At 49.9% G+C, this 70,531-nt stretch overlaps 2 protein-coding genes across 2 annotated transcripts; both read right to left on the bottom strand.

Moving 5' to 3' along the window:
• Positions 1–636: 636 nt before the first annotated feature.
• SMYD5 (SMYD family member 5) lies at positions 637–20,042 on the bottom strand. The gene is made up of 13 exons (XM_073342991.1): positions 19,817–20,042; positions 14,954–15,062; positions 13,643–13,782; positions 12,943–13,064; positions 11,636–11,705; positions 9,394–9,498; positions 8,733–8,795; positions 6,898–6,968; positions 6,216–6,322; positions 5,329–5,385; positions 4,406–4,500; positions 3,331–3,401; positions 637–1,207 (listed from the first exon to the last, which is right to left on the bottom strand). The coding sequence occupies exons 1-13, from the start codon at positions 19,910–19,912 to the stop codon at positions 1,063–1,065; spliced, it is 1,251 nt and encodes a 416-aa protein (XP_073199092.1). The 5' UTR covers positions 19,913–20,042; the 3' UTR covers positions 637–1,062.
• A 16,887-nt stretch (positions 20,043–36,929) lies between these two features.
• LOC140910049 (homeobox protein not2) lies at positions 36,930–43,528 on the bottom strand. The gene is made up of 3 exons (XM_073340161.1): positions 43,171–43,528; positions 39,268–39,476; positions 36,930–37,088 (listed from the first exon to the last, which is right to left on the bottom strand). Exons 1-3 carry the CDS (start codon positions 43,526–43,528, stop codon positions 36,930–36,932), a joined length of 726 nt encoding a protein of 241 aa, XP_073196262.1.
• Positions 43,529–70,531: the final 27,003 nt, after the last annotated feature.

A 70,531-nucleotide genomic window follows, 5' to 3' on the forward strand; every position in this document is an offset into this window, starting at 1 on the left:
CCGTTATAACTGGCCCCAGGTGTCGAGCCCCCTGCGACAAGCTGGGTCAGGATTTCCCTTTGGGGTCCGTTCAGGAGCCCCTCACAGGCCAGCACCGCTGAGCCCGATGCCCCGGTGGGGCAGACAGACCTCCCCATGGTGAAACCCCCACAACAAAAGTACTAGGCCAACCCGCGACGGCAGCAGGAGCAGGAGCCCAAGGTAAGGAGTGTGAGACTCCACCAGCTGACTGTATCCACCCCCAGAGCTACTTAACCCTTCACCTGCTGGCACTAAGAGTATATATATCTACAACTCAAAATACTCAGCCCTGTCCAGACATGGAGCAGCTAATCCTCCCAACTCCCGCCCCGCCCCCCCGCAAGCTAGGAAAGTCTGATCATCCCCCCTCATTTTAATCTGAGAGCCAGCGAGAGTAAGTGACTTGCTCACACCGCAAGTCAGCGACAGAGCAAGGACTAGAACCCAGGAGTCCTGGCTCCCAGTCTTGTGCTGAGTCCATGAGACTACAACCTCTCTGCACAGCCACTGTCTCCACAGGGTTAAACCTCTGTTCTCCCCCCCTCCACAGCCCCGAGAAAGTCATGTGCCCAAATCCCCCCGGACTCCGCTCTCCAAGTTCTCAGATCACTTAGATATTGACACCGGAGGAAGTCCCGGAGTAGCTGGTTGTTCGCCCGGCGTCAGGAGCAAGACTTGTGCTCAGGCTTGTGCGCTATGCTCAGAAGGGGAGGGGACTTTCCCTGCCTGCGCCATCTCCCCTGCCCTGGCGTATTGCTCTGTGTGCAGGGTCAGACACAAACAAGGAGACCAAGGCGATGTCTGGGTGGGCTGATATCTCCCTCAGCCGTGGAGGAGTGGTTGGGACAAGCGGAGCCGTTACCTAGAGAGAGGGGGCTACAGACACTCCCTCAGAAGGATGGTCAGGAGCAGGGAAGATCCCCGCTTCCTCCACTGCCCAACCTAGCCAAACCTTAACATGCTCTCTCCCTGCCGCAGCACCAGTCCCTCCCCACGGTCCCGTCTCCGGTACAAAGCCGAACCCCATCCCTGGGCCCAGGATCAAACATCCGTCATCTCATCCTCCAGCTCCGCGTCATCCGTCTCTCCTTCGCCCTCCAGCTCCTCCTCCTCCTCTGAAGTCAGGCTGGCGTCATCGGCTTGAGCCAGGCACTTGGGGCATGAGCAGGTGAACAGGTAGTGTTCCCTGAGGGGAGCAGGAGAGAGAGAACCACGTCAAGGGACTTTGCAGGCTGGAGCGCAGAACCCTTCCGTAGAGCCAGCCTTTCGGGGGTTAACTCCCCACTTATCCCTCCCTCTGGGCAGGGAGAGCTCCCCAGGGCGGGCAGGCTTGTAGCCTGAGCCGTGAGTTATGCTGGACAAGAAGCCTCTGGTCTCTGTCGTTCTAACCTGATCACACACTATAGCTACATAAGAACGGCCAGACGGGGTCAGAGCAAGGGTCCATCTAGCCCAGTCTCCTGTCTTCCGACAGTGGCCAATGCCAGGTGCCCCAGAGGGAATGAACAGAACAGGGAATCAGCAAGTGATCCATCCCATCGCCCAGTCCCAGCTTCTGGCAGTCAGAGGCTAGGGACACTCAGAGCATGGGGTTGAATCCCTGGCCATCTTGGCTAGGAGCCATTGCTGGACCCACCCTCCAGGAACTTCTCTAATTCTTTTTTAGAAGCCTTCACAGCATCCCCTGGCAACACGTTCCCCAGGCTGACTGTGTGTTGTGAGAAGAAATTCTTCCTCTGGCTAGTATTAAACCTGTTAATGTCACTGGGTGACCCTGGTTCTTGTGTTGTGAGGAGTAAATAATACTTCCCTGGTCACTTTCGCCGCGCCACTCAGGATTTTATAGACCACTGTCATATCCCCCCTTGGTCGTCTCTTTCCCAAGCTGAAAAGTCCCAGTCTTTTGAATCTCTCCTCACATGGAAGCTGTTCCATCCCCCTCATCATTTTTGTTGCCCTTCTCTGAACCTTTTCAAATTCTAATACATCTTTTTGGAGATGGGGCGACCAGATCTGCCCGCAGCTCTGAAGGCGTGGCCGTAGAAGGGAGTTATATAGTGGCATTATGGCATTTCCTGGTTTATTATCCATCCCTTTCCTATCCTAGCATTCTGATAGCTCAGGAATAAGACAAGCTTGGGCGAGATGCATCCTTGGGTCGGTCCCCACCTGCAGGTCCCCACTGCAGGTGCACTGCAGGCAGGTATACCAGGCTCGCTTTGATCCAGCTTGCACAGGTGACAGGAGCAGCGGAGATGCAGTGACACGGGCCTCAGCGCAGGGTAGCTGCCCCAGCATGAGCCCACCAGGGTCCCTGGGTACAAACTCAGGTTACTCGCCCACGCTGAAATCTGTGCCCCCACGTCAACGCTGCTATCGTTGCCTAGGTTAAAGCTCGCCCGGGCATGCCCGCCCAGGCCACACACACGCTCACTGCTGTGTAGATGGACCCTGCAGGTGTTGCTGTGTCCACTCCCAGGGTTCATGCTGCTTGACAGGTTAGGAGCTACACGCTCCCTGCAAAACACGGGGCTCAGGACTTTGCCAGGAGCTGGGGAGAAGGCGTCATCAGCTCACAGTGCAGATGAATCCCAGTGCATGCCGGCTGTGTGATCCTCCTGCCTGCATATCGTGCATGCTGGTGTGCCGACCCCATCTGTCCATCCCGAAGGGCGAGCGTGCCGAGAGTGCACACAGGCTGTACGTTCGGCCCAACACCCTTCGGACCGCGGAGGACACAGTGGCCCGTCCCAGCAGGCTGCATGTACACGAACGCTGCAAAGCCAGCCCAACAGAGACCAGGAGGCACCATACAAAGGCGCAGATGCAGGCCACAGGGCGATGAGGGCAGAAGCAGCAGGCTCAGCTCTTGGGGCAGAGGCTGAATGGAGCAACTCGGGTTGATCTCAAGTATCCCTCTGTGGCTGGCAGTATTAGAGCACGCACCGGGCCCCGCCCTGCTCAGCCTGAGGGAGGGCCAGGGAAGGGAGGCCGGGGGGGGGGGAGGGGTGTGGTGTGTGTGAGAGTGTGAGTGGGCGAGTGTGCACTGGGACCTGCCCTGCTCAGCCAGAGGGACGGGTGCAGCAGACTGAGGCCAGACGATGCCATTACATCCAAGAACAGAGTAAAGATGCGGGGGGGGGGGGGGGGTGTCCCCTGATCCCTGAAAATAAATTGACAATATTCTGCAGAACCACTTTGCTCCACCCATGCCTTGGCAACCCTTCCTCCCACCGCTGCTTCTACCCCGATCTGTCCCCAGGGCCCCCTGGCCAGCAGAGTCCGACCGGCGTGGGTGACTACTCCTACCTGAGTATCTTGTGGCGGCTGTGTCTACTCCGCTCCCGCTGGCAGCAGTCTAAATAGCTAATGCAGATTTCCTGCCGAGACAAGAGAAACAGGCCCGGCTGAGAGTCAGTTCCCATTGCACTGAACCACTGCCGGGCTCCCCCGCCCCGGGGGGAGGGATGCTTTCCAGGAACAGAGGGGAAAGTGCAGCAAGTCACTGGGGACAAAGCACTGCCAGAGAGCAGAGGGAACTGGCAGGGCTAAAGCAGAATACAGCATCCAGCAGGGCTAACTTCCAGGGCAGGTAGAAACCAGAATCCAGCCCTATGGAGAGACTGACCCAGCAGAGCAATCAGCGGACCTTTCCATGGCTGGGAGGCCCGGCCAGGACTCAAGGGGCTGCTGCATGGTGACACCAGGCAGCACAGGGGACGTGGAGAGCCAAAGAGAAACAGAGGGTCCATGTGTGTCCTGCAGCCCCAGTGAGGAATCTCCTTTGTTGTCCTGACAGCCCGGTCCCATGCCTTCCTCCACTTGAGCGACGCTGCGGGCCGGGGGGGCGAAGGTCAGATCTGAACTGCCCCGACGTTCAGGGGCTCGGCGGTCGGGCCCATCTCTAATCTGGACAGCAGAGATTGCCTGGGGCTCCCCGATTGCTCACAAAATAATCAGGGTCCAGAACGGCTCGAAAACCCAGCTGGGCTGAACCGCAGCTCATGATGACCCTTGTCCTTTCCTCAGCAAAGGGCCACAGAGGGTTAATGGTCTTTTAGCAAAGACCCTGAACTGGGACTCAGAAGACCAGGGTTCAACCCACAGCTCTGCCACAGACTCCCTGTCTGACCCTGGGCCAGTCACGGCATCTCTCCGTGCCTCAGTTTCCCCATCCATACAATAGGGATGTTACCTCCTATGGGGGTTGGGAGGTGCTTGGATACTATGGTAATGGGGGGATCATGTAAGCACATAGACAGAACCCTACTGGTCTTACACAGGCTGGACAGCCACTGCCTTCGGGAGGAGTTTGGCCTGAGAGAGGGCTACAGGCTTTGGCCTTCCCCAAACAAACCAGCCATTCCCTTCCCTGCAGGCTCACCTCTCCCGGCTTGATCTCCTCCAGGGCGATGAGGTGCAGGAGGAAGTTGTTATCCGGGAAGGACGTCTCAGCGTTGGGGATGCAGCTGTGGTTACCTGCAGCAGGGAAGAGACGGGCACCAGAGCCAGTGAGTGACACACAGGGGCAGGAGACCCCATTCACTGCACTGCACCGCGGAACAGCCAGCAGACGGGGAGGGCTTCGATCAGTTCTGCCCTGGGCTCAACGTGGTGAGCTGGAGGTGAAAGGCTTGGGATGCTGTTCGCCTTTCTCTGAACCAACTAGTCTCCCCACTGGTCGTTTAATGGGGTGAGAAGCAACAGAGGAAAATATTCCTATTGTAGATCCTGCTCCCTTCTCCATAAGCCTGCCTGTTGTACAGATTTCCCCACCACCCTGGCTGAGATACTCCCTGCAGCACCGAGACGGCTGCGTTATCTCTAGGCTCCCTCCCTTCTCGTTAATAAACCAGTCTCTGATTGCCCTTTCTTTAATAACAGGAGGCAGCTAAGACTGGAGACGGTTTCCTCACCAAGGTATTTTTACCCCATTGCATGCAGAAAGCACTCTGGGGTTTGAGTCACATGGTATTTGTCTCTAACATGCCTGGCGCATTTTGGGCTCGGTAGGAATATGAATGCACTGGAGGTTAACTTGGCGATAGATTGCAGACCCTGGTTTGTTATTGTAGGGTTGCTCACGTGTGCTGAGCTGCTGGCATTTATTTGCTTGTTTGAAAAGCTCTGGCGTGTTCGTTTTTGAGAAGCATCATATAAATAATGCGTGGCTTTTGCAAATGGACGCAAGGAAACGAGAAGGCAGGCCAGGCTGTGACCCGCCCGACCACGCCGGCATCTCTTGAAACCTTTGGACCGTTAGAATGGTTCAGCCAAAGAGGGAGGGGGCATCAGCCCGTTACTTACAGCAGCTCTGGAGCACATAGAGGCCGGATCCCTCGCAGTTCAAGAACTCCCCGGTCTCTGAAGCAGAAAGGGAGGGTTACAGCACTGGACAACTTCTCCAGCCAAACCCTCACTCCAGGAGAGTGAGCGCGTGGGGAAACAGCAGGATGGGCAAATTCGACCAGGGCAGAGCCGTTTTGTACCGGTTCACCTGGGCCAATCACACCAATCCACTTCAGCTTCCCAGGGAGCTTGGGGACTGGACGGCTGGGGGTCGGTATTTAAAGGGGCCAGACCCCCTAGTTGACCCCCAGATAGCTGTGGGAGGAACTGAAGGCACGGAAACATCCAATTAATTACTTAACTGCACCCACAAATCAAGCAGACACCTACTGGTCCGCATCTGCGCCCATCACAACCAGCAAGACGGGGAGCTGGGTTTTAAAAACTGGTTGCCATCGCCTGGGGACACACCCATCTCCCTCCACCAGCCCCAGGAGCTGCTCCCTGCAGCTCGCCTCCCCTCAGCCACACTTCCCAGTATCTGGGAGCCAGATCCCCTGGCTGTTGAGACTGTTGAGGGTTTGGTGAATCCAGAAAAATGGCAGCAAACCAGTCCTGGCCCCGATGTTGAATGGGAAGGAGGGGCCTTGTCCCTGAGCAGAGTTCTCTCAGGGTACAGCTACACTGCAGCCGGGACCGCTAACGGCAGCTCATGGACCCTGCCAGGGCCTTCAGACAGCACCGGCCAATGCAGCCCACAAAATCGGCCAACTGCGATCGCTGCTGAGTCCCACGCCCAGCCCTGCCCGTTCCCTGGTCCCTGACTGGCCTGGAGAAGACAATGACCCAGAGAACCGCACCGACAGCCACCCGGGGACCTCACCAACGCTTCCTGCTGCAGTTACCTTTCTCGATATCCTTATAGAGCTGGTCTATGAAGGCGTCTAGCTGCTCTCGCTCATGCGGGGGAAGCTCTAATGCATCGCAGGCATGGACCCACTGGCTCAGGGAACTAGCGGAAACCAGACAGAACATGGTTATGTTTCCAAAGGTCTCTGAATCTGGCCAGGTGGGCGAGAGAGCCACCCGTACCCCAGTGCTAGGGAGAGCTGTGATCACACCTCGGGAGCCGGCACGGGTGCTCACGGCACTGGCTTTCGTTCTTCAGCACAGAACACTCAGGAGGGAGGAGAGACTCTTTGGGGCTCCCAGGGTTCAACTGTCCAATGGCCCCAAGAGGCAAAGTTCTGATGCAAAACCAGACCTGAACTTTGGGAGGCTTTGGATTGAGGGCACTGGGGAGGTCCTGTTCTACTTGACAGACAGGCGGTAAAGAGCCGCTTTTACAGAACCTCAGCAATACATACAAGGTTTTTTCTCTGCTCTCGCTCTAGGTACTTAAGTAGCTCCCATCAGCTGGGCTGAGGGATGTGCACGGATGACTCCTTCAGACGGCAGAGGGGATCCATGCAATCGCTGAGGGGAGCCCAGAGCCCTAGAGAGCTTTGGGACTCTCATGACTTCCATGCCGATTTCTCAACAGTTCCCCATGCACAGCCAGAGCGCAATGGCGAATCCATTGGTTACCTTGTTCCTATGCCTTGGCCATTGGTCCCCACCAGGGCAAACAGCGATCGGAACCCTTCTGGAGTAAACCACTGCAGAGAGGCCAAGAAGCAAGAGGATCAGTTTACCTGTCAGGACTGTAGGGCTAGCTACCATCTCAGTGGCTCCCATTTGCTCAAGCTCAGTGTTTCTCAACCTGTTTGATACCAGGGACCAGGCTGCTGCCTTCCTGCACTGCGTCAGGGAGATTTCAGGGATCGGCCCCGGTCCACGGACCAGTTGCTGAGAAACACTGCTCTAGCTCGCAGCCTCACTTGTCGGACCCACTGCAGAATCACGTGATGGGACGCGGGGCTGGGGCTGGAGCTGCCGTAGAACGGGCCCTCATGCTATTACGACCAGCAGCGAACCGAGCCTCAGCTCTGCTGTGACCCAGGTCTAGCGTCCTGTAATAACAAAGCCGGGACACAAGGCGGCGGTCCCTAGAAATGCCCCGTGAGAGAGATCTGGACGGAGAAAGTGAGGCACAGAGCTTAGTGGCTTGATTTTCATCAGCACTTCGCATCCACTGTCTTCAGTGGGAGAGCAGCACCTTTGACAAATCTGACCCGTCAAGCAAAGGGGCTCCATCCTCCAGCAGAATCCAGGGTCAGCAGGGCTCCCCTCAGACTCAGCCTACGTTCTCCCTCCCTCGGCTTCACCCTTTACTCCTTGTGGTGTCCTGTCCCAAACAATTCCTCCCCCTAGTAGGCATTTACAACCTTCTCAGATGGTTCTGGCCCCACCCAGTTCTTAGGGATCCCTCCCAGCTCCCCGTTGGCCTCGTCTCTCCTTTCTGCTACTCAACGGTGGATTCCAAGTACAGTCACTCCAGAGCCATAGAGCGCCGGAGAGGGCACAAGCCTATTACATTGTATTTCTTTCCCCCGGGTACGTCCCCTGTAAGGCAGCAGCAAGGGGAAATGCTGAACAGCTGTACATGTTCCAGAGTCGTATGTAAGATACAGGAGGTAATATCCCACTCCGCTCAGCACCGGTGAGACCTCAGCTGGGTCCCATCCTGGGCGCCACACTTAGGAAAGATGTGGACAAACTGGAGGGAGTCCAGAGGAGAGCAACAAAAATGAGAAAAGGTTTAGAAAACCTGACCCACGGGGAACGTTAAAAACCCCTGGACATGGTTAGTCTTGAGAAAAGAAGTCTGAGGGGGGGACTGACAACAATCTGCAAATATGGTAACGGCTGTTACAAAGAGGACGGGAATCCATTACTCTCCGAGTCCACTGAAGGGAGGACAAGACGTATTGGGCTTAATCTGCGGCAAGGGAGACTGAGGTTGGCTATGAGGAAAAACTTTCAAACTCTCAGGGGAGCTGAGCACTTGAAACAGGCTTCCAAGGGAGGCTGTGGAATCCCTGTCACTGGAGGTTTTGAAGAACAGGTCGGACAAACACCGGCCAGGGATGGTCTAGAGAGGGTCACGTGGTCCGGCCTCAGTGAGGGGGCTGGACTAGGTGACCTCTCAAGGTCCCTTCCAGCCCTACCTTTCTATGATTCTTGTTATCCCCTGAGTCCATCTAAGCTCAGAGCACTGAGGGGGTTAAATGCTCAGGTGCTAGAGAAAGAGGTTGTCCCTCATATCCCACCTCAGCCCCGCTGGGGTAAGGGTGAGGCACCAATGGGCTTCAGGTCAAACCTTAGCCCCTCAGTACTGTCAGGAGGAACGGCAACCAGGACACCCCACTTTCGGGGTGTCAGAGGGACTAGGGAGAAACGGGGGCTCCTCAGCACTCTCTCTGGGGTGCACAGGACTCTGCCGGGGGTGGGGAAGGGGGTGTCAAGGACTCACCACTCACCCTGCTGAGATGTTCTTCGTAAAGGGCATCCGTGAAGAGCCGCCGGAGGAGCTCTAGCTGGCCCTGGAGACACATGGCCACAAAGTGAGCGAGGAGAGGAGCCCCAGGACAGGTGTGGCAGCTTTAAATCCAGCCGACGAGCAGAGTCTGGAGCAGCCTGAAGGCTCTTTGCGCCACCACTTCTGGTCAAGAAGCTGCTCGTCTGAATTGCCCCCAAGCTGGCAGCTATCAAAAGCCACCACCACCTGTGGCTGCGTGCCCACGAGCAAAGCACTGGTATCTGGCCACTCCCTATGGGAGAAGCAACCTCAGCATGGAAACCACTGGCACTAACTGCTCCTTTCTCAGTGGACAGGCCACAGCTTGGTCCGTCTACCACGGAGCCAGGGCAATACACTGGCTAAATGGCCATGGCTGCCTCTAGTGGCTGGTCCAACAGCCTGCCGTGTACTGAGCACGAGAGGAGAACTCCTTTAGCTCAAGTGGAGAAGGCCCGTGGTTTGGACACTGACCGTTCCGGTTCTGGTCACTGCTGGGGACCGTGATGTCTCTCTCTCTGTGACCAAGGGTTTGTACACAAGTGGGGCCTTCAGAGGGAAAGGAGAGGAACTCAGGGATCCCCCCAAAAGGCCAAAGCACTCCAGTGGTGTGACGCACTGACCTTAAATTTGTCCCCCAGCAGCTTGTGGACGATCTCCTCTTCTTCGTTGGCCGTTTTACTGCAGAACTGAGAGAAAAGCTTTATCCACCAGTCTTTGTCCTTTGCCTGAAACATATCAAACAGCCGCTCAAACTGGCACTCCAGCAGGAGGGAAGTGGGAGGGGGCTATGCGAGATGGCAGGACACCCAGATCTGGACGCTATTTAGGCCAGAACATTAGCACTGCTACAGCGATGTTTAACCCTTGGAATACAAGTGAGCCAGAGAAAGGAAAGGGGAGGAAGGCTGGTTTTGTGTTTAACGCACAGGGTGGGAACTCAGGAGAGTGGGGTTCAATTCCCTGTTCTGCCACAGACAGCCTCTGTGACTTTGGGCAAGTCACTCGGTGCCTCAGTTTCCCCATCTGTGACATAAGGATAATACTTCTCTACTTGAGATGGGAGCGGTGGGGAAATACAGGTGAGACACACAGCAGTGGGGCCCATGTGCGGAGCTAGACAGAGAGGGCAGGAGAAGCCAAGGAGAGTACGCCATGGGGGGGTATTAATGCGATGGGCTCAGCCCAGTTCCACAGTGATAGTTTTTGTTCTAGGCAAACTCAGGTCTCCCTTTGCTAAGGTGGAGGGGAAGCCACAGATGTGCGACAACAGCTTTGACTCCCGGTAACACGATGGGATGAGGGACGTCAAAACCCCAAACTCCACCATTAGGAAAAGCAGGAAATGCATAGTCAAGGGGCTGCTTCGTACACAGCCACAACCCTCATTTTAAAGAGCTCTCCCAGGCCAGTGGGAAGACCCAGGGAATAGGAGCAGGAGATCACTCATCATGCAGATGACAGATGCCTTCTCAGGACACACTAACCCAGATGTTAGCCCATAAAGATCACCTCCCACGGCACAGCTACGCCACACGGGTGGGTGTGCATATTTATTCCGCCCTTATCACCATGGTATCCAAGGCCCTTACAGAATCTGTGCTGCCAGCAGCCTCTGATTCCCGCAGCAAGAGTCATCTTCAGCGCCTAGCTCAAACAAGCGCCCAGCACAAGCCCTGAGACAGGAGCTGGAGCAGTGTCACACGGTCAGGACAGTGACACAGAGACCCAGGCTGTGGTGGGACATCCTGGCTGGTGTGTCTGTGTCCCACTGCCGGGTGGAATCCGACCTGCCCGACACATCTGTGTCCAAAGGGCTTAGATGCTCTCGAGCGAATGACAGCAGAAGGAGGGTCTGCTTCTGGGGCGGAAGGTCATGAGGTCCTTCTCTGCTGCATGCTGTCTCAGCAACAAACGCTCGCTAGTGCTGGTAAGTGCGTGCAGTGCAGTGAGACATCCCCAGCCCCGCATGCTGACGTGCCAGGAGGTTACCTTACAGAAGTCTACACTGCAAAGCGAAGGTGTGCTTGTAGCCTACCCAGGCTAGCTTTAACCTTAGCAGTGAAGATGTAGGGAAGACATGTCAGCACAGGATCCAGCAGGGGCCCCCAAATGAAATGAATAGGCAGTGGGTTTAAAACAAACAAAGGGAAGTGTTTCTTCACACAACGCACAGTTAACCTGTGGAACTCCTTACTAGAGGATGTTGTGAAGGCCAAGAGTGTAACAGGGTTCAAAAAAGAACTAGATAAGTTCATGGCGGATAGGTCCATCAATGGCTGTTTGCCAGAATGGGCAGGGATGGTGTCATAGAATCATAGAATATCAGGGTTGGAAGGGACCTTAGGAGGTCATCTAGTCCAACCCCCTGCTCAAAGCAGGACCAATCCCCAATTTTTGCCCCAGATCCCTAAACGGCCCCCTCAAGGATTGAACTCACAACCCTGGGTTTAGCAAGCCAATGCTCAAACCACTGAGCTATCCCTCCTCCCAGAAGCTGGGAATGAGCGACGGGATGGATCACTTGATGATTCCCTGTTCTGTTCATTCCCTCTGGGCACTGGCCACTGTCGGAAGACAGGAGACTGGGCTAGCTGGGCCTTTGGTCTGACCCAGTCTGGCCGGTCTTATGGGCTAACAACCAAGTAAAAGCCTGCACAGGACTCTGGACATGTCCGCGGGTTGATAACCTGTGCCACCATGTTGTCGCTACAGCTGTGAACCCCGCTAGCTAGTGACGGGCATGCCTACTGGTGCTACAATCATCCCTTCACTTTGCAACGCAGGCGTAGCCCTAGAGAGGAGAGGGCAGACACCGGGAGCAACGTACAGGAGGTGCCGCCAGCAGCAAACAGAGGCACGCACCTGTTTGACGGTGGCTACCATCCTCACCAGCAGCATGATGCTGGACGTCTCCGGTGGGTAATGGATGTTTCTGTACAAGGGGGAGGAATCACAGAGCGAGAGTGAGAGGAGCAGAGATGTCCTGGCACTGAAAGGGCAAGCAGGGTGTTTGCAGCTCGAAGGGAGACAAGGACTGGAATCCCACACACAGCCTCGTTCAGACGCAGACATCGGACTGACACCAACAGCCCAGGAGCTCCGCGGGGGAAGTGGAAATTAACCAAGTTCTAAAAGGCTCAGCCGGGGCACTGATGGAGGTCTGGCCAAAGGGGCAACTTCCTGCCCTGCCTTTGGACTCTAGCAGGGGACCTTCCAAGTCGGGTCTACCGCGCATTTCTCTGCTTGTTGACAGTGAAACGGCTAAAGGCAGCAAGGCCCAGGGGCTCCAGCACTCGAGAGACTCCAGCTCTAGTCCCAGCTCTGTCATGTGACCTTCGGTAAGTCAGTTCCCCGCCTTCCCTTCCCACCCGTTGTCTATTTAGATTGTAAATTCTTTGGGGCAGGGACTACAGTTACTCTATGTATGTACAGCCCCCAGCACAATGCAATTACAGCTCTGATAGGGGTCTCTGGGTGCTACTATAATAAAAATAACTGAAGAGCCAACTAAAAACGTACGTGTTACACCTAGTGAGTTGTTGTCTCATGTTTCAGCAGAGGGCTGGAGTCAGGAGAACTGGGCTCTGTTACCACCTTGATCACATCCCTTCTCTGTGCCTCAGTTTCCTCATCTGCAAGCGGGGATAATAATCCTTCTCTCTCTCTCACACAGAGGTGTTGGGAGGCTTAATTCAATAATGTCTGTGAAGTGCTTTGGGATCCACAGATGGTGCCACAGAACTGCAAAGTATTATAATCAACTGACTGGTGTATACACACTCTATTGCCCTCTGCTGGATGGAATCAGAATTGCTCAGCTGGGTGTCACAGCCTCTATATGGCTAAAGGAGATTCTCTCTTAGCTCAAGCAACAGAGGCTTGTGCTTCAGGAGCAGGAGGCTCCTCGCTCTGTTCTCACTGATGCCGTGAAGTTCTGAGTGGCGGTGCGATGCAGCACAGTGACAACTGCATATCATAGGAGGCCCTGGCTGGTTATAGGCTGGAACAATGGAGCCGTGGGTGCCTCTGCAGAGACAGAGCAGTAACTGACCCTGCTCCAAACTACCTTCAGCTGGACACAGGGTGAGTCCCCGTCTCTGCTCTCGAACGAGCCAGAGCCAGTCTATTCAGTAGGTAGTTCTGGTCCTACAAACATCCAGTGCTCCTACCTCCAGGCCTCCTGCAGTTTGTTGAGGGGATGTTTGGGGTCCTCTCGGGAGGGGCCCAGGCACAGCACCTGGTGGTATTGCTCGAAGGCAGATTGCCTGCATTCAGCACTGCAATACGCAACCTGGAGAGCAACAGAGACAGCGACACACGTCAGTCAGCGGAAGAGTAACCTAGGAACTTAGCCCTCAGGAAAGTGAGCAACCCTTAAAGGCCAGCCATTTTCCTAGTGACCTAGGGAGAGCACTGTGGTACGGAGGAGGGGGTTCCTGGGAGCAGTCCTACACCAGCCCACTTCCCCTTAGTACAGAGTCCTGGCCCTATCTATTGCAAGAAAGAGCAGGGGGTAGCAAAGGCATGTGCCTTCCCCCTGGGTGAACCCCTCCTCGGACACAGATGCCCCTGTGAGCACCAGGATATGAAAATTCTCCCCTGCACCCCCATTGTGTACGACGAGGCTGTAGAGTGGGAAGAACTGGCCTAGACGACCCAAGTGGTCCTGCCCCATCAGATGCTCTCTCCATCAGTAGCTAGGAAAGCAATTCAACCTTCCCGATGAGAGCGCCCCAACACCAGGGCGGCTGCAGCAACAATGGCAGATCTGAAAGGGACGTGGCCTCCTTGCAGATCAAGCCCCATCCCAATCGATCAACACAAGGCCACAGCAATGGCAGCTCCCAGCTCTCCCCAGCAACCCGGTACCTGGCAATGGGGGCAGTGCTGATGCAAATCCTTCCGGATGCTGCACTGCTCTGGGTGAGGCAGGACCCGACGGCTTTTCCCCAGAAGCCTCTGTGCGTTCTCCTCTGCCGTCTCCAGGGCCCGCAGGCAGTGGTCACAGGCTAGGGAAGAAGGAACGAGCCAGATGACAGAGATAGAGAGAACCTCCTTCTAAAAGAACAGATGCGTTTGCATGCAGTGGGCCAGATCCTCGTCTGCTGTTTCAGGGTGGGTTCATTAACTTCAGTGGTGCAACACTGGTTTACAGGTGCTGAGAATCTGGTTCACTATCCCACTCTAAACCACCACTCTGAAAACAGCACAGGCCCAACACCGTCTGTAGAAACACGGCCCTCATTATCTGCATCACTTCCCGCATTCTTCAACTCCCTTTGCCACCAAACTTCACCTGCATCATGAGTCCCCAAACTGATCTGCGATGAGAAACCCTTCTGCTACACAGCTCCTGCCATCCGAAACAACCATCACGTATCTCCCTACCTCACTGATTCTTCATGCCACTTCAAATCTCAACTGGAAACCTTTTCTCCCTGTCCTAAAGCTCTTTTTTAGTTTCTATCCCCCGATCTGTCATCATTATTTAACCCCGTTCCATGTTTAGGGATTGATGGTATAAAAGACACAGTGCCCGGTGAAGCCAAGGTATACTGCAACAGGGTTCAAGGAATGATCCCTAGATATTATTGCTTCTGTGCGGCTCCCACCTTTTGCACTGATTACATCCAACTTGCAAATCACATTATATTCCCTGGGATCGGCATTTTTCTCCCTTCAGGCCACGGGTCTGGGATGAGAACTTGGAAACATTCTTTGTCCAGCACAGTGTTTCTAACCCCTGGAAGGCCATGAGGTATCCAACCTTAAAACCATGTTCTTCTGATTATCATCTTGCTATCCCGCTCCCTTTACTTCAATAACAATATGATTTTTGCAGAAGATATTTCACGGAGCACCATATTTAGAGATCAGCAGTTTATACCACTGACATGCTGGGTTTGTACAGCTTTTCCAGGCTATCAAGCATTTATTCCTAGCATTAGTGGTTTGAAAGACATCAGTCTTTAAACTGTCACTAGTCTTTTGACCACCAGCATTTTGTTCCGCATAGGCCACAGACTGAATACAGCAAGTCTCAGACCTTGGGCCAGTGTAATTTTCTGGGGCACGACATCAGGGTCACTGCTTCTTTCTCAGCGCTTTGTTATGCAGGACATCAGAGTCGGTGAACTAAGGGCCCCCTCCTGGTCTTAAAACCAATGACTCTCCTCTCACCTTTATATCTGTACAGCACGTTCCAGAGGAACTGGGATGACACCACAGGCTTCTCCAAGAAGATCGTTTCCCCTTTATGGATATTCCTGGTGGCAAATAAGCCTTTTCCCTTTGAATGGAGAAACAAGAGTGACTCCCAGTCTGTAGCAATTTGCAGCACTGCAAGTTCAGTTAGGGCTATTCCATCTCCCCAGCTAGCTGTGAGTTCCACTCTCAGGGCAGACCAAGAGTTAGGAATAGAGTCCATGTCTTCCGACGGACCGATGCCAAGTCCAGTGTCCTAAGCCAAAACCCTGGCTCTGAGAATGTAGGGTGGAACCCAGATCCAGAGCTGTAGAATCCAGATCCAAATGTTTATGGCTTGTGCCCCCTCCCACAGACTGCTCCAGGGGGCAAACTAGGGCAAAACTCCCACTGACTCCAGTAGGGCCAGGATTTCACCCCTCAACTTTATCTTTCCCCTGAAAGGATCTCAAAGTTAAATACTAGGGCTGTCGATGAATCGCAGTTAACTCATGTGATTAAGTCAAAAAAATTAATCGCAATTAATCGCACTGTTAAACAATAGAATACCAATTGAAATGTATTAAATATTTTGGATGTTTTTCTATATTTTCAAATATATTGATTTCTATTACAACAGAGAATACGAAGTGTACAGTGCTTACTTTATATTATTATTTTTATTACAAATATTTGCACTGTAAAACATGATAAACAAAAGAAATAGTATTTTTCAATTCACCTCATACAATGAGGTGTACTGTAGTACAATCTCTTTATCATAAAAGTGTAACTTACAAATGTAGGGTTTTTTGGTTACATAGCTGCTCTCAAAAATAAAACAATGTAAAACTTTAGAGACTACAAGTCCACTTGGTCCTACTTCTTGTTCAGCCAATCGTTAAGACAAACAAGTTTGTTTACATTTACGGGAGATACTGCTGCCCGCTTCTTATTTATAATGTAACCAGGAAGCGAAAATAAGCATTTGAATGGCTCTTTTGTAGCTGGCGTTGCAAGGTATTTACGTGCCAGATATGCTAAACATTCGTATGCCCCTTCATGCTTCAGCCACCATTCCAGAGGACATGCTTCCATGCAGATGATGCTTGTTAAAAAAAATAACGAATTAATTAAATTTGTGACTGAACCCCTTGGGGGAGAATTGTGCGTCTCCTGCTCTGTTTTACCCGCATTCTGCCATATAGTTCATGTTATAGCAGGCTCAGGTGATGACCCAGCACATGTTCATTTTAAGAACACTTTCACTGCAGATTTGACAAAAGGCAAAGAAGGTACCAATGTGAGATTTCTAAAAATAGCTACAGCACTCGACCCAAGGTTTAAGAGTCTGAAGCGCCTTCCAAAATCTGAGAGGGACGAGGTGTGGCGCAGGCTTTCAGAAGTCTTAAAAGAGGAACACTCCGAAGCGGAAACTTACAGACCCCGAACCAGCAAAAAAGAAAATCAACCTTCTGCTGGTGGCATCTGACTCAGATGATGAAAATAAACATGCATTGGTCTGCACTGCTTTGGATCATTATCGAGCAGAACCCATCATCAGCATGGACGCATGTCCTCTGGAATGGTGACTGAAGCATGAAGGGACATATGAATTTTTAGTGCATCTGGCACGTAAATATCTTGCGACACCAGCTACAACAGTGCCATGAGAACGCCTGTTCTCACTTTCAGGTGACATGGTAAACAAGTGGGCAGCATCATCTCCTGCAAATTGTAACCAAACTTGTTTTGTCTGAGCGATTGGCTGAAGTAGGACTGAGTGGACTTGTAGACTCTAAAGTCTTACATTGTTTTATTTTTGAGTGCAGTTATTTTTTGTACATAATTCTACATTTGTAAGTTCAACTTGCATGATAAAGAGACTGCACTACAGTACTTGTATTAAGGGAATTGAAAAATACAATTTCTTTTGTTTTTTACAGTGCAAATATTTGAAATAAAAATAATATAAAGTGAACACTGTATCCTTTGTATTCTGTGTTGTAACTGAAATCAATATATTTGAAAACGTGGAAAACATCCAAAAATATTTAAATAAATGGTATTCTATTATTACCAGTGTGATTAATCACACAATTAATTGCAATTAATTTTTTTAATCGCTTGACAGCCTTATTAAATACACAAGATCATTTCATGCAGCACTGAAATGCAACAACCTCTGGGGGCGTATCATGTCAACTGGCAAACATAGCAGCCCCAACAACATTTTCATTTAGAGCATAAAATTAGGAGATCCTTGGTGAACACTGCGATTCAAACCCCTCCTAGCCTCCTAAGAGGTGAAAGCTGTGTCATCACTGGTAAGGTAATTTTCTCTAGGGCTGCAGTAAGGTCTAGGATTTGACCGTGTAGCCCTACTGGCCTAGCTTGGTACTATTTCTTTATTATGTGATCTGTTGCTCGTCATTTTAGCATCAATGAGTAAAAATAATTCAACATAAAAGACTTCCCATCCCATCATAACACACAAATACTCAGGAACAAATACAGACACCGATCCTGCAAATAGTTCCACACTGACTTAATGTTACACATATGAATAGCTCCATTGAAATCAAGGGGACAACTCATGCACAAAGATAAGCCAGTACAGAAGCATCTGCAAGAGCACGACATAGTGAGGACAATAAAATGAACCTGGCATTATAGATATTTTGGGCCCCAAAGCTAAAGCTAACAGCAGCTATAAGCTTTATAGCATTCCCCTGTTTTCACTCCCGTGTCTCTGGGGAAAGTTCACATTTGGGCTGAGATCAGCCTTGAAAAAGAATTAATTCTTCTGGAGCTTTTGAGTCAAATTCATTCTGCCACTTTGGAGTCACACAAGCAAGAACAAAAATTGTCTAACACTCTTTAGAACAGCTTCCCCAGCATCACCCCCCAAGCCCTGCCAATGTATCTGAAGTATGATTTTTATAATCCAGTCCATAGATCGCCCCACCCCACTCTGCTGATGCACCTCAGTCCTGACCTGCAATCCTCTTTCCCTTGCAATTCCAGCCTTGGACTTCACCACCACTGGCCCCCCAGCACACCTCCGATGCGCCCAGCTATTCCAGCCCATTCAGCTGTCCAAATTCCCGGAAAGGGGAAGCTGGGGGAAGGGAGGCTCAACCATGTTGTTTTTTTTAAAAAAATCGCTGTTTTTAATTGGGGTGGGGCAGGAACCAGACAAACAGGTGGGGGGGCGGCTGATCCAGCCAGGAAAGGCTCCCCATTCAGGGGCAGGAAGAACAGGGACCCCCTTGCTTTGCAAGGAGCACCAAGGCGGGAGATGGGGGCTGATGGAAAGGGACAGATCACGCTCCCCCCTGGCAGAAGCCACAGATGGAGGTTTAATAGTCCCTAGAGTGGGGAAGGGGGGCGTGTGTGAGAGAGAAGCGGGTCTCCCAGCCAAGGAAGGGCAGTGCAGGCTGGACAGGACCCCATCGGGGCTGCGAGGGGAGGGATCCCGGAGGGACCCCCCAGGGTGGAGCAATGCCCAGGGCTGTGCCAAGCTGCACAAAGCGGAGTCTCTCCCAGCAGCAGCAGAGCCACCCTCATGCCAGCCTGGAAGGAGGGACCTGAGTTTGGGTGGGTGGGTGGCTGGGGGGGGGCGGAATCTGATCCCCTGGCCGGTGTGTGTGTGTTGGGGGGGGGGAAATCTGATCCCCTGGCCGGTGTGTGTGTGTTTGGGGGGGGGAATCTGATCCCCTGGCCGGTGTGTGTGTGTTGGGGGGGGGGAATCTGATCCCCTGGCCGGTGTGTGTGTGTGTGTTTGGGGGGAGGAATCTGATCCCCTGGCCGGTGTGTGTGTGTGTGTTTGGGGGGAGGAATCTGATCCCCTGGTCAGTGTGTGTGTGTGTGTGTTGGGGGGGGGGGAATCTGATCCCCTGGTCAGTGTGTGTGTGTTGGGGGGAGGGAATCTGATCCCCTGGCCAGTGTGTGTGTGTGTGGGGGGGGAATCTGATCCCCTGGCCGGTGTGTGTGTGTGTGTGGGGGATCTGATCCCCTGGTCAGTGTGTGTGTGTGTGGGGGGGGGGAATCTGATCCCCTGGCCGGTGTGTGTGTGTGTGTGGGGGGGGGAATCTGATCCCCTGGCCGGTGTGTGTGTGTGTGGGGGGGATCTGATCCCCTGGTCAGTGTGTGTGTGTGTGTGTGTGGGGGGGGAATCTGATCCCCTGGCCAGTGTGTGTGTGGGGGGGGGGGGGGGATCTGATCCCCTGGCCGGTGTGTGTGTGTTGGGGGGGGGGAATCTGATCCCCTGGTCAGTGTGTGTGTGTGTGTGTTGGGGGGGGGAATCTGATCCCCTGGTCAGTGTGTGTGTGTGGGGGGGGAATCTGATCCCCTGGCCAGTGTGTGTGTGTGTGTGGGGGGGGAATCTGATCCCCTGGCCGGTGTGTGTGTGTGTGGGGGGGATCTGATCCCCTGGTCAGTGTGTGTGTGTTGGGGGGGGGGAATCTGATCCCCTGGCCAGTGTGTGGGGGGGGGGAGGGAATCTGATCCCCTGGCCGGTGTGTATGTGTGTGGGGGGGAGGGATCTGATCCCCTGGCCGGTGTGTGTGTGTGTGTGTGGGGGGGAATCTGATCCCCTGGCCCGTGTGTGTTGGGAAGGGGGGATCTGATCCCCTGGGCGGTGTGTGTGTGTGGGGGGGGGGATCTGATCCCCTGGGCGGTGTGTGTGTGGGGGGGGGGGGATCTGATCCCCTGGGCGGTGTGTGTGTGGGGGGGGGGATCTGATCCCCTGGCCAGGGTGTGTGTGTGGGGGGGAGGATCTGATCCCCTGGCCAGGGTGTGTGTGTGGGGGGGAGGATCTGATCCCCTGGCCAGGGTGTGTGGGGGGGGGACCCTCACCTTGAGGCTGCTGATGAATCTCACTTCCACCATGGCCCGGGCCGGGCCCGCAGGATCCGCACAAAAGCAGAACAGGTCACCCATGGAGGCAGCCATCTTGGGCGCCCTCCCACCTCTGACCTGGTGGGGGAGCGGGAAAGTCTTCCTCTTCCTCCTCTTCCTCCTCCTCCTCCTGGGCCCTGCCGCCGGGCCTGCGCCGAGCAGCCGCTGCACCCGCTGCCCTGGCTGGGAATCCGCGGCGGCTGCCTGCTGTTTGCGGGCGGGGGGAGTCGAGCAGCTGGAGGCTGAGGAGAGGCGGATGAGGGGCAAAAATCAGGGACGGGGCTGGGAGGGTAGGGGCCGGGGTTCAGCCCCGGGGGGGGGCGAGGGGTAGGAGCCGGGGTTCAAGCCGGGGGGGTGGGTGGGTGGGTAGGAGCCGGGGTTCAAGCCGGGGGGGTGGGTGGGTAGGAGCCGGGGTTCAGTCTGGGTTCAGGCCAGGGTAGGAGCCGGGGTTCAGCCCTGGGGGGAGGGCGGGGGGTAGGAGCCGGGGTTCAGCCCTGGGGGGAGGGCGGGGGGTAGGAGCCGGGGTTCAGGCCGGGGTAGGAGCCGGGGTTCAGCCCCGGGAAGGGGGTCGAGGGGTAGGAGCCGCGGTTCAGGCTGGGGTTCAGGCTGGGTTCAGGCCGGGGTAGGAGCCGGGGTTCAGCCCCGGGGGGAGGGCGGGGGGTAGGAGCCGGGGTTCAGGCCGGGGGGTGGGGGGGTAGGAGCCGGGGTTCAGTCTGGGTTCAGGCCAGGGTAGGAGCCGGGGTTCAGTCTGGGTTCAGGCCAGGGTAGGAGCCGGGGTTCAGCCCTGGGGGGAGGGCGGGGGGTAGGAGCCGGGGTTCAGGCCGGGGTAGGAGCCGGGGTTCAGCCCCGGGAAGGGGGTCGAGGGGTAGGAGCCGCGGTGCAGGCTGGGGTTCAGGCTGGGTTCAGGCCGGGGTAGGAGCCGGGGTTCAGCCCGGGGGGGTAGGAGCCGGGGTTCAGCCCGGGGGGGTAGGAGCCGGGGTTCAGGCCGGGGTAGGAGCCAGGGTTCAGCCCTGGGAAGGGGGGCGAGGGGTAGGAGCCGCGGTTCAGGCTGGGTTCAGGCCGGGGTAGGAACCGGGGTGCTGCTAGACGGGGGCAGAGGACAAAGCCCTGGCACTGGGAAGGGGGGCGGCTTACAGTTTGCCCCGATGGGATGAGCCACCTGCCGTGTTTGCAAATAGAGGGTGGGGGCGGGGGGCTTTTTTTATGTCCCCTCTCACCAGCCAGCACCCCGCTTCCCAGGGCTGGGCTCCTAAAGGCCCAGGCCCTCCCCATGCCTAGACACGGCAGCTCTTCCCTCGCTGATCTATTACAGGGGTGGCCAAACTGTGGCTCACAAGCCACTTGCAGCTCTTTGACCTTGCAGTGGGGGGGCGTGGTAGGGGGGGTCTCGGCTTCAGCCCTGCAGGGCGCTCCTTCTGGCGTTCAGGGCTTCAGCAGGAGTGGGGCTGAAGCCCTGAGCCCCCGCAGGTGTGCCCCAGCTCTCAAACTTCTGCAGATTGTTGTATGTGACTCAGATGTCCAGTATGTTTAGCCACCCCTGTGATATAAGATGCAGAGGGGCTACAGGAGCCTTGATTCAGTGAAATATTTTACATACACCCCCAAAAACTTTGTGTCGCAGTTTGAGTATTTAAAAGAATCCCTTATCAGTTTACGGGTCTGCCTAAAGTCTCACAGCAGTTCGCAGACTTGTCTTATCCGCAGCTGGGATTCCCTGAAGCGCACTCCCGTCTTTGTAATCCATTTTAAATAGAGTTTTACTCCTTTTAATTGTTTACTTTTTAAAATGTGATTTTTATTACTCTGAGCACCTTATCGTTCACCTTTGGTATCATTGTGTAGATCCATGTCCTTGTGCTTGTCATAAACATAAAGGGAAGGGTAAACACCTTTAAAATCCCTCCTGGCCAGAGGAAAAACCCTTTCACCTGTAAAGGGTTAAGAAGCTAGGATAACCTTGCTGGTACCTGTCCAAAATGACCAATGAGGAGACAAGATACTTTTAAAGCTGGAGGGGGGAGAAACAAAAGCTCTCTCTGGCTGTGTGATGTTTTTTGCCAGGAACAGAACAGAAATGGAGTCTTAGAACTTAGTAAGTAATCTAGCTAGATATGTGTTAGATTCTGTTTTGTTTAAATGGTTGATAAAATAAGCTGTGCTGAATGGAATGGATATTCCTGTTTTTGTAACTTAAGGTTTTGCCTAGAGGGATTCTCTATGTTTTGAATCTGATTACCCTGTAAGGTATTTACCATCCTGATTTTACAGAGATGATTCTTTTACTTTTTCTTCTATTAAAAGTCTTCTTTTAAGAACCTGATTGCTTTTTCCTTGTTCTTAAAATCCAAGGGTTTGGGTCTGTGCTCACCTATGCAAATTGGTGAGGATTTTTGTCAAGCCTTCCCCAGAAAAGGGGCTGTAGGGTTTGGGAGGATTTTGGGCGGAAAGACGTTTCCAAGCGGGCTCTTTCCCTGTTATATATTTGTTAGATGCTTGATAGTGGCAGCAATAAAGTCCAAGGGCAAAAGGTAAAATAGTTTGTACCTTGGGGAAGTTTTAACCTAAGGTGGTAAAAATAAGCTTAGGGGGTTTTTCATGCAGTTCCTCACATCTGTACCCTAGAGTTCAGAGTGCGGAAGGAACCTTGACAGTGCTGTTTATTTTATAGTTTAATAGCAAATACTCACTGAAAATATTTATAAGTAAGTAGTTTTAGCAATGACATCTGTGTTTCTAGTATAGCACTTGCTATGTTTTTTACTGTGATTTTTCATTTGGATTTTTTAATTCTAACTTTTTCTTCTTATTTTTATAGCACAAGTTTATTCTGTTGAATCATGATACTTCCAGTCTGACTGATTTCCTGGCCTAGTGTAAAAACTTAATTTTCATTTGATCCACCAATGGGGATTACCTTTTGCAACTATTATTTTGTCTCTCAAGCCAGTCCTTAGTGCTGTTTTGCGTGTCATTGCTTGTGTGTAGAACTTAATTCTCAAATATTCGATTAGGGCAGGATACTATCTCATATTAAACCCTTCTCAAAAGCAAAACTCAACTGTAATCTTTGCTAGACATAAGAACGGCCGTACTGGGTCAGACCACTGGTCCATCTAGCCCAGTATCCTGTCTTCTGACAGTGACCAATGCCAGGTGCCCCAGAGGGAATGACCAGAACAGGTAATCATCAAGTGATCCATCCCCTGTCGCCCATTCCCAGCTTCTGGCAAAACTTCTCTCTTAAGACCAAGCAAATAAGTCACAACCAATCATGTATTTGTTTAATCTTGCTGCTTCTCCCCATTAATTGTCTCTGAGCAGTTCATGATTCTCTCACTAATCCTGTCGTTCTTCTAAAATACTTAACTGAATAATTAGGCTTGAATAAAGCCATATACAAACCTATACATCTAGGACAAAGGAGGCAGGCACCTACAGAATGGGGGACTGTCCCCTGGAAACAGTGACTCTTGAAAGGATTTAGGGGCCCTAGTGGACAAGTCGCTCAATATGAGCGTTTGTGATCTGTGGTAAAAAGGGCAGAAGCCATCCATGGATAGATAAACATAGTATGGACAGGGAGATGATTCAGCATGGGTGAGTCTGATACTGGAATACTGCATCCAGTTCTGGTGTGCACATTTCAAAAAATTACATTAAAAAATTGGAGATGGTGCAGAAAAGAGCCATATTTGAGAGATGGAGAGGACACTTTATAATGAGGCCTTGACCAAGCTCAATCTGCTTAGTTTATTAAAAAGCAGATTGAGAGGTGAGCTGATTGCAGTGTGTAAGTGCCTTCATGGAGAGAAAACACCAGGTATGAAAGGGTTCTTTAACCTCGCAGAGAAAGGCATAGCAGGAGGCAATGGCTGGAAGCAGAAATCAGAAAAATTCGAATTAGAATAAGGCATAGATTCGTAAGAGTGAGGGTGATTCATCATTGGAACAAATTACCAGGAGAAGTGATGGACTCTCCATCTCTTGATGTCTTCAGAGAAAGACTAGATGCCTTTCGGGAAGGTGCTTTAGTCATAAAGCAGATATTGTGAAAAAGCGGAGGGCTGTGATGTGCAGGGACTCAGATTAGATCAGAGCTTCTCAACCAGGGGTCCGGGGCCCACTGGGGGGACCTCAAGCTGGATTCAAGGGGTCCGCCAAGCAGAGCCGGCATTAGACTTGCTGGGGCCCAGGGCAAAAAGATGAAGCCCTGTGGTGTGGGGGCCCCGACAATTGCCTTGATTGCTACTGCCTACTTCTGGCCCTGGCTTTTATGTGCAGGAAAACAGGTGTTGTGGCACAGGTGGGCTGTGGAGTTTTTATAGCTTGTTGGGGAAGCCTCAGAAAGAAACAAGTTGAGAACCCCTGGATTAGATGATCTAATGGTCCCTTCTGGCCTTAAAGTCTACCAATTTATGAAAACCTGAGCGTGGCATGGGGAGCAGCTTCTGATGTTTTACTGTGTAGCCGGCTTGATCCCCAGACTCAACAGTCACTGAGTGAGGTGATCCAGGGAAAGCAACTCAAACATCCAAAGAGACTAGCCAGAGGCAGGACATCAGCCTTCCAGGGGAGGGGTGGGCGTGGCAGTGACATCACAAAAGCCCTTTTTAGGACCTCAGCCTATTGGGCAAAGGTGATGGGGAGGCGGTGATCTCACAGAGAGACCCTGACAACAGCCAGGCAGGACAGAGGAGCAGGGCTGGGGCAACCAAAGTGAGCCCCGTGGCTTTGCTGCAGCAAGTCTCCTCCTCGAGGTCTCTCCTTGAGGAGTGAGAGAGAATTAGGATTCCCGTACGTGAGCGTGAGGAGGACCCTCTTTGGAGTTTTCTCCTTCCCTACTACTGATTTTGCTAGAAAACCCAAGTCCTTGTTTAGAAGGTAAGAGGCTCAGAGAGGTTTGGAACTTGTTCAGTCTGATCCACCTGCTGCTGGCTGAATTCTAGGCACTGAAAATGGTAGGTTAAGGTGGCAGAATTTGATCTCCTACCTCGGACTTTGTCCTGTAGAATCACGGGGGACATTGGGGTTTGTCCTTTTTGGTTTCCCTTTTCCTCTGTCCCTCCCTCCTTTCTCTTCTCTTGTTCCCTTTTCCCTGCTTCCCTCCCTCCACCAAGCAGATGCAGGGGGTTGCTCTCAATGTGGGAGGCCCTCACAATGAGATGGGACTGGAACAACGCTCTGAGAGTGATCCCCTTCGGTGGTCACCTGGGCCATCCTTTGGGATATCTGGTGAGACCCCTCAGCCTCCCGCCTTTCAGAGTCTTAATACTGTTTGGCTGAGCAGGGGGCTATTGACAGGGAGGAGATTCATGTCCTTTTGTTCTTTTTAAGACCAAGCAAATAAGTCACAACTAATCATGTATTTGATTAATTTTGCCTCGTCTCCCCATTAGTTTTCTCTGAGAAGTTCATGATTCTCTGTAACGTGTTAGTTCTTCTAAAATACTTGCTCAGGGCAGTCAGTGCAATGCAATGTTGGGCCCTTCCTCCTGCAGGGACAGGGGAAGAAGGTGGGACTTCAAGCCAGGGCTCTGCCTGGTTCTATTGAGCAGTAATCACAGGGACCCAGCTGGCTTGGGGAGTGAGCCTCAAACCCTCCACTCCATGAGATCCACAAGATGGTCCTTGGAGAAGAGTCACTAACTCCTTCCTAGAGAAACAGGACGATCCCCAGGCAGTCAGCCCCTCTCTCCTACTGAGATTCCTGGAGAAATTGTCCCACCAAGGGCTTTAGAGTCAGGCATGGGGGCAGTGTCTGTCTCTCCTTCCTGATGAGCTGTTCCTGAATCAGGGATTCAGAGAGGATGGGACCAACCCCAACACTGAACATTGTCCCAATCTAGAGAGACAGAGACAAGTGCCCTGCCAGATACAAGCATCGTCCTGGTTGCAGCAATCCCCTTCCAAAGCTCTACGGTTACTGAATCAGATATTCCACCCTGAGCACAATATCTCAGCCCCCTGGGAATGGGGAGGGGCTTATTTGCACAGCATCTACACCTACCCATTGATCCCGAACTACCTCCTTCCCCCACAACATGTCAACTTCTGGAACAGGTCCAGAGTGTCCCAGGAGAGAGCCAGGGCCATAAGGAGCAGCGCAGCTCTGCTCTGATTCACCATCATTCTCCCCAAATTTGACAAAAGTGACCTCTGACCCCCAGCTTCCTGACTGCAGGCATAGGTGGGCTGGCTCTGACAGGCTGTAGGATCTGCTGCAGTGGGGTCTGTGGGTTGGGAGTGTTCTTCTTGCCGGGGGAGTGGGGGTAGAGTCAGAGCAGGGAATGAAATAAGCTTAAGTTGAGTTCTTCTTTTCCTGGTTCAGTGGTGACCCTGGGCCTTTAAGGGGACCATGCTCCAGCCAGGTTCATGCCTGGCCTTTGTCCCTTCTTGTCATCCTGGAGCAGCTGGAGATGCAAGTTCTCAGTGAGGGCACATCCCCGTGCTCCAGGCTTCCTTGGGGGCAGAGAAAACTAAGGTGTCTAGCCCTAGCTCCTCTGCCCCAGCATCTCCTTCACAGGGACCCAGGGCAGAGAGACTCTTGGCCTTTGGGAGACTGGGAGCTGATGATCCCCATCTCCTCTCCCTTCCATTAGAACTCAGCACAGTTCCCCAAGATGGGGAACCTCATGGCTCAACTTGGTCTGTACATCAGTAACCCAACCAAGGACACGGCCTAGGAGGGTGCTGAAGCACTGGAATGGGTTACCTAGAGAGATGGTGGAATCTCCATCCTTAGAGGTTTTTAAGGCCTGGCTTGACAAAGCCTTGGCTGGGATGATTTAGTTAGTGCTGGTCCTGCTTTGAGCAGGGTATTGGACTAGATGACCTCGTGAGGTCCCTTCCAACCCCAATCTTCGATGATTCTATGACACCAGCTGGCGTGTTAGGGCGGGGATTTACCGGCTCTATCGGCTGCTGCTACACCAGAGAGGTAAGGAAAGTTTTGGAATAGCCTTCCAAAGGAAGCAGTGGGGGCAAAAGACCTATCTGGTTTTAAGATTAAACTTGATAAGTTTATGGAGGAGATGGTATGATGGGATAACATGATTTTGGCAATTAATTGGTCTTTAAATATTCATGGTAAATAGGCCCAATGGCCTGTGATGGGATGTTAGATGGGGTGGGATCTGAGTTACTACAGAGAATTCTTTCCTGGGTGTCTGGCTGGTAAGTCTTGCCCACATGCTCAGGGTTTAGCTGATCGCCATATTTGGGGTCGAGAAGGAATTTTCCTCCAGGGCAGATTGGAAGAGGCCCTGGAGGTTTTTCACTTTCCTCTGTAGCATGGGGCACGGGTCACTTGCTGGAGGATTCTCTGCTCCTTGAGGTTTTTAAACCACGATTTGAGGACTTCAGTAGCTCCGACATAGGTGAGAGGTTTTTCGCAGGAGTGGGTGGGTGAGATTCTGTGGCCTGCATTGTGCAGGAGGTCAGATTAGATACTCATAATGGTCCCTTCTGACCTTAATATCTATGAAACCCAGCTGGGAAATGGGACCCCAAAGAAGAGTGACACTGATGGAAGCCGGGCAACAGGACCCCTGAAGAAATGAGCCCCCCTCCCATCTGAGACTGACCCCACCTGGAACCTCTGCCAAAACCCATCAACAGCTCTGAGATTGACCCCAGCTGGATGATCCCCCACCCCAATTTAGGATCAACCCCCCTCCCCATGCACCCAGGATACTCCACCCACTGGAGAGAGCCTTGCTATTCTGTTGGGCCAGGGATGCAGTGAGGGTTCCCCACTGTGTAGCCACCAATGGGAATGGAAGAATACAGGCACCGGAAACCAACAAGAGAAATCTTGTAAAGAGAAGCTGCCAAGGAACAGCTGTCACAGGAAGACTGAGGAAACGGAGGCAGGAGCTCCCCCTGCAATGGGGCGGGGGTGTTTGGCACAGGAGGTCACTGGAGAGGAAGACAAGAGTCAGTTTCAGGGTTCCAGCCGACATTTAATCTCCCCTGATTCCTGGGAGCACCACGTCTCTGACAGGTTCTTGTTCTCTTGAGGCAGGAGGACGTCACGGCCAAGGTGATGCGCCTCCGATCCTTTCACCGCGTGCCCATGGCTCCGCAGGGACTGCACCTCTTAGGACACCTGCGATGGGGTGTATAACCCCACACTGGGCCAGGAGGGGTTAGGGAGCAGTGCTGGGCCGTTGTGATCCTTCCCCCCCCCCCCGCCACTGCACCTGCAGAACTTGCTCAAGCTGGAGCAGGAGTTTAAAAGGGGGCCTGTCATGAGGTGTATGTACTCTGCACTAGCCCAGCAGCCAAAGGGTTAATACAGGCCCTGCCAGCCACTGTGGATTGGCAAGCTAACAGCAGCTGGGAGGGTAAAAGGGCCCGGAAGCAGCTGGAGGGGCACTAAAGAAGAGTGAGCAGGCAGGGGAAAGGACTCCTGCTAGAGAGCTGTCCAAGGATAACATCTCTGAAAGGGACGAACAGGCCAACAGACTGAAGAGCCTGCAGAGGCCGGAGGGAAGGTAGGAAGGAGCTTAGGGCACTGTCAAGGTCTCCTTGTCTAACTTGAGGGTCCTGAGCTGGAACCCAGTGGAGGAGGCAGGTGGGTTCCCCACCTCCCTAGGGTGACCAGATAGAAAGTGTGAAAAATCAGGACAGAGGGTGGGGGGTAATAGGCATCTACATAAGAAAAAGCCTCAAATAGCGGGACTATCCCTATAAAATCTGGACATCCGGTCACCCCTAGGCAATTTAATCCAGTGCTTAACCACCCTGATAGTTAGGAAGTTTTTCCAAATGTCCAACCTAAACTGCCCTTGCTGCAATTTAAGCCCATTGCTTCTTGTCCTGTCCTCAGAGGTTAAGAAGAACAATTTTTCTCCCTCCTCCTTGTCTCTTTTCCAGACTAAACAAAGCCAGTTTTTTCAATCTTCCCTCATAGGTCATGTTTTCTAGACCTTTAATCTTTTTTGTTCCTCTTCTCTGGATTTTCTCCAATTTGTTCACATCTTTTTTGAAATGTGGTGCCCAGAACTGGACACAGTACTCCAGTTGAGGCCTCATCAGTGTGGAGTAGAGTGGAAGAATTACTTCTTGTGTCTTGCTTACAACACTGCTGCTAATAGATCCCAGAATTATGTTTGCTTTTTTTTGCAACAGCGTTACACTGTTGACTCATATTTAGCTTGTTGTCTACTATCACCCCCAGATCCTTTTCCACAGTACTCCTTCCTAGGCCGTCATTTCCCATTTTGTATGTGGGACATAAACACCTTTTCCGTCCCTTGGAGAGGACAGAGACATTATAAGGCTTGAGCCAAGGGTGTGCCATTCACAGGCTACCAGAGGTGGGGTGAAGACCTTTTCTTTTGTGGGGACGTTGGACTGTAAACATTTGGTTGGACTCTGACAACCCAGAACTCAACTGGTGAACCGGCTGGAGGGCCAAGGCCTCAGATACCAATCACTGAGCCCTGTTGATCCCACCCCTCCTATTATCCCCATTTGAGCTACTATATGGGAAGCAGACCCACAGGATCCTGGATCTCCTCCAAAAGACATGGGAGGAGCCAGACCCAGGAACAACCAACATGGAACACTACATGTTCTTTTTGAGGGAAAACTTAGAGACGCTGTGGGCTTTCTTGAGAGAGAACCAGCTGAAATCTCACTAGAACCAGGAATGGGCCTACAGTAAAAGGGCCAGGATGTGAAAATTTAACCCCAATGATAGGATTTGTTGTTGCTGCCAACCATGAAGTCAAAACTGCTGGCTAAGTGGCAAGGATCCTTCAAGGTTGTAAAAAGGGCAAGGGTAGTTGATTTTGAAATCCACCATCCAGGGAAGAGAAAATAGATCCAGGTATACCACATGAACCTGCTGAAGGCTTGGAAGGATCAAGAGGGCCTCCTCATAATGCCTTTTCCACTGGAACCTGAGCTTGGCCTGTTATACCAATAAAATAAAAACCAGCAGGATCTTATTAAAGGGGAAAAGGCAAAATGCCACATTTATTGTGAATACAGACAGAATCATAGTAAGCAGTTAGTTATAGCTATAACATTCCATTCAATCTCATATTTATTCACACATTCATTCATACACACACACACAGGTTCTGCAAGGTTGTTATCATAAAAAGAAAAGGAGTACTTGTGGCACCTTAGAGACTAACCAATTTATTAAGGGAATTGCTTCATCATGCTTTTGCTGAATCAGTCAGCAGATGGCACATTCCTGACGGCTCCGTGATGCCAGACGTTATCTTGTTCTTTGGCTCTCCCATTCTTGAGGGTGTTGGGTGGATTCCAGTCTGCCCTCGGGAGGCGGGGGGGGTGGTCCTCTGGTTATTTCCACTTGACGCCTCCTTCAGTCGATGGACACTGGATTCTTAGGCTGGCACCTCCCTGATCATTCAGTTATTATCCACACCAAGCATCCATCCACATACATCCTCTATTTTACTCACAATTGTTAACAAAGCGAGATGAATGCAACAAAAGGGCGAGGAGTCTCTGGGTGCTGTTTCTGTTGTTACAGAGTATTGCTTTGAGCCTCTCTGTGCATGAGTAGTTGTTGTTACAAAGAATTGCTTTGAGAACAGACTCTGTCTTAGAATGTACTAACACAGTTAGCAGCTTGCAAGTTTCACACATAGAGGGAGAGAAACAGTACCAAAAACCAAGAGACCTCTTAATTGGTAATACTCTGGAATTTAAACTCTGGGGAATCAAACTCATTTGTGATTTTAATACAGAACTTCTTTAGTATGATCCAACAGGCCCACAAGTGCCCTTAATCCATGATTTTGGCCTGAATAGAAACAGCAAATATGAATTGAAGACCTTCCCTGGGAGGTCTTAGCATTGCAAGAACAAACCCACCTAGCCTACCATCACGTGGATACGAAGCTGGGGGAAAAGGTCCCCGAGAATCTACAACCCCTTTGGCAGAAGTTATAGGAAATGGTCTGCCAGAAACTACTTGTCGTGTTGGACCTTAGGGAAAAAACCTGAGATTCTCACCTAATCATATGACTCCAGGAGCTGGCACTTTAAAAAAAACATCCCAAATATCTCAACGCTCCCAATAAAGTCACAAGAGTTGGCAACGCAGTCAATTCAGGTTTTTGCTGTACACTAAAGAAGCCAAAGGGTGGCACTGGCCACTGAACTCCATATTTCACCACAGGGACAAGCAAGGATGCAGCTTCCTGGGCAGTGGCGGATTAACGCACAGGCTCTGGCCAATTTGGGGACCCCCACAGGAGCGCCAGAACCTGGATAGAAGCCGGGGGGAGGGGGGCCACCGGTGTCAGATCTGTGGCCCTGCCCCCTGCTCCTCCTCTTCCCCCTGAGGCCCCGTCCCCTGGCCAGGCTGGAAGCCGGAGCCAGGCAGTGGTAAGAGCCGCCCAGGGAGCCCGGGCCGCTGTGGGAAGCCTTGGACCCTCCCCCTGCCCTGGGTGCAGGCCAGGGGGCCCAAGAGCAGCCCCCAGCCTGTGTCCCCCCGCTGCCCCCTGGGATTTGTGTCTGCGGTAGTGACCACGTGCGGCTCCGCTCTTCCTGTCGCCTCTGACTCAAGGCTCACAGTTGGGGGGGGGCCAATGTCCCCCGAAACTATGCCCATGCCGCTGCTTCCCGCCTGCCCGAGGGTACTACGCTCATGTTAAAAAAGTGGGCAGGGGCATGGCACCCCCCGGTGCTGGTGTTCCTGGGCGCCCGGGTGTGGGGAGCCCAAATATTCTTTGTGCCCAGGGTCCCAATAAATCTTAGTCTGCCTCTGTTTCTGGGGCAGCAATTGCAGCTCAGCATCTTAAAAAATCGCCGTGATGGCAGCCATTTTCATGGAGTTAAGTGGGCCTCATCCGCTCTTGACGCGAACTGGCCTTTTGTTTGCTCTCCCTTCCCGCCCCACCCCAGCTGACACCAAAGGATCATTTGCTACACTGCACTTGTGCTGAGCTCCGGCTGCTATCAGAGTTGCCTTTGCATGTTCCTTTAAGAAACTTGAAATCCCCTCTACACAGGCTGTAAGCATAGCTGCCTTCCCCCCCACCCCCCTTTCGGCTCAGTCAAACCCAGGGCTCTGTAGCATGGCCGCTCTTTGGGCATTAGATGTCGCTGCAGGCTTTCTGGCTGGCCGCTGACTTTCAGAAAAAGTTCAGTCAAATAAGGGCTCAAATCTACCAGGGCCTTAGCACCTTCATGTAAAGTGCTGAGTTGCCCTTAATTCCCAATGGCATTGGTGAGTGCATTCAGGACGTTTTGCAGGACCTCACTAGTACTCCTTTTCTTTTTGCGAATACAGACTAACACGGCTGTTACTCTGAAATCTGTCTTCGAAGGAAGCAAGGTAAGTAACGTATTGACATGTAGCATCCTGCTTTAGGCTGCAGCTTGTGAATGCTAGTCTAAAGGTGCCCGGTTACCTCCCTTGGAATCAGAAAAATTGGAGAGAGAACAGAGCTATTTGATCACCTAGGGGGAATTTCCCCACTATACAGAGAGCCATCACAAGGCCGACACCCCACTTACATCCTACATAAAGCCTCAAAATAGGGTTTAGTCATGAGCTAACCTTCTGTGTGTGTGTGGGGGGGGGGAACATGTACCAATCAGCCAGTGCAGGGCTTCCACCACTTGCCTATGCAATGAGAACTATGTTGGTACGATCCACTAAGTGGCACAGACAAGTGTGGCAGATACAGGTAATTGTTATATTTATTTTTGGTAGTTTCTTCTGCCTTGGACTTTCTTTGTAGGTGGTTAATGGGGAGACAGTGTTGCCTAGTGAACAGAGCACTAGACTGGGACTCAGGAGCCCTGTGTTTCTGGCTCTGCCATTTATTGGTTGGGTGAACTTGGGCAGCTCACTTGACCTCTGTGCCTCAGTTTCCCCTTGTGTAAAATGGGGAGAATGCTTCTGACCTCCTTTATAAAGTGCTTTGAGAGCTATGGATGAACGAGTGCTATATAAACTACGGATTGTTATAATAGGAGCTGTGCCTTTAAGAACAGAGTGTGGCAGACAGAGTGTGTTTGAGATTTTGAGCAGTGTGTGGGAGATTTTTCCAACCTGCACAGAAAGCAGGAGACCGTGCCTGAGTTCCAAAAAGGTCAGAACTTGATTTAATAAACTCACCTTTCCAGAAAGTAACTTTATTCTCAATGGTGTCACATCAGCACTTATGGGGAATTGGCTGCTTCAGGGCACAGCTAATGAGCTACAGAGCCTTTCACCTGCAGCCACTAGGATGAACCCTGCCCAGTTGAACAAGGGAGTGAAAGGAATTTGCCACTCTGCTTTGCTCTTGACTGTAAACTCTTCAAGGCAGAGACTGGTTTCAGAGTAACAGCCCTGTTAGTCTGTATTCGCAAAAAGAAAAGGAGTACTCGTGGCACCTTAGAGACTAACCAATTTATTTGAGCATGAGCTTTCGTGAGCTACATCCGATGAAGTGAGCTGTAGCTCACGAAAGCTCATGCTCAAATAAATTGGTTAGTCTCTAAGGTGCCACAAGTCCTCCTTTTCTTAAGGCAGAGACTGTCTCTCCATTTGAGTTTATACATCACCTTGCACAACGGGGCTCCAATCTTGACTGGTTCCTTTAGTGGGAGCTCCTGGTCAAAAAAAATTTTCCAATAAAAACCTTTTTCATGAGAAAATAGTTTCATTAAATGAAATTTATTAATGTTAAAAAAAAATGTTGCGGAAAAACCCTGACATTTTTCAAAATGAGAAATTTAATTACCCCCCTTCCCCCCAGCACCGAAGTATTTTGGTTTTGAAATTGTGGGCTTTTCCAGTACTTCCCAGCCCTGTGCTACTGTTTTTCAGATGGCCAAAGTTGGGAAAACAATTAGTAGGGGGGGGAGTACAACCTATTTTTCACACCTTCACAGGTATGTCCCATAGTGAAAGGTTTAAATGTGTAGACACCTGTTTATTGTTTTAAAAGTGATGTTCTGTCGGTTGGGAAACAATAAAAAGGAGAGAATGTGGATTTTCCCCCATTTTCCTAACACTTCTTTACTTTCCATTGCGGGGATGGGGAAGACGGATAGGGGATTTAAAAGGAACAAAAAATGGAAGGAAACTTTGAGAATTAAAAATTATACCTTTATTCTTTCCCCCCATGAATCATTCCAGGGGGAAAATAATCCCATTTTCCAACCAGATCTAATTGGTAGTGACACCTTTAGAATGCCGCGTGACAGAATATTTTCCAGGTGATACGTACATACAGTATGTTTTAAAGAAATGTCACTCATGTGAAATAAGAAAAGGAGGACTTGTGGCACCTTAGAGACTAATAAATTGGTTAGTCTCTAAGGTCCCACAAGTCCTCCTTTTCTTTTTGAGAATACAGACTAACATGGCTGCTACTCTGACACATGTGAAAGAGTCTGCCCTCTGCTGGATGGACTGAGAACTGCTTGACAGTGCATCAGAGGCCTTACACTGCTAGCAGTTAACGGAGATTTTTCTTTACCCTGAAGGGTAGGACTTTGTGCGACAGCAGCAGGAGGTCTACAGGCGCACAGTGCAACATGAGGTGAGCAGGACGTGTGGCTGTGCCTTTTGCACCAAATTGCAGATGTAGGAAGTCTCCCAGGCCAGTGGTGGATGTAAATGAGCATTTGGGCTTGAACTGGTGTCCTGAGACACCAAAGAGCGCCTTGCTGAGCGGGTCAGGCTCCTCCCTGGAGGAACCAAGCCTCAGGGTGTTCGATGAGGCGCAGGTCCAAGTGGATTGATACTTCTGGCTCATCCCAGGAATTCATGGTTGCTGTGGTGACTATGGCCCTGTCCTGGGTGGTTTCTGACTCAGCTCACTGAGCTGAATCTAGTATCTGTGATGGGGTTGGAAGAAAGGGGGACGTGGCCTGGGCAGAGCATCACCTCCTGTGAATTGTGGTGGGACCTTTCCTACAGGGTTGAAGGACCTGTTTGAACGGTCTGGTCCTAGAGGCTGAGGGAGCATCAGGGAATCCAGAGAGGTCTGAGGAACCAACTCTCTTTTTATGAGTTACTTGGATCAGAGATCAGGGCCCTGTTGTGCGAGGCACTGTGGAAAATCAGCAGGCAGATCACCCTTTCAGTGGTTTGGCTGGCCCACATTACAGTCTTTTGTTCATTACCAGAGATACCGTGGCCCCTAGCCACCGCTTCGGCTGGCTTCCCTCTTACGGGTAATCCTGGTTTGTAGATGAAATAAGAGGGAAAATGGCTAGCGCACCAGTGATGGGAAATTGCAGCCTGAAACTGACTGAACGTATGAACCATCTGCCGAGGTGGTGCAGTCTGAGCCCCATCACCCACAGGGTCCTATCTCCCTGCGAGCCACCCAGACACACATTTGCTTGGAAGAAAATACTGCCTCCCAGTTCCCATCGCTTTGTAGCTCTTTTGAAATAGACTAGATTTTATTAGGGTCGAACGTGAAGCAAATAAATAAATTACAGTGTCCAAAAAGTGGGGCTATGTCTATAAATAATACAAGAGTCGTGTTATTTACAATGTTCTGGTTCAAAAAGAAGCACAATAAATTATCCTGAGCTTTTGGGTGCGAAGAGCGCCCTTAGCAGCTGGCAATGTGAACTCAAAGCACACCTGATACAATGAGGTACAAGAGGGATTGAGCCTCACCTGTCCTCAACGGTCACAAACTCAGTTTGCTCTCCTGTTAAAAATACAATCGCTGGCTCTATTCTGAGATACTGGGCAAAACCATCAGATGCTGTTTCCTCTGACACACGGTACACAATGCAGAGATAGAAAACACAACATAGCAACTACAGCTGCAGTCCTAACGAGTGTATGTGCATTGCTGGGGTGGGGGGTAATACCATGCTTGGTATAAAGAAGGTGTTCGAAATCCAAAGCAAAATTTGTATAATGGGCCAAGGCAAAATCCCAGATCCAGACGCTGCCCGATGGAGAGAGGTAACTGAAAGCTAGGCCCAGATTTTGCCACTTGAGTGCCTCTCTGCATGGTAAAGGTAATGCAATATGTGCGTAGGGGTGGACTGAGGTCTTTGATCTGGGCTTTGCAGGCCAGGAGAGAGGCAAAAATGTACAAATCCTTATTGTAACGCTGCAGGAGGGCTGCCTGGAGGCACTTTCATTCTAAGCCCTAGGCACTTACAGCTTTCAGAAAACTACCCCTTGGGCTGCAAATGTTTATCTTTACAGCCTGATCCTGCTGTCTTACATGGAACTGCAAGGACTTGAGTCTCCTCTCATGCCTCTATGAATCAGGACTAACTCCATGGCAGATAATGGAGTTACATCGGTGGAGGATCGGTGTAAGTAAGTTCAGAATCGGGGTCAGTATATAGGGACAGCAGCATCATGCTCTTCACGGAGCTCCCATTGAAATCCATGACAATTGTGCTTATGGCAGTATCAAGCCCTCAATTATGGCCCGCTGGGCTTTTTTCTCCTTAGTTTGCTCAGATCCCGTTTACTTTACTGCAAATTTTAGTGGAGCACTTTTTGTGCAGATCTGAACTGCAAACCTGACATGGAAATAAAATTAACTAGGGAGGCTACTTGGGGAAAAAATCATTAGTCTGATTCTCTTATCACTCTCCCTGCCAGGGCTACCCTACCTGGTAGCTCAGCACCACCAGGGGGCTGATAAACCACAATAGCACTGCATTTACATGCACTGATGTTTGGATTGGAAATCGAGGACTGCCCCCCCATCTCTAAATTTAACCCCAGTCTTTCTGCTGGAAAGGGACCATGCTTTATGGCATTTCAACAGAGAAAAGAAAGACGTGTGGGTTATCTGGAAGCTGCCCATGCGCAACTGACCTGATGAGCAGCAGGCCCCGGGTGTCTAGTATGAGGTTGCCAGACAGTGGGTGTTGCATATCATGGACTCATCCTAGACAGCACCAGGTCAGTCCAGTATCCTCAGCATTCAGATAAAGAGCTTGATCTTTTTATCTGGCTGGAGAAGCGCATGTGTGGAGCAGCTGCTTAACTCCCTGGTAGCTTCATCGGTCAGTCTTCTCCTTGGGCATAGCTGTAAACCCCTGCTAGTTCCATCGCAAGAGCAACGTCTGCAACAGGGAATTCTCAAGCCATTTAGACCTCCACGTCCACCGTGTCTTCCTCGTTGTTCTCGAGGTCCATCGAGTCCGTAGGAACAGGCTGCATTTCTCCGAACTGCGACAGCTTCGCTTTCTTCTGCTCCAGGCTCTGCTTTCTCCATTTGATCCTCCGGTTCTGGAACCAGACTTTCACCTAGGAGAGGTTCAGCACAATGGGCAATGAAAACCACTCGCTCTGGGCCAAGGCTCGGGCGCATTAAAGCCCTGACCCTGCAAGTCTTTGAAGTGTGCTAAAATACTGTCAGCAGGGCCTGATCCTGTAATCCCTCCACAGGCAAGTCTCCTTGACTCCTGGAGTTGGTGCTAAGAGGCTCTGGGCAACATGGGCCATGAGGATTATTAATAATAGTTATAAATAAAGCAGTGGCTCTTTTCTTTTGAGGCTCTCAAAGCACTTTACAGACATTTACCTAAGCCTGCCAACTGCCCAGCGAGGTTGGTAAGTGGTATTATCCCTGGTTTACAGACGGGGAAACTGAATCATATGGCGGTCATGCCATTTGCACACAGACAATAGTGAAACGGATCACAGGAGTCCTGACTCCCTGTCCCTGGCTTTACCTACTAGACCCAAACTCCTTCCCCAAAACCTTCACCCTGATTGTGCTGTCTTTAAATTATAAACGTCCCAAAACGAGGAGTGAAATCCTGGCCCCACTGAGTCAGCGGCAAGACTCCCATTCAGCGCAGTGGGGCCAGGATTCCCACCGCCACGCCCTGCCCCTGTGTATCCGAAATGTGTTTAAAATTAAATAAGCAGCTGTGTTGTTCCCAGCAGGCAGAGGCTCTGAGTGCTAAATCTCGGCACTGAGTGATTTCTGCCATTTCCTGAGCTACCCTCCTGGGTCTGTCATGGAACGTGAGACAAGATCCATAACCTCATGAGCCCTCCCGTCATAGATCCTGGCTACATTGCAATAACTGTCACACTGGGGGAACCCAGTTGCAGAACAGCCATTCTGGTTAAAACCTGGGTCATGCAGCACAGACCAGATTGACGGGGTTTCTTTAGCTGCATCCCCATGAAGGCCAATAGGAGTTTGACCATTGGCTTTGATGGGAGCAGCGGGAGCCGCTGAGACTTTAGAAGGGCTGCAGCACAATTCAGGAGCACAGTGTGGTCCCATCTACGGTGCTTTGACTTATGCCATGGACCCACCAGCTGGCAGATTTCATATGTGGTGGCCCCAGCTAGGCAGCGGTTTCACTCTGGACGGGAATGTGCAATCTGGGCGTGCCTGAGCATGAAAAGGGTATAAAAATTAATGTGACTCAGTCTGAACGCAGCTCTCCCTAAGCAGCGCCATGTGCCAGCCACCTTGGCATGAAGGGGCTGATTAGACCAGTTAAGAAAAGGCCCGGTCCTGCTCCCGATGGGGTCAATGGCAAAACTCCCTCTGGGTCATCCAACCAGGACCCGCAATGATCAGCGAAAGCAGGAGAAGAGCTCGGGGAACAGTGCCGCAGGCTTGGCAAGGTGGGGGCCGACGCCTAGGCCTTCTTTAAAGTGACACAAATCAGCGATCATGGAAAGAGTCCCCAGTTTCCAGGGGTCTTTGTGCCCCTCAGCCCCCAGGACGGTCGCATTCGGGTGCGTGCACAGTGACAAAATCAAGAATCATAGAAACTAGAGATGGAAAATGAGCTTGTCTAGTCCACCTCCTCTAGAAAATGCAGAACTGGTCCTTGCAGTACAATAGGAAGAGCCAGGCTGCATCAAACCAGTGGCCCACCTACTCCAGTCTCCTGTCTCCAGCTGTGGCCAGTATCCGCTGCTGCAGAGGTACGATGGCCCCATTTGGACAATTGCACAGTAACCTTCCCACAGAGGAAGATTCTTTCTAACCTACAACACTTTGGCTGGCTTGGGCCCTGAACCAGGAGCATCTACACCCCAAATGCATTTTTAGCCTACTTAATGGATGTATCAGTGGAGGTTGTTAGTAGTCAGACACATTTCTAAGCCTATTTTGCCTCCCGTCTCAGTGCTATCTCGTAGGGTAGGGCCACAGGTTACCTATGCATCGTGTATTCGCCCGTGCGTTGTCTCATCTAGTTTTAAATATCCCTAGTCATGGAATCTCCCTTGGGACCCCCAGGGACCCTCCCCATTTCTGGGGAGAATCAGCTCCTTCTGACTGAAGCTGCTCACACTATAACAGAGACAGAAGCCCTGAAACTTACTAGGTGGCTCATCTCCTGCTGTCATTTCCGGCTGCAGTCCCAGGAAGGGACCATGTATAGATCCCCCAGGGACCATGTATAGATCCCAGATTGATCATGGCCTCAGGGGAAGGGAGTAGATTTCCTACCTGGGTCTCTGTGAGGTGCAGGGTGGCTGCCAGATCCACCCTCTCCGTGCCCACCATGTATTGCTGTTTGAGGAACTCCTGCTCCAGCCTCTCCAGCTGCTCTGGTTTGAAGACTGTGCGGACCCTCTTCATCTTACAGGGCTCCCTGGATCTCCAAGGAACAGGAGGGCCCAGCGAGACAGGTCCTACGCAACCAGACAATTCCAGACCTGCGAGCAAGGGGCAAGAGTCAGCAGGGCGAAAGGCAGAAACAGCCCGATTTGCCTTGCAGGGACTGCCTGACGCGTGTACGTAAAGACAGCACCCGCCACAGCCCTTGTTAAGCCTCGTTACTGTGGGTGAATGTGTTTTACCTGTTCCAAGCCCTGCTAGCTACAGCTGTGGCTTGTTTCGGAGCAGGGCCGCTGCAGTCCACAGGGGGCTAAAGAGGGATGGAAGAGAAGGAACAGTAATGCCCTGAGGAAAGAAACAGCCAGCCTCTGCTAGCCAGTATAACTGGGGATCCCTTTATTGACAAAGGGCCAACCGTGGTCCCAAGGAAGTCAGTGAGTGATTGAGGTGAGCTGGATTTGACCCGCTCCATGCATGGCTTATACTGGAAGTTCTTGTTCAGGGCCAGATCCAGCAAACACTGCGATTCAGTGGGATTGCTCCAGAGTAAAGATAATAATGTGCCTATGTACTGGGGAGCTGGATTGTGAGTTCTCCATGGCAAGGTGGATCTGGTTTTTGTGTTCTGCATAGTCCCATGTATATTGCTGGCATAACAATAATTACTATATTATTCAGAAGTGTCTGATTGATGATTTTTTATTAAGAATTCCATATTATTATACCAAACTGCACAAACTCAAGAACAGGCAACATTGCTTCTCAGGCCCTGAGCCGCCAACTCTTTCCCACGCATTTCAAATTGTTACACAAAATAAATGCAGAGCTTGGGCCTGCCAGCCTTACTCACATGAGTAAGCCTTACTTATGTGAGTCATCCGCTGACTTCAGGGATCCCCATAACCCAGGAGGGTTGCAGGATGGGGGCCTTTGCATAATGAATAAGTGGGAGTTTTCTGAATTTTGAACCCATCCCTCCTAAGTCTAGGAGTGTTAGGATCCGAGGTGTTGGTTCTGCCCGTGCTTTGGATCTGGGTTCTGATTTTGACCATCCCAGAATGTGGAGGGCTGGAGGCACAGGGTTTGCAGTTAGGCCCCTTGCTAATACATAGTTACACTGGAAAGCCCTGATCCTGCAGTTGGATCCACATGTGTGAGTCCCTGTTCCCCTACTGAGCCCCACTGACTTTAGAAGGGCTCTGCAAAAGCATAGGGATCCACCTGCATGGATCAGCCTGTGGGATCATGGTCCGATACGATCATGGTAGGAGTTAAAAAGGTTTCCAAGTATCAAAATGTAGTTATGTAAACCGCTGGGAATTTGAAATGTCGATAGCAAAATGTTTCTGGCAATAAATATAGGCAGAATGCAATTATAAATTGTTAGAATTATAGGCCTTGATCCTACAAATTTCTTCTACACATGCTTAACAAGCGTAATCTCACTGGATAAATGGGATTACTCCAGTGTGTAAAGCTAACCAGGTGCGTTATGTGTTTGCAAGATCAGGGCCGTAGTTTTATTCATTAAGATATAATATTTGTAGCTGTTATATCTATAAAAAACATGTTTGGAGAATAAAACTAATGTGTGATAGCTATTTAAAAATATCTGAGTGTATAAACACTTATAATGTAGGACCCGATTCTCTGCTGGTATAAATCAACATTAATTTGAATTCAATAGAACTCAGCCTATTTACACCAGAAGGGCTGTCATATAATAACTAAATTACGATATATTTATTATAGCAGTAAATAGGATTTGGAATTAAATAATTTCTAAAATCATTTTTACAAATTGCCCAAGCGTACTGTCGCCACCTAGCAATGTAATTATAATGTAATATATACATGTACATAGATTAAACGGTCTAAAAAAAGAGATAATATGAATTACATAACTACATTAAATAGTTTTTAAAGGTTTCTGAATATAAACAAAACTTTTAGTATCTAAATCTTAAAAAACTCTAGGGCTCAAATCTTGGTTTCTTATGCGGGCAAAAATCTTCATTGATTTAGGTGGGTAGTTTTGCCTCTGTTAACACCCCTGGGATTGGCCCCCGCACGCTCTATGATAATAAATTTCAATGGGCCGTAGTGTACCATCTAGTTTTAATCAAGGTTACTCACTGAGACAAAGGGTTAATTTTGCTTAAAAATCAATGGTACCATATGGTTTAATGAGACAAGAATATACACACACTGAACTAAAATCTGCCCTCTGCTACAGCAATCCAACTCCATGGGGCTCTGGTTCTTCCCATGAAACCCAAATTAATCTGTAACTTTAAAAACAAAAATCTCTTTTTGCTCTCGTTGCATTTACATTAAAAAGCCTAACAAACTTTGGGGTCAGATTCTGCAAACACACGTGAGAGTAATTTTACTCAGATCAGTAGTTCCAACTGCAGCAAAGCACAAATCTGCAGAATCAGCCCCTAAGAAAATAAATCCCGATCCCTGGGCTCCCTTCGCCCATCAGCTTCTCAGGATTAATAAGCATCAGCCCCTTTAACCCAGAAACAGAAATAAATATTGGAAAATTACCGGGCTCTCTCCTCCCCTGCTTCCCTGCACACAGAAACTGAGCATAGTCTGGAAACGGCAGGAAATTAAACTGAATTTCTGTCTGTGAATGTATCATAGCCAACAACAGACTAGCTGGGCCTGGGGTGTGAGATGCACCCCAGAAACCTCAGGGGTCCTAACAGAATTTGAAAAAAAACTTTTTGGGTTTTCTGCTAGTTTAGTTTAGTCCAGAAAAAGTCAAAGCTCCAAGGGTCACAGTTTGCTCCTGCCCAATCCTGATGAGTCTGTATCCCTTGCCAAGCTACCTAAAGAATAAGGCAGAACGCTTGCCATCCTCCAGACAACCTCTTACAGCTCCACAGACACAGCTGCCCCTTCTCGAGGTCCCTTCCAGTCCTTTGATTCTATGACACGCTGACATATAATATATGACATATATTACATATATATTATAATTCTATGACATATAATAATACCTAGTTCCTATGCAGGACATCTGCCACACATCCTCTACCCACATAGACATACAAACCCACCTCCACCCAGACTACACCAGGACAGAAACACCCCCCACACAGATAGACACACACAAATACACTGGCAGAAATGGGTCAGAATCGTACACCCCTCACCCACCACAGTACGTGTGCACACATACTGGATGGAAACACCCTACAGTTTAGACAGACACACACACACATGCACCCTATACACAATCCAGGTATGCCTCACACATGCAGACATGCCACATACCCGTACACCCCTCATACCTCCAAACGTACACACATATCAGACGGCAACCCCATTCGCAGATCTGGATATAGTACCAGTGGTTCTCAAACTTTTGTATTGGGGACCTTCCTTCACACAGCAAGCCTCTGAGTGTGACCCCCCCCCCGTAAATTAAAAACACATTTTTTCATATGGAACACTATTATAAATGCCGGAGGCAAAGCGGGGCTTGCGGGTGGAGGCTGACAGCTCACGACCCCCATGTAATAACCTCGTGACCCCAAGTTTGAGAACCCCTGAGACAGACCGCCACACCCATTCACACACTGACAGAAACATCTCAGACACATACACAGACCAGGCAAACACCCCTTGCGTGCGCACACCCCCATACACACTAGACAGAAACACCCTAGGAACAGACACACCCCACCCTCCACTCACACCCCCCAGCCCGCCCCCCCCCCCAGAACACACGCACCCACCCACCCACCCCATAGCCCTGCCAGCTTAAACACTACTTACTGTCTTGCTTACAGCTGGGATAAGAGAACAGGCAGCCCCTCTGCAATCTGTACTGCAGCTGCTGATGCACGACCCCATAGCCCGGCTTAGCCAGGTACATGGCTGGGTGAGTCATGAGGCCAATGGAGTAGGTGGCTGGGTAAATCCAGCTGTGCCACTCCAGAGGCAGCTTGGAGGACCATCTGGCAGAGGCTGCACCTTCCTTCTGGGGCTCTGGCTTGGAGAGGATGGCGTCAATGTTAAAGGGGGTCTTCTGAGGGGGCTGGGGAACATCTGGAGAAGCTGGGGGGCCAGATGAGTCTGTTGCTGCTGCCAGGATGTTGCTGAGCGGACCTGGGGAGACCAGGCTCTGGAGCATGTTCAGTCAGCAGTTCTGTGGCTGATGGGGAGGCTGGACTGAGCAGGTTCCTTAGCCTGGGCTTGTTGCTTTCCAGATGCCTTGCAAGCTGCAGGCTCCTAGCCCCGGCCTCAGCCCGCTGCCTGGCTGGCTCTTTATACAGAGGAAGGGCCCAAGGTGGCTTTATATCGAGGGCTTCCCCTGTGAAGTGTAAATAAGACATTAATATGCAAAGCAGGCTGCAGCTGGGTGGAGAAAGGAGAGGCTGTTCCAAGGCCTGATGCTCTGCTGGGTGCTTGCAGGACAGGGTGTGTCTCTGGGCTGGGACAGGCAGAGGACAGCCTAGCATGGCCTAAGACAAGGGCCAGGTCTGCTTGGAAAGATCAAATTGGAATGGGAAGGGAGGTCTCACATCCCATACAAATACACACACACATAACATGCATCTAAAAGCCCCCCCCCCACAAATATACACAATATCAATACAAGCGTAGCTGTATACACAACACACAACACCGAGATACAAAAGTACAGAGAATGACACACAAACATCTACAAGATAAATGTAAAAATACGGTTATACACACACAGGATAAGCACAGAAATGTGCAGACACATGCATATACGCACACAAACACACATCACCACAAATATATACATGCCAGTAACTGCAAGCACGCACACACAATGTGTACACATGCACATGCCTATATGTGCTAATGCACCTAAACACACACACGTCTCTGTGCAAGAGGGTGCTGAGATATGGAGCAGAAATTCACTGTTAATTTGCAACCTGTTATTTCAGTTTGTGTGTGTGTACACTAGTGTGTGTAATTGTCTGCATGTCTCTGTACTGTTCCATCCACATCCTAGGGCTGATTCCTGCCTCCCTGTCTGCCTTTCTACTGTCACACAAGTCAGGAGGCATTGCGGTGTGATCCCAGCATTCCCTTGGAAGCTGGGGGTTTTCAGGGTCCTTTCCAGCACTTTATCCTTTTTGATCTCTCTCTTCATTCTGTCACCCTCAAGAAACTGCATCTCCCATTGCTTATGTCTGAGTCCTGGCAAAGTCTGTGCCTTCAAGCCCTAGATTTGTTTGGCACAGACATCAGAGGCTACGAACCTTTTGGCTTTAACTTGAAAATAAAACGTAGATATATGTATAAGTGTGTGTGTATTAACAAACCTGCCTTAAAGTGGGCACAAATGTAAACGCATGCGTTAAAGTTCCGTTAAGCTGCCAGAGCCGTGTAAATGCGCCTTACTGTAACAGAGAATCAGACTCAGTGTTTTTACACTCTGAGGCAAATGTAAATCAAGAAACCATATTGGAATACTATTAGCCTATCTCGTTAGTAAGGAAATATCCTGGAAATGGGTGCCCATGCAAGAACCTAGAGAGAGAGATGATAATCAGGTGCTGGTACAAAAGAAACCATCAGCCTTTTCTGTAAAGTGTTTACTTCTCCCGTTTAGCAAGCTGCCTTCCGTGACAATTTGGAAATACTTAAATAAAAAAATACAGCTGAGGTTTTATTGCTCCTTGTTACAATGTAAGGTCCCAGTCCTGCAAACCCTTCCTAACTGAAGTCACGTGCTTGAAGTTAGGGCATATGCTTAAGCAGCTTGCAAAATTGGAGACTCAGGCAATAAAAAAATAGCCTTCCAAACTCCCCAGAGACGGATGTTTTCCAGCTCCAGTTCCTCTTTGATGTTTTGCAATAGGTTTGCAGGGGTCAATACTCTGTTACTCTTGTCCAAGTTTTAAATTCCAAATAATGTAACTTGTTCTGGTTAGCATCTTTAATATTCTCTATCTAATGATTAATAACTCTTATAATTATTGCACATTATATAAGTATTCGGAAAGCATATAGTTACTGAAAATAATAACTATTATGTGGAATAAAATCCTCTGAAATATTTGCAAATAAATACAAAACTTAAATGGAGAAAATACAATTTTGCCTTGTGCAAACTTCAGAGAGAATCTGATAATTTATTTATATATATATATAAATTTAATGTAGCTATAATTAATTACTATTATAAAAATGACAATGCATTAATAATAATGGCCCTCAGCCCATCTGCTTTTAAGCAGATCTTCCCAGTGATTTGATATTGATGGAACAATACATAGCCCAATATTAGAATACAGATAGAGAGGTGTGAATGGGGATTGATTGATGGGTGGATGGATGAATGGGAAAAAAATGTACACTAACTTCTTTCACATGAGACATCCCATACAAATTAATAAAGGGGGGGGGAAGCATAAACCAAAAATAAAGTAACAATGCTTTTGATCTTCCCATTGGAGTCAATGCTAAAATTCCAACTGTCAAACTGGACTGGGATAGAATCCAACCAAGTGCGGAATTTTGCTTTTAAATTAGGGACGAGGAAGATATTCACAGATATCCAAAGGGAAGCTCACACTAACTAAGGCGGTAAGAGAGGGTGATTCCTTTCTCAAATCTATGAACCCCAACTGGGGTGAAATGAAAGGTAGCAAGAACCTGGCCAGTTAAAAGGAAGCAAAAAAAACCCCACAACTCCTTATGGGGCTGCCTGGTGCATTGTGTTCCATCAAGCAGCTCTTGTAGCCAGAGTGGGGGGAATCCAGAGTCAGGGGGATCTGAGAGATGGTGGGCAGAGCCGTGGGGACACAGCAAAGATGTGGGAGAGAGAAATTAGGGAGGTAGAAAGAAAGGGGGAGTTGGATGGACAGGCAGCGGTGACAGTAAGGTGAGTTTTGTATTCTGCCCCAGTGGTAGAATTAGCTGGCTAATGAGGCATTTTGTCTCCCATTAGCACTGTGTGCTCCGCTAATGTATTTCTGTTAAAAAGCTGGGGATTTTCACCCAGCGGTAACGAGTTGGGAAATGTCTTGGGAAATGTCGCACCAGCCAGCCAGCAAAACAGGGGGGGCCCTGCTCCGGGGAGCCAGGCACTTGCCATGCTAACAACACCCCCTCCTTTCCAAGTGGCCCTGACTCTGCCACAGGGCTGCCAGGTTGGGGTTTGCATGGGGTCTGTTTCCAACCCAAGTGCCCAGTGGAGGGGAAGCTTTTGCAGGGGAGCAGGCAGGGGAGATAAAAGGATGTCCCTGATCCTCCTTTTTTTTTTTGGTTTTGTTTTGTTTTTAAAGGGGGTAGAAAATGAAAGGGGAGGGGGAGTTTCTTAGAACACTTTAAATAAAAGCCCTTTGTAAACATCCCCCCTTGAGCCAAAGGAACCCCGGGTGACAAGCATTTCCTGACAACTCCATTAAAGAATGGAGCTGTATTAACATTCCAAGCACCTTGACAAGAGATGAAAGTGGGGAACTTGAGTCCAGCCTCTTCTTGCTCCAGATGTTGTTACGGGCTCCCTGAAAGGGTTTTCTTTCTTTCTTTCTTTCTTTCTTTTTTTTTGCAAAGAGACAAAGATGCTGCCCACTTCAAAGGATTCTAATTGATGCTAATGATTATTAGATGGAGTGGGGGGCCTTGTTCCCCAGGCCCGGGGGAGTGCATTTTACAATCCCGTCATAGAAAGCTCCTTTCCCCCCACCTTAGAAATGGAGCTGCGGCTTTCAGAATTTCTCTCTCTTTCTGGCTTCTGATTTTTTCCCCTCTCTCGCCCACCTTCCTCTAGACACCCTGCAGCTCTCACTTCTTTGCCCATGAGAAATTTCACACCTAGCCTCTTTCAATGGGGAGGACCTGGCTGCATTTCCATCTGACTTGAACAGCCAGCCTCCTCAGCAGACAAAGATGCGGTGGAAATTTCCTAAAAGCAAAACAAACAAACCAAAAAATGTGACCGGGGAATCTTTAAACCAGGGGCTTAAATCGCTTTTAACGCACAAAAGCGTCACAATGGAAGAAATCTTTGCATTCAGCTCCTCTGGTGCAGGGTAAAGGATTAACCCCAATGATTATTATTTATTATTTGTATCGCAGTAGCGCTGAGGAACCCGCATTGTGCTAGGTGCTGTACAAACACAAGATGGTCCCTGTCCCCACAAAGTTTACAATCTATTTAGGCGACAAAGAAACAGCAGGTGGATACAGACAGACCAATAAGGGAAACAGTGAAACAGGCCAGCATGCCCGGCAGTGGTCTGAGCGCAGGGGCAGGCTAGATCGTAAGGGCTCCGGCATTGATTTGTTAGATGTTAGTTCTAATTTAGCATGTTGACAATTTCAGCATCGCCAACCTCCAAGGCTCAAAACCGACAAGTCAGCCCCCTCCCCCACCAAAACTAAGGAGATTGGCTTAAAAATCTTGAGATTAAACTAAGAAGAAGAAGAAGAACTTTGGAGTTCTTTGTGTTTGGCTTCTGCCATTCGAACCTTTAGCCTAGGTTATGCTAGGGTCAGATTTTCAAGCTTTACTTCCGCACCCACAAGGGCTAGAAGCTTCCTGACTTTTTTAAATGAGAGCTGGGATTGTACATAATCAGGTAACTCCAGGAGCTGAGAGTTCCATCTCACAGTCTTTGCTCAAGCTGAAATCCCACTGTATTCAGCTTGGAGAGTGAAAATAATGCTTTGTCCTCACTGCCAAAAAAAAGGTATGTTTCTAACTGTGGGATAACTAACGTGCATTCTCTGTTGGGCTGTAAAATCCTAGTAGAGACAAGCTCTGTAGTTTTACCATGAGGTAAACTACTATTGTTGTTGTTAATTTGTATTTGTGTAGCATCTCAAAGCCCCGTCATGAACCAGGACCCCCTTGTGCTGGGCGCTGTACGAACATAGAACAAAATCTAGGTGTAGGACATAAAGGCTGCCCTACTGGGTTGGGCCATTGTCCATCTATTCCAGAATTCTATCTCCCACAGTGGCCCATACCAGGGCTTCATTAGAGTAATTATGAAAGGTTTCAGAGTAACAGCCATGTTAGTCTGTATTCTCAAAAAGAAAAGGAGTACTTGTGGCACCTTAGAGACTAACCAATTTATTTGAGCATAAGCTTTCGTGAGCTACAGCTCACTTCATCGGATTATGAAGTGATCCACCCCGTCCTCCACTCCCAACGGCTGGTAGTCAGAGGTTTAGGGACACCCGGAGCATGGGGTTGCATCCCTGACCAGCTCAGCTAATAGCCAGTGATGGACCTATCCGCTGTGAACTTATCCAGTTCTGTTTTGAACCCCATTATAGCCTTCACAACATCCCCTGGCAATGAGTTCCACAGGTTAGTTATGCACTGTGTGACGAAGTACTTCCTCTTCTTTGTATTCAACTTGCTGCCTATTAATTTCATCGGGTGACGCCTGGTTTTTGTACGGTGTGAAAGAGTAAAACTTCTCTATTCAATCTCTCCACACCACTCATGATCTTATAGAGACCTCTGTCGTATCCCCCCTTAGCTGTCTCTTTTCTAAGATGAACAGCCCTAACCTTTTCAGCCTCTCCTCCTCTGGAAGCCGTTCCATACTCTTGATCATCTTTGTTGCCTTCCTCTGAACCTTTTCAGATAACTTAAGACGAACAATAACAGATGGGTACAGACAGACTGACCAGGGAGCTCAAGGAAACAATGGGACAATACTGGGTTAGCATGACAGGCTGGCTTCTCAGCCCAGCAGCAGCCTAGGCAAGGTCAACCATGGACAGGGACATAATACTGACCTCGCCCTAGCTACCTTGCAGAAAAAAATACAGGTACAATTTCACAGCAGGACGGGGGTTTGGAAGAATGTGTATAGTGGGGGTGCTGAGAGCCATAGAACCAAACTGTAAGCCCTGTATATAATGGAAACCACTTTGAACCAAGGGATGCTGCAGCACCCCTCATTCCAGCACTTCTGCAGCGGGCTAGCTAAAGCATGTGAGTTATCCCACTGTAACCCTCCCACACCTTTGTTTTGTTTTGTTCTGCAGTGAAGAGCGAGGCAAAGTCAGTTTCACCTTCTGATTCCCATGTACTTGTCCAGTGCTGCCTTGTCTGGGTGCCAAGGTAAGCTGGAAATCTGATTTCATGTAATTTTCCGGTAACGCAGTGAAAACATTTATATGCAGGTTTGATCCTCTATCGAGCATTATTCCAGTTCAGTATTTCTAATATTGATCCAAGCTTATTTCTAACTTTTGCTTGTACTCCAATCCCATCTTTTTTAGTTTACAAAAATCTGCATTTTTGCCTAAATTGCACACACACCCCCGCCCCCGGCAAGGTCTCTCTAAAGGGGTATTGCTCACCCCGTGCATCATCCTGTCACACCCTAGGTATGTGCCAGGGCCTGAGTTGTGGATGCTGTGGGAATTGTCGTGTGCCAGCTAGTGGGGTGCTACATCCATGGAAGTCTGGTTTAATGTCAGTAGGGTGGTAAAGAGCGGTGTCAATTGGCCACAAAGGGTTTGATCCGGGCCCCACTGAAGACAATAGCAAAATTCTCACTGAGACTGAAGTCCCCAGGGGGAAACCCTGGCCCCACTGAAATCAACGGGAATTTTGCCATTGCTTCAGGGGAACCAAGATTTTCACCCACCGGGCTTGATTTTCACTGCTACAAAGTCGGGCGGATTAATACTTTTCTTTCCAAAAAAAAAAAAATGTCGAGTTACATTTCGCCATTTTCCTGGGATGAGATTTTTGTGGGAACCCTGATTTCCTTCGGATCTGCTACTCCCCGAGGGCCCGATCCTGCGGGCGTCAGCACGCTGACCTTCACAGGCGGCCGCAATCCCGCTGCCTTCAATGGAATTTGGATCGGGTTCTGGTGTATAAAGTTCAGCAGGTGTGTAGTGCTGGGCTGGGATTTCCCACTGCGCGTGGGCCGAAGCGCTCTGCGGGGTCGGGCTGGTACTGTAACCTGACCGAACTGCTCTCTGCTAGGCCGCGAGGGCTGGGGGCTCCTTGCTATTGATTGTTATTTAAAGCCAATACAAACGTCCTCACTCCCGTTCTGGCCCCTTTCTGTTGCACAGGGCATAAAGGGGCCATAAAAGCTTTGGTTGCAGCCGGGAGGGAGAACAGGTACTGCGGAGGACAGCCTACGGCTACCTCTCAAGGACCCCGTTTAGGGGGCTTGCAAGGGGCTGGGGAGGGGGCGTGTTGGGGGCCAGGCCATAGCATACAGCGCGACAGAGATTCCGGGCAGCTCTTCGTCTTCCACCCATAGGGCAGTCCCACGAGGCTGCTATAATTCAGACAGGCCCTTAGGGCTATCTGCATTATGCCAGGGGTCTCTCCAGGCCCTGAAGCAACCTAGGCTTGGGAGACTATTGAGGTGGTTTAAAGCCTCCTTCGTTTCTCCCCCATCCCCTGGGCCATGAGTTCCGTGCTGCGCCCGTTTGAATCGCTGCAGTATGCTCCATTGTACGCGTCGAGTTGCCATCTCTAAAACGGATTAAGCGTTTGAAAGGACAAATGAAAGTGCCTGTGATAAATAATAATGGGCCATTCCTTCCTGTCGGCACTCCCCACTGGAATCAGTGGGCCTGATTCTCCATGGCCGTGCCCACTAGTGCTAAGTGAGGGAGCCATGCTTTCGTTCTGGTCTGGTAGCATTTTACAGCCGCTTGGGACTGCCATCAGGGAAAAGAGAGAGTCAGACCCTCCCTGTGTCTGAGCGCCTCACAACAGCAGCGAAGGCTTGGAAGGCACTTTTGTCCTCGATTTACAAAAGGGGAATGGAGGCACAAAGAAGTTAAGCTTGACTTTCCCAAGGTCACACACCAAACAAGAGCCAAAGCTGTCAGGTCAGCACAGATTTATTTACTGCCTCCTTGTCCCTTAGCTTAACCAACTAGAGCACCCTTCCTCTCAACGTGTTGCCAAAAGTCACCATTTTTCTGCAAGTTTCACGGCGTTTAGGGTGACCAGATGTCCCGATTTTATAGGGACAGTCCCGATTCTTGGGTCTTTTTCTTATATAGGCTTCTATTACCCCCCACCCCCGTCCTGATTTTTCATATTTGCTGTCTGGTCATCCTAACAGCGTTTGATAGTTGTGCTTAAAGCCCCAGCTCCTGGAGTCATGTGATGAAGTGAGAATCCCAGGTTTCATTAAAAACAGTTTCTAGCCCTTGTGGTTGCAGGGAAAAACTTGAAAACATGACCCGAGTACCTCCTAAAGGCTCAGAAAGCGGAAAGCAAATAAACTACCCCCACAATCTATTATTATTTTTTTTTGTAAATCTCGTGATTTTTTTAAGCCAATCTGAGGACTTTTTGAGGCCAGACACATGATATTTGAATGCTTGGGGTTAGCAGTATTGGAAAACTGATGGCCCGATAATATTCAAGCCATTTTATATCTTCATAATAGGAGATTTTTCAATGGGAGCTGAGTGCCCAGCTCCCTTCCAGTACATCTACACTGCAAAGAAAAACCCCCAGCACTGAGTCTCAGAGCCTGGGTCAATTCATTGGGGCTCAGGCTACGGGGCTAAAAATAGCAGAGTAGCCATTAGAGCTCAGGTTGGATCCCGCACTATGAGACCCTCCCACCTGGTTGGGTTTCAGACCCCGGGCTCCAGCTGCATCTTCAAGAGTGAGAGATCTTTGGACCCATGGTTTTTAGGCATTTAAGCAGAGTTTCTCTTTGTCGTTCACATCTCCTAGCCCAATGGCAGAGTCTGTGTACCATCTCTCTTAGCTTGCATTGGTCGCCCACAACAAACCATTTGCTGTTGGAGCTGTGAGAGGAAGGATGGTTGTGGGCTAAAGACACTGGGCTGGGTCTCAGGAGATTCATAAATTTTAAGACCGGAGGAAACCATCATGATCATCAAATATGATCTCCCGAAGAACACAGGCTAGAGAATTTCACCAAGGTCTGGTTTGCACTACCAGGCCCTGCTGCCATAGCCAGGTCAGCTAGGAGTTGAGAAATTCACACCCCCTATGTGATAGAGATACTGCCAGAACCTAAGGGATGGTCTACATCAGCACAGCTATGCTGCAGGGGTGTGAAAAATCCACACCCTGAAAGACATAGCTATGCTGACCTCACCCCTGGTGTAGATCGTGCTAAGATGACAGAGGACTTCTTTCATTGACCTAGCTACTGCCCTCTGGAGAGGTGGATCACAGGGACAGGAGAAGCCCTCCTGTTGCTGTAGTGAGTGTCTACACTGAAGTGCCACGGCAACACAGCTATTCCGCTGTAGCGTTTGAAGTATAGGCCTAGCCTCAGTGTAGATGCAGCTAGGCTGAAAGAAGAGTGCTTCTGTCAGCATAGCTAGTGTGGTTCAGGGAGTTGGTGACACTGTGTCAGCAGAAGCTCTGTGAGCATAGGCAGTGTCCACACTAGGGTGCTATTACTCCTGGGGAAATTCTGCGCCAAAAAATTAAAAATTCTGCGCACAAGATTTTAAAATTCTGCAAAATTTTGCATATTTTATTTGTCAAAATAACGCAATATAATCATGCTGGGGGATGGAGAGGGTAGGAGGTGGAGGCAAAGCGGAGGTGATCTGGGATGGGGTAGGGATGTGGGGTGGGGAGAGGGCGGGGAGCTACTGGTGGCTGCAGAGCACCCACCAATTTTTCCCCATGGGTGCGCCAGCCCCAGAGCACCCACAGAGTCAGCGCCTATGGGGCGAGGGAATATCTTTGATTAGACCATCTTCTGTTGGTGAGAAAGGCAACCATTTGGGCCACACAGAGCTCCTCTTCAGGCCTGGGAAAGATACACCCACCATCACAGCAATTACGACTACGCTGCATACAACCATGGCTTCAGTCCTTCCTGAATCAAGCCCGTAACTTCTGGCTGGACTAGAGCAGATCTTTTCCCCTTAGGCCCAGATATTGTCTCCCTTCCTCTAATTCTCTCAATCCCCACCTTCTACTGGGCCAGGATTGTATGCAACGCAACTCTTGAGTTCAGGCTCCAACTCTGCTATACGCTCCCTCTTTGTTACCTGGGGCATATCACTCCCTCTCACTGTGCCTCAGTTCCCCCCTCTATTTCTCTAGTTAGTCTCTGCCCTCAAGAGCTTACCATCTCTCTCTTACTTTGCACTTGTACAGCACCCAGCGCGACTGGGTCTTGAGCCTGATTGGGACTTCTAGATGCTACTGTAATACAAATAATACTATGTGAGAGGGGGTGTGGTTCTGCAGGGAATTTCTTGCATACAGGGGGTGGTTTCCCTAAGATCTGGGGGATCAAATTGCTTTGTAGCTCAGCAGATTTTCTACTTGTCTTGCATTGGACCTGATGCACACACAGAAGTCCCACCCGTTGCTTCCCTGTGGCCAGAGGGAGCGGTGGTAGCTGCAGATAGCCAAAGCCTGGTTTCACCGACTTAGGGCCTGACTCAGGATCACTGGACTGACTCCCATAGGCTTTGGATGCGGCCCTAAGCATGATAGTGCTCAGAGAGCTGGGATGTGTTAGTAGTGCAGAAGACTTGGCGGGATGCTCTGCGAGTGGTGCCGTGGAAGCCAGTGGGTCAGTTCCCAGAGGGCGACGTGAAGTCAGCATGCAGCGTAAGCCATTTCAGGATCGGGGCCCTGCTCCAGTAGAGATGTGTTGGCCGAGTCCTCAGCTATTTGGCAATGCTCCCCCGGGTGGAACTGAAGATGGAAACGGCCCCACTGTCTGCCTAATTCAATTGCAGTTCTTGACACGATCATCGAGCCACCTGGAGCACCTTCATCTCGCCCTGAACTAAGTCCCAGGGGCCCTCTGCATGCAGGAGATTTTCTAAAAACATCCAGGTTGTGGCTAAGGCTGTTTCAGATCCACCAGTGTCAGGCGCCCCAGCGCAGGGAGGCTACTGGCATTGTTAACACTGCCCTCCAGCCCTGCTCCGAGCAGATCTTCCTGATTTTGGGATTACAAGGTGTTAGCATTGGTGGGGCTGAATTAGTGTTCGCAAAGGTGGGCCCTTTATAGAAATCCCCTTAGTATAGACAGGGCCTGGGAGCTGACCGTGCTTAGCACCTTGCAGGGTCGGAGCCATTATTCCTTGTTCACTGGGCTCCTTTGGGAAGGAGTTGGGCATTATGGCCCCGATCCCACACCTTTGTAGGGATCCAGTTGCAGGATTGGGCCCTTCAATATTTTAGCCCTTGGCTTTGATGGAGGTGAACAAAGAGAAAACGTGAAAGAAGCAGGCAGCTTGGCTAGCACAAAAGGCCTGTTTATCTGCCCTTCTCTGCCTTCCAGACCCAGACAGTGAATACACAAACCAGGCCAAGTTTCAGACACTCCCTGCTCAGGTTGCATTGTCAGGTTAATTTTCGGTAATGGCACTGGAAAGCTTCTTAGCCACATGCCGTTCTCATTAGCACTTGATAATGTCAAGCATCCTGTAGCATTTCAGGTCCTCTCCCACCTCAGTGACCCCAGGCATGTACTCTCTACAGCTATCCAGTTGGAAAATGGACCATTTTGTGACTCTAATGGAGAGGGCGATCTTTACATACTCAGCTTGGGCTCCAGTGACTTCTTCCTCTCGCTTTTCCAGGCCCCATTGTTATTCTGTTGCTACGTGTTCAATTGCATGGTGGAAGCCACACACAAGTGGAGAGATCCAGTATTTACAAAAAGAAAAGGAGCACTGGTGGCACCTTAGAGACTAACCAATGTATTTGAGCATAAGCTTTTGTGAGCTACAGCTCACTTCATTGGATGTAGCTCACGAAAGCTTATGCTCAGATACATTGGTTAGTCTCTAAGGTGCCACAAGTCCTCCTTTTCTTTTCGCAAATACAGACTAACACGGCTGTTACTCTGAAACCAGCCAGTATTTACAGTTGCTTAAGGCCAGATATCCGCTAGGGCCCAGTCTACACTAGAAAAGCCTTGCCCTGGTACAGAAATAGTGGCAAACTCTCCGAGTGCAGCTTATGCTTATACTAATTCCCCACGTGAAATAAGCAATAGCAACAAAAGCACTTTTCTGCCACTATAACTGCGTCTACACTAGGGCTTCTGCTGGGATAGAAATGTCACAGAAAATCACCCCCCTAAACTATATACTGGTGAAAGTTTCTAGTGTAGCGCTGAACTACGACTACACTTTAAAAATCACCAAGGACCAGATTCTACCCTCTGTTATGCTTCTGTAAATCCAAAATAACTGAACTGAAGTCAGTTGAAGTTGTTTAGGTTTACACCTGTGGAACTGAGGTTTTGTCTATATTCAGAGTTGCACTGATTCTAATCTGTTCCGGACCTTATGCTGCCATCATCGCCATGGTATCTAAGCACCTTCCATTAGCACATGAAATGACACAAGGAACATCTGTTGCATATGTGCAGTGGAGTGTTTTGTTTCAGTGGGGGTGGGGTGGGGTGCTGATTTTCTTTTTAAATTTTCCGGCTGCTCTGTGTTTATGTTAGAAGGGAGGTCAGAAAAGTGTGTCTGGTGCCTGCAATGTGGTAAGGCTTGAGAAGATTTTAACTAAAGGTGTGATTTTTAGACCAGTGTGGTTCCACTGAGGGAGACAGCTGTGTGGACACTCTTATTTCAGATTAAACCAGGCTCATTTGGGTTTCGGTTAAACTGATTGGGAATCTGCTTAAAATACCTCCAGATAAGCCACTTTTAAACTGAAATAAGAGTGGCAAAGAGTCCTGTGGTACCTTATAGACTAACAGATGTATGGGAGCATAAGCTTTCCGACGAAGTGGGTAGTCACCCACGAAAGCTTATCCTCCAATACGTCTATCAGAGTCCACAGGACTCCTTGCCGCTTTTACAGATCCAGACTAACACGGCTACCCCTCTGATACTTGAAATAAGGGTGTGCACGCAGGGATTTGCACCAGTTTAACTTCATCTATTTAAAAACCAATTTACATTAAACCAGTGCAACTTTTTCATGTAGACAAGGCCTTACACTGGTGCAACGTTTGTGTATAGACAAGGCCTTAAAATGGATTAAAGCCAGGGTATGTGGGAGAGAATCAGGCCCATTGACTTCAGTGGGAAAGCTTCTCTGAATGTGTTGCAGGGAAAGCTGACCTCAGGCAGGCCTGTTTGACCGGTCGAAAGCATGCACCAGTCAGGTCTACACCATACCCATTTACCGCTGAATTTCTCCTGCTGGGTCGATACCAGCAAAACTCTCTGTCTCACCGGCGCCTTGTACAAACCCAACTTGCCCATCCTGCAGAGCTTTCAATCATTCCTCACCACAGAAGCCACATGGTGAGATCTGGCCGGGTGTTCTTTGCTGCAAAGCAAGTAACCACCGTTCCCTGCAGCACAGAACCAAGAATCCAGCTCATGGCATGGGTCAAAGCAAAGCGCACCCCGTACAGAGTGTGTTGATGCAAGGCGGCCCTTTAATGTCTTCCCAGCGGCTCCTAATCACATGCAGTCCCTGAATAGAGGTGCACTGTATATGTACCTTTCAAGAGATTTTAATAGAGCGTATTAGAGCCGGGAGATAAAGTTCTGAAACCTTAAATTTTAAATTAATTGGGAATTATAAACAAAATGACCTTTGATTTAGCATGAGCAAGCCATAATCCCAGTGCTGCCTTCAATTATCTTTTGCTTATGCATTGTTCTCTCCTAATTGGGATGCTAATGACCAAAGGATAGTTCCTAAGTGGTTCCCAGACTCTCCTTGCCTAAGGCAAACAACCGTCCACAATAGGATCACAAATTGTAGGGAGAAGCGCAGGCTGATCGCATCAGAAACGGTGCAGGGATTTATCTTTCTTCCCTAACAATAACAGTATGTTCTTAATCGCCCCTCCAAAGGGAGGAATAGCAGGGGATCTGTCGGGCTGCATCATTAAAAGCTGGCAGCATCTTTGTTGGCGACTCCCCTTTGTTCATCTTTCATTATTTTAATGCTCCCTCTCCTTTTATTCCTTTCCATCTTATTAAATCAATAGACACTGGTGGGGGAAGTTTGGGCCATGGGCCCGATCCTGCCCTGACTTGCTCACATGAGCGCCGCTGCTGGAAGAGGCTGGTCTGGATTGCGGTTTCTGCATGGATGTAGCTGCGCTGAGTTACTCCTGATTGCACAGGTGTAAGTGAGATCAGAAGCCAGCCCAGCGGGCACACTCAGGCAAGCCAGAAGCACAGGATTGTGCCCCATGTCACAGCCCGGTTTAAAACAGAGAAGCATGATGATCGAGAAGCGTGGTCCTTTGGGACTGCAATCCAAAGCTGACACTGGACTCATGCATAAAAATATAAGTCATGCCATTGACGGGATACTTAATATTACTTAATATTACTTAATATTTCCAGTAATAACCAGGGTTTGCACTATCTAGGCCAGCTTCTCAACTGATGCAAATTGGCATAGATCCATTGACATTAATGGAGCGACACGGAGTTACATCAACTGGGGATCTGGCCCATTGATTTCAATGGCGCTACACCAATTTACACCAGGTGGGGATCTGGCCTATTATCTGAACAGCTTAACATGCTTTGAAAATACTAATCATTAATTTAGCCCCCTGGAAGGTAGAGTAGTCGTATTATCCTCATTTTATTGATGGGGAAACTGAGGCACAGACAGGCTATGTTACTCTCCCAAGAACACCAGGGAAGCTTTTAGCAGAGCCAAGAACAGGGCCCAGATCTCCTGCTTATGTGCCTTGCAACAAGAGCATCTTTTCTCCCCAGCCGTATTATTATTAATTTGCCTGACTGATCTTACTAATGATTTAGAAAATATGCCACTCACATGGTGCCTGCCCTGCAAATGGACCTCCGGGTACTTTACAAACATTACTGATTATACGGCCTATGGGCCATATGCAAGTTGTCCCTCTGGAGTGGAATTGTATTGTGGGTGTCGATGGGGGCACAGTTTGACCTGCAACCTCCATATTCCTAGTGATGGTGGGTGAGTAGGAAAGAAGCCAGCCTGGCTGCCAGAGCCCGGGGGGGCATTTGCAGAGCTGGTAGCTGGAGTGAGGCGTGGATCTATGAAAACTGAACAAATTTGGTCTTGAGTAAGTGGGACACAATTACCACAGAACCTCCCAATGTATGAGATGACTTAGATGATAAGATCTTTGGAGCCGGAGCCATCGCTTTGTTCTGTGTTTGTACAGCACCTAGCACAGTGGGCTTCCATGGCTGGGGCTTTTCGATACTGTTGCCAGATAAAGAATAATAATAGTACAGCTGGGGGCTCATCCGGTGGGGAAGGACAGTTAGGTGGCTCTTAGCCGGGAAGAATCACCTGTGTGTGTGATTGCTGTGTTTAACCAGCCTTCGCTCACGCCAGGGAAAAAACAAACAGGCCCTTGTCTGAACTCTAGAGCAACATACGGAGCATCTTTTGTCACCAGTGTGCCATTCCTTTGAGAGAAGATCTCATTCAAGAACAAGGCAGCCCTCTCCTGAGCTCTGATCTTTCCGATAGTAGGGAGGCTCAAGCCAAGCATGGGGAAAAACACGGGGGCTGTTCTTGTTATGCGAAGAGGCCAAGATTTCAAAGAGAGGCCAATGATTGTGGGGTGGGGGGGGCACCTGGAGACCCCTAAAAGGTTTTCAGGAGGTGCCTGGATTCCAAATCTCTAAATCAGGCTCCTCTAAGGTGTCTCAAACTGCACCCCCAAAATGACTAGTCCTTTTTGAAAATCTTGGCCATGGTGCTAGTCATTGTAATGTCTGGGGGCTACTAAAGCTAGCCTTGTTACTGTGGCTCCGAATTACCCAGAGTTCCATTGTCTGTCATTCTCTATTTACACATTCTGATTACTGGATTGTTTTATTGTAGGGGTTTCATTGTGCGAGGTGCTGTACAAACACATAGTAAGGACGTCTTTAAGCTGTATCAATTTAGCTCAAGGCAGAGATGGGCAAACTACGGCCTGCGGGCCACTTCCAGCCCGCGGGCCTCTCCTGCCCGGCCCCTGGCCCGGGAGATTTGCCCCCGGCCCCTCCCTGGCTGTTCCCCCTCGCCCGCATCCTCAGCGCAATGCTCCAGGCGGTGCAGCGGGGCTGCGAGCTCTTGGGGCAGTGTAGCTGCAGAGCCCAGCCTGACCTGGTGCTCTGTGCTGTGCGGTAAGGGGGCAGGGAGCAGGGCGGGTTGGATAGAGGGCAGGGGAGTTCAGGGGGGTGGTCGGGGGGGTGGATAGGGGTTGGGGTGGTCAGAGGGCGGGGAACAGGGGGTTTTAATGGGAGCAGGGGTCCTGGGGGGGCAGTCAGGAAGGGGGGGGGTTGGATGGGGCAGTGGCGGGCAGTCAGGGGCAAGGGTTCTGGGGGCAGTCAGGGGACAGGGAGAAGGGGTGGTTGGGTGGGGCAGGGGTCCTGGGGGGGCAGTAAGGAAGGAAAGGGGGGGTTGGATAGAGGGCAGGGGAGTTCAGGGGGGTGGTCAGGGGGTGGGGGGGTGGATAGGGTCAGGGCAGTCAGAGGGTGGGGAACGGGGGGGTTGAATGGGAGCAGGAGTCCGAGGGGGCAGTAAGGAAGGAAAGGGGGGTTTGGATGGGGGTGGCGGGGGACAGTCAGAGGACAGAGAGAAGGGGTGGTTGGATGGGGCAGGAGTCCTGGGGAGGCCGTCAGGGAGCAGGGGGGGTTGGATGGGGCAGGAGTCCTGGGGGGGGGGGCTGTCAAGGGGCGAGAAGCGGTGGGAGGGTGGATAGGGGGTGGGGGCCAGGGCACGCCCGCCCCCCGCTTCCCTAACTGTCCCTCCATACAATTTTCGAAACCCAATGCGGCCCTCATGGCCGCCCCTGGCGTAAGGTGAGCTTTTGAAAACTGATTTAGCTGAAACTAAACAAACTGGTATAATTAAACCAATACACGTTTGTGTGGCCAAAGAGAGAGTCCCTGCCCCAAAGTGCTTATGTGAGGCAGTGTGGTCTAGTAACTAAAGCCCTGACCTGCTATTTGGGAGACATGGGTTCTAGTCCTGGCTCTACCGGTGTGACTTTGGGAAACCCCGTGCCTCAGTTTCCCTATCTGTAAAATAGGGGGAATGATCCTGACCTCCTTTGTAAAGCACTTTGAGGTTTATGAATGAAAAGTGCTCTATGAGAGGTAGGGGCCAGATTTTTTAAAGGTCTTTAGGCACCTAACTCCCATTGATTTCAGTGTGAGGTAGGCACATAAATACCTTTCAAAAAGTGTCCTTAGGTAGTGGTATTATTATAATAGACAAAGGGTGGGAAGAAGTTAAGTGTTATCTTCATGGTACAGAGGGGAAACGGAGGCAAAGAGTAGTGAAGATCCTAATTCAGCACAGCACTTAAGCACGTACTTAACAGTAAGCATATGCTTACGTCTCATGAAGTCATTGATCTGCTGGACTAAGTTGCACAGATGCAGGTTGTCCTCATCTAGGCCATCTCTAAGTTATGGTCTCAGAGATCCTCAGTGTATACTGTGTGTAGTATTTGTTTGATTGCTATTTGATAATTACAGCTTTACGATTCGGATCTGTGTTTCAGGTGGGGTGACCAGATGTCCTGATTTTATAGGGACAGTCCCGATACTTGGGTCTTTTTCTTATATAGGCTCCTATTACCCCCCCATCCCCGTCCCGATTGTCACACTTGCTGTCTGGTCACCCTAGTTTCAGGCTACATGTATACACTGATTTTATACCATTATAACTAGTTTGCTGAGTGGTGTGATGGTTATACTGCCATAACTCCTAATGGGCATGCAGTTTGTCTAGTATAAAGGTGCCTTATTTACTGATGTAGCTTATTTCCCTTCCCAGCCGTATGGGAATATGCTATACTGGTATAAGCACTTCTATACTGACATGGCTGCCTTCATAGGGCAGGGGTTGTATCACTTGAACTAAATCTATATTGTTAAAGTGCTCTGGCTTTTGTATGTAGACAAGGCCTCCAGCCAGTAGCCAAAGGAAGATGTTTTCTTTGGAGCACTTCTGGAATAGCAATCCCTGCCCTCATTGTTAAACAAATAGCGTTTTTTCTGGGTAAGGGGATCCATTAAGCAATTTTAACATGAACTAGGCTGTTGAATTTTTTAAAAATAAAAGTAAAGATATGAAGAATAACATTAAAGTCAATATAAAATAAATGTTGGCTCCTAGCCCTGCTTAATTTTTACTCCAATGGGAGTTTTGGGTGCTCAGTCATTGGCAGATTCATAAGGGAAATGAGGGATTGTATGTATGGAATGCAGCTGTTCTGTCATTCTTCAAAACATCATGGGGCCACGCTGAAGTTATTGGGATTTTGCCCAATTAAGGATGCAGAATTTGAGCCAGGCATGTTTTGTAATGTTTGAGGAATGATATGCAATTGCTTTCAGTTCCGAGGTCCCTTTTCAGCTCAAGCCAGTCGGTTGGAGCTGTCCAGATGTCCCTGAGCTGCTTTATTTGATGTTCCAATCAGGAATTAAGGAAAAGAGCTTCCTAACCATTTAACAAGATTACATGACGAGACAGAGACTGGAGACAAGTATGGCTGACCCCTTAACCTTTGATACATGGATCTAGATAGATCTTTTTCCTTGAACCCTTCCCGCAGTGGTCTGTCACCACACTGAGCTGAATTGATAGGCCAAGACTCTGGAATGAATGAGAGAGAGACAGACAGACAGACTGACAGACACCACGACCACGACAACACAACAACCTAGCAAAGGAAAATAGCACAGGGATCATAACAACTGAGTGACTGCACTGAACTTAGGTTAGGAAGCATCCCAAAAGCCACAAATGGTTACTAGAAATGTGCATCAGGAAAGGGAGGAAAAATGAAGACACAAAATTCATAGACCAGCTCAAATATGATCATTGTAAAAGAACTGCCCACGTGTAATGGTACAACACCAGTGATGTGGAATTATTTCCAAATTACCAGAATTCCTGTTAGGATTTCCCCCAGATTTACACCCCTGGGCAGTCACTTCAATCAGAATCTGATCCATCATCTTCAGGTGCAAAGGCAGAATTTGGCCCACTTGGTTTTATGTAAAAAGTGGTTTAGTTGGGAGTAAGAGCCTAATCCTAAATGGGGCTGAGTGTGCTCAATTCTCATTCACATCTAGGGCAAACACTTGCCCTAGACTCATTGACTTAAAGGGTACAGGGTTGGACCCGAGACACTCAGTACCTTGCAAGATTAGGCCCTAAAAGAGGCAGAAACACCCCTCGTTGGCCCAATCCTGTGCCAACTAATGTCCTTGGGAAGATGCCCATCAAGGTACGTGTGAGCAGGATCTGGCTCTGGCCTCGCTCATCGTCTGCTTCCATTGGGTTCAGTCTTTGTGGCAAGGGGTGAGTTGGATCCCCTGGCTGAAAGGATTAGCAGGTGGAATGCAGAAAGGTCTGGGAATGCAAAGCCAGCGCCTCTCAGCCTTGCCCTAGCCCCAGCCCCAAAATGCAGAGCACCCAGAGGGGATTTGGAAACAATCAGATTATGGAGAGGGACTTCTGTTTGCACAGGTCCAAGCGCATTAGCAAGGGTGGGAGGCTCCCACCGTCCCAATCCACGCTAAAAATGGCCAGAACGCTACCACTGCACACGGCTCTGCTTATTCAGCAGGAGTCACAGCTTAGTCCAGCCAGGGTCCAATGAAGGCTCTTTCCTCTGGTCAACCACATGGACCAGTTACCCCAGGGAGACAAGCAGGGCGAGGCAGCGACCCCCCTTACTCATAGATTCAGAGACTTTAAGGCCAGAAGGGACCATCATGATCATCTAGTCTGACCTCTCCTGCACATGGCAGGCCACAGAACCTCACCCTCCCACTCCTGCAACAGACTGGCTGAATTAATGATGTCCTCGAATCATGGTTTAAAGACTTCAAATTACAGAGCATCCACCATTTACACTGGTTCAAACCTGCAAGTGACCCAGGCCCCACGCTGCAGAGGAAGGCGAAACCCTAACAGGATCTCTGCCAATCTGACCCAGAAGAAAATTCCTTCCTGACCCCAAATATGATGATCGGTTAGACCCTGAGCATATGGGCAAGATCCACCAGCCAGACACCTGGGAAAGAATCCGCTGTAGTAACTCAGAGCCCTCCCCATCCGGTGTCCCGTCACTTACACCGAGGAGCACTTTATGCTGCAGAGCCTCCCAATGACACGGCTAGGACCACGTGTGGAGTGGCTGTTCTGGGGGAAGGATTCACAATCTGGCCCTTAACATCAGTCTAGGCTGTGCTGCTCGCTGCGGGGTTGACATCCAGTTTGCATTGAAATGCGTCTAGCTGACCCGCAAAGGAGGCAAATAAAACACAGGCTTCAAGTGAATTCTTTGGCCACTTGTTGTAATTTAGACATGTATCCCCTGTAGGGCCTGACCCAAAGATCGATGGCAGGTGGCAGATGGCAGATGGCAGATCTACTACCCTGTTTGTACAGCGCCTAACACAATGGGGCCCCATTGTTGGCTGGTCTGGGGGCACTGCCCCAATAAAGATTCCCATTGAGTTTGATGGGCTTTGGATCAGGCCCGTATTACTTAAGCTTTCAGTCAACTGGGTTTTTATTTAAGGGTGCACTCTTGCAAGCCTTTACTCACCCGAGTAATAATTACTCATGCAAATAATCCCATTGATTTTGATGTTTTCAGTAGGACTAGTCGCGTGAGTAAGTCCTACTCATGTAAGGTTGGGTGGGCATGGTCGGACCCTCATGTTGCAACTTCATCTGATCCATTCCTATCTACCCGCCGGCATTGATATATGGTTTATCAGCACAGCAGCCCAGCGCTCCATCGTTAAGGTCAATCTCATGCAAGTTAATCCTCTTAATAAGGATTATTAGCACTTATTAATATGTCTCTAGCCCTGGAAGTAAGATAGCTACTTTGCAGACAAGTCCCTGCCCTGAAGATTGAAACTTGACAACATATTTTGGGATGGAAATTTGGGGAAAGGAGGGAGGAATTCTTTGAAATGAAACAGACCAGGGAAAGACTCTCTGCTCTGGCTATATAGCCCAAAGCTTCCAAGAGACAAGCAGCTCCCCTGGGAATATCCTTGGGTTGAAGACCACTCTTCCTGACTTGACTCAGATAATGAAAGATGTTCAGTGCAATGCAGTGAGGCCATGAACGCTGCGCTGCGTCCCCTTGCCCCTGGCTAGCACGGAGATGCTAAGGGACGTGATTTAGTATCATGGTGGCTGGCTTTGAAAGCCACCCATGTCCCCTGCTCTGTCCCTGAGAAGTGAGAATTTGACTGGTGTGTACATATACCAACCTGGAACTGATGTTAATGAGCCAGATCAGCCCTTCCCCTGGATGGGGCCGGAGGCCAGGAGAAGCTGGGAAGGTTCCCCAGTTTATTGTGTTGGAGGGGGTGTGGATTGCAGAGGGGCTGGGCTCCAGAACCTGTGGATCTCTTGAGATTCCTGTAGATATTAAGGGATTCGCTGGAGGCCCTGTGCTTCTGGATTGGCTCCCCTCTCCCCAGCTCCCTTCCAGTGTCCATGGGGCCTGGCTGCTACGCCTCTCCAGGGGCTGTTGTACAGGATGGAATGGGGGCTCCAGAAAAACGAAGGCAGCCTTTGGCTGTGTTGGCTTTCCCTGTGGGCATGGCGGTGGAGGGAGGGGAGGCAGTGTGTGCATCACACTCAGGGCGGGGCCCAGCCTGCCTCCGCCCAGGTGGGGATCCCTCAGGTCTGCGCTGGTTCCCCAGGTGATCCAGGGCCTGGAGGTGGGAATGCCATGGAGGCAGCTGGCCCACCCTGTTGCATTGGCCTGGCGAGGGGGCTATCGCCTTGCATGTCACCATGTGGCCCAATAATGCAGAATAACAATAACCTAACTGTATCTAGAATAATAACAAATAGTAATGACAGCATTCTATAACCTAGCACTTAATTAATGTTTGTGCAGGGCTTTAAGAATGTCAAGTGAGAGATTAGATAGAGGGGTGTCTATGGGGACAGATAGGTAAAGGGGTGTGGATGTGGAGGGATGATAGAGGGGTGTGGATGGGAAAGGACGAATAGATTAGATAGAGGCATGTTTGGAGATGGATGGATAGAGGGATGTGTATGAGGATAGATAGAGGGATGTGGCTGGAGATAGATAGAGGGGTGTGGGTGGGGATGGAGGGATAGATAGAGGGGTGTGGGTGTGAATATATAGAGGGATGTGATGGGGATGGATGGAATGATAGAGGGGAGTGGATGGAGATGGACGGATAGATTGAGGGGTGTGATGGGGATGGATGGATAGGGGGTGAGGATGGGGATGGATGGATGGATAGAGGGGTGTGGATGGGGATGGATTGAGGGATGTGGATGGGATCGGGATAGATTGAGGGGTGTGGATAGGGTGAGATAGAAGCATGTGGATGGGGATGAATGGATAGAGGGGTGTGGATGGGGATGGATGGATAGACAGGGGTGTGAGTGGGGATGGATGGATAGATTGAGGGGTGTGGATGGGAATGTACGGATAGATTGAGGGTGTGGGTGGGGATAGAGGTATGGGGATGGATGGATAGATTGAGGGGGGTGGTTGGGGATAGACAGAGGGATGGGGATGGATGGATAGATTGAGGGGTGTGGGCAGGGATAGATAGACGGATGGGGATGGCTGGCTAGAGTGAGGGGTGTGGGTGTGGATGGATGGATAGACTGAGGGGTGTGGGTGGGGATGGACGGATAGATAGAGGGGTACGGATGAGGATGGATGGATAGATTGAGGGGTGTGGGTGGGGATAACAGAAAGAAAGTAATGGAGAGAGATAGTGAGCTAGAATTCCTTTAATCGTCAAAGCTCTTTACAAACTGTACGTGATTTAACATAACTAAATGATCTAATTAAGCTAACAGTTAAACTAAAAGCTCCCTACATTTAATGGGGAAAAGAGTCCAGTGTTTTCAGCTCTTCTGATATGTTTCCCCTCTCCTTGTTATCCCTTCCCCCTATGATCACTACCTCTTGCAGCTGGCAATAAGTCCATTTCCCAGTCCATGCCTGAGAGCCAAGTTCTGATTTTCCCCTCCACCCCGTTCCCAGCCAGCGAGATGACCCCGCGCTGATTTCCTGGTCTCTATCTGATTTCCTGGTCTCTATCTCGGCACCCGGGTAAAGTGTTGCTACCTTATCCTGCCCCACGCCTGTCTCTGTAGGAGGGGGCAGACCCCTGCAGCAGCTCGCGGGCTGTTGTAATTCACTTTCTTCGGTTTCATTCCTCCCGGGGTCCTATGTGCAAAGAGGGGAAATCGCTGGGCTGTAAAAATACACGTGCAGATGCCTCAATTCCCAGCATTTTTATAGCCTCCAAGGGGAACCTTAAAACCTTATTCCCAGGACAGGAGAAAGTTCATTTTGTGGCAGGCACCAATATGAATAACTATAATGAGCTACAGGGGGAGCATGGGCCCATATTGTATGGAGAGGGGGTGGCTGAGGGGCATTATAGATCCCTGGCTGGTGTGAATGGGTGTAGCTCCATTGAAGTCAATAGGTCAGATCTGCATCTGGTGTACGCTGGTGTCGTTCTGACGGAGCAATGCCCGTTTGCGCCAGCTGAGGATCTGGCCCTATGCACCTGCCATGCCAACCTCTGCACATCTTACTCCCATGAGTAACACCGTTGATTTCGATGGGCCTCCTCGTGTGAGTAAGGGTTTTGTGGGGTCATGCCCAAGTCCATCAATTTCTCCTTCAGGAACCCAAACCTGTAGCACTTATTCCAGTAAAACCCAGCCAGGGTCTATTTGGCATTTTGCTTGAGTGCGGACTGCAGGATGGGAACCCCCGAGAGGGAACAAGAATTGCAGAGCGCCCCGTGTTAGTCCCAAAGAGGGATCTCCCAAGGCGTGAATTGCTAGCACAGAGAATGCTGCCGGTAGGTCTGAATGAATGTGCAGGTTGCTCCTTACGGCCCAGTGGCCTCTGTGCTAGAGGTTTCTCCTTCCATAACCAGCACTCCACCCGCACCCAGAGTATTTATTACGTGACAAGGTGTTCGGCACCAGCCATTGACTCCAGACCGCCCGCACTTCCAGGATCGGGCCCTATTTGCACACCTGCTATGGCAAGCCTCAGCTGCTCCGGGATTCACTTGGAAGCCATGTGCCTTCTTGTGATGAAGTTGTGCAATGTGTCTGGCAGACATTTGACACCTGACGTGGGACCTGAGCCTACGAGCCCCTACGCGAGGGTACCAAGGTCTGAGAGTGATTAGCCTGCGGGAAATCTACCAGTGCAACCCTGGGATGGCGCTATTGAAGTCAGTGCAGCTGTTCTGGAGACACTGAAATTTGTCCCACTAGTGATGGTTTTCAGGATCAGGCCCTTTGTCGTTGTTTATTTGTATTATTATCTATAGCATGGTAGTGCCTAGAGGCCCCAGCTGGGATCAGGGCCCCATGGTTTTGCACAGATGCACACTGATAGTCCCTCCCTCCCTGAAGAGCTTACAGTCTAAACAGATAAAGCATGGGAGGGGAAACTGAGGCACATGGACTTGCCCAAAGTCACTGGCAGAGCTGGGCATAGAACTCAGGTCTCCTGAGTTCCAGTCCAGTGCCTCATCAATTAGCTCATGATGCCAACCCAGGAAAGAGAGTCCCCCTGCCACAGAGAGGAAACTGTTAATGCCAAACTCTGTGATGCTTTTTTAGGCAGGATTTAAAAATTTTGTCCATAGCAAACATAGATCAAACTAGAGACTGTAATTCACATAGGTTCCCACTAGAATGCCCAGGCAGGCAGCCTATACCCGGTCAAAACTTCCCTGAAGTCAGGACTGCAGGGCTGGGCTAGGCTAGTAAAGTGTCCTAGATCCCCTTTTCCACCTAAACTCTTCCTGAGTTTGGAGCGTGCAGGACACTGCAGGATCAGGCCCCTCATAGCAGGCTGGTCATATGGAAGGGCCGAAACACCGGTAAAGTTTTGTGTCTAAGAGCCCAAATCTGCAAGATGCTGGATTCCCCTGGTCCTGAGAACCTGGTGCTGCTCCGTCTCAGAAGCTGCCTCCCCAGCAATGTTATATTTCAAATGCCCGGGGTCGCTCTTGTGGTCTGTAGGCAGAGCCCAGTAAAGCTAGTGGCATCCGAGATGACAGAGTTCAAGCCGGCAAACACGCCATCGGGTCACACCAGACAGCTAAAGACATTAGCACAGTTTGGGCTCTTTGAGACTCCAGCTAATCCCAGCTCTGGAAACAGTAGGAACAAAGGGCAGCTTCAATCACATCATCCTCTTCTCTTACCTCTGCTGATGCTTTGTGTTTCCCTTCTGCCGGAATAAAGTCTCTGATCCTATTGGGTTTCGTCCCCTCCCATCACTGGGGATGTGGATTATTGAGCCTGGGGGATCATTGGAGGGGGTGATGAGGTGGGGGGTTATGCCTTTCCCCATGGTTTTGAAGACACGATCAGTACTTTTCTACCAGTTTCAGGATGCAATCCTGCCAGTCCCACACTTTATACTGTGCCCAGCCCTGTGATACCGTTGGCTTCATGGGTGTGGGAACTGGCTCCAAAGGTCCCCATTCATTTCAATAGAAAGTTCTGAATAAAAATCAGCGATGTTTTTTCCCTGTCTTAGCTTGTCTGCACATAGATTTGTTTCTGATTAACTCAATGTATGAACACTCTTATTCCAGAGTAAGCGTGTCCACACATGGAATTATTCAGGGGCAGCTATAGTACTTTCAATTCACCCGCTCCCTGAATCAGAAACCACTTCCAAGTGTAGACAAACTCTTCCATGTTTCTGAGCCACTCCTTCCCCCTGGATTCTGAGCCTCATGATGCCCACACAGGCTCAGAAGTATTGAGTACAGACCTGCTTTTCTGAGCACCGGCAGCTACCAGAGATTTCAGCGGGACGTGTGATAAATCTGGCTCTGTGTTTTACTGTGGGCTTAATTCTGCTCTCACTCAAGCCAGTGTTAAATCAGGAGTGACTCCACGGTGTTGGACCTCTGTCTTTGTGACTGTCCGAAGTAAAACACTGGGAGAAGATCAAAATATTCCTCATGCATGTTTTTCTTCTGGAATTACTGACATCTGGGCCCAATCCTGCCCCTATTTAAACCAGCAAGACCCAGCTCCTCAAAGGTATTTAGGTACCTAACTTAGTGTGGATTTCAGTGAAGTTAGGACCCTAAATACCTGTGTGGATCTGGGCCACGTGTTTTGTAACTTGAGGACTGGGCCCTTTCTCCTGAAGTCTGTGCAGACCTGGATTGGATCCCTGGCAGTCAGGCTGGTAAATTCACCTTCTGACAGCTTCAGTACATCCATTCAATCATGCCCCATTTTCTTGATGTTTCTAATTTGTTAAACTCTAAGCTACTTATCTTCCCTCCAGTGCCAGAATATCTTATTGCCTCACAATTTTTAATATATTTGTCCCAAGAGGTAGGGTAGCACTATTATTCCCATTGTACAGATGGGAAACTGAGTCACAGAGGAACGAAAGCTAACCTGTTCAAGTGACTGGTGATTTGGGGGACCCAATTTGAGACACTTTGAAGGGGCTTGATTTTGAGAGGGCAGGTGCTTGATGCTTACTGAAAAGCAAGGTGTGTAAAGGCAGTAGAATCAACCCCATGTATTTTAAACATTTTTCACTACATGCCCTTTAAAATCAAATAATAAAAATATCACCATTTAATACAGTGCTAAACCCCCTAGCTCTTCTAGTGGAGGGCATTAACCTGTCATGTGGCTACACACCACATTTATCTTACTTTCGGCCCTGCTTCTGAAAACACTCAGTGGGGAAACTGTGCTTACTCCCACGCATAAGGCACCTGGAAGCTCGGACTACTCCCAGCTGTTTGTGCATGAGCGGGGTCCTAGCCTGCAGCCCTTGCCCGTTTTTAAGGGCAATGTGCATTTGCCAAGCGATGTTATAAGACACAATATTATCTCTTCTCTTTCAGCATTAACAAAAATTCCTTGTGGAATAACGAACACAGAGGTAGCAGCGCTGTTTGCTTTTTATCTTTCTTAGTGTGCTCGAGTGGGAGTCAGGATGCCTGGGTTCTATTCCCAGCCACTGCCATTGCCCTGTGTGTGACCGTGGGCAAGTCCCGTTGCCTCTCTGCTCCCCTTTGTCTGGACTACTGTAAACTCCCTCATTCCCTGGACAGGCTCTCATTTGGCTGGATAGCCTCGGCACTCACATATCCTGAGACCAACATGGCTACAACACTGGAAACAAAG

This window comes from Lepidochelys kempii, chromosome 4, assembly GCF_965140285.1.
Source record: "Lepidochelys kempii isolate rLepKem1 chromosome 4, rLepKem1.hap1, whole genome shotgun sequence".
Classification (NCBI taxonomy): domain Eukaryota; kingdom Metazoa; phylum Chordata; order Testudines; family Cheloniidae; genus Lepidochelys; species Lepidochelys kempii.

What these genes read in the sequence shown, in the direction of transcription:
- SMYD5 (XM_073342991.1), bottom strand. Translation starts at nt 19,912, where the DNA reads ATGGCTGCCTCCATGGGTGACCTGTTCTGCTTTTGTGCGGATCCTGCG. An exon ending in GATTCATCAGCAGCCTCAAG is followed by an intron (nt 15,063 to 19,816) that starts GTGAGGGTCCCC and finishes CTCCATTCAAAG; the next exon opens with GGAAAAGGCTTATTTGCCAC. An exon ending in ACGAAGAACATCTCAGCAGG is followed by an intron (nt 6,969 to 8,732) that starts GTGAGTGGTGAG and finishes GCCTCTCTGCAG; the next exon opens with TGGTTTACTCCAGAAGGGTT.
- LOC140910049 (XM_073340161.1), bottom strand. Translation starts at nt 43,528, where the DNA reads ATGCTCCAGAGCCTGGTCTCCCCAGGTCCGCTCAGCAACATCCTGGCA. An exon ending in TCCCAGCTGTAAGCAAGACA is followed by an intron (nt 39,477 to 43,170) that starts GTAAGTAGTGTT and finishes CCTTGCTCGCAG; the next exon opens with GTCTGGAATTGTCTGGTTGC. An exon ending in TGCACCTCACAGAGACCCAG is followed by an intron (nt 37,089 to 39,267) that starts GTAGGAAATCTA and finishes AACCTCTCCTAG; the next exon opens with GTGAAAGTCTGGTTCCAGAA.